The sequence below is a fragment of the Podarcis liolepis genome, assembly GCF_965112155.1.
Source record: "Podarcis liolepis genome assembly, chromosome: W".
NCBI classification, from domain to species: Eukaryota; Metazoa; Chordata; class Lepidosauria; order Squamata; family Lacertidae; genus Podarcis; species Podarcis liolepis.
This window is the reverse complement of record NC_139568.1, coordinates 39,737,567-39,809,301: the sequence shown is the minus strand read 5'-3', so window position 1 is coordinate 39,809,301 and position 71,735 is coordinate 39,737,567.

Sequence of the window (71,735 nt, the reverse complement as noted above, 5' to 3'; positions counted from 1 at the left end):
TCGTCGCCCTTCGCCGTGCCCTTGTGCACCTCTGCCATCTTCGCCTGCGCGAATGAGTCGTCCGTCAACGCCCTTCGCACCGCATCCAGGTCTACTGTGGCTGAAGCGCACGCCCACGCTGTTGGCGCGAAGATGTGCGTGGCCGCCGCTGGCGTCGCCTCTTCGAGGTACTGCGGTTTTCGGGACAGGGCATCCGCCATGATGTTGGTGTCGCCCGGGACGTACTCAATTCGGAAATTGAAGTCAGCAAAGAACTCCGCCCAACGGATCTGCCTCTGGTTCAGGAACCGAGCCGTGCGCCAGTGCTCCAGATTCTTGTGGTCCGTGCAGACCTGCACCGTGTGCTTGGCGCCGATCAGGAAGTGCCTCCACGCCTTGAAAGCTGCATGAATGGCAAGCAGCTCCCTATCCCAGATGGTGTAGTTCTGCTCCGACTTGCTGAGCTTTCTGGAGTAGAACGCCCCCGGCCTCCAGACCCCCTGCGGGTCCTTCTGCAGCAGTACCGCTCCCACTGCTCTATCGGACGCGTCTGTCTCCACCCTCAGCGGTCTGCTGGGGTCGATATGCAGCAGTTGCTCTTCCGACGCGAAGAGACGCTTGAGTGTCTGAAAGGACCGCTCCGCCTGCTCCGTCCAGATGAATTTCTTTTTCTTGGAGCTTAGCGTGTCCGTAATAGCTGCCGTCTGCATCGCGAACCCCTTGATGAACTTGCGATAGAAATTGGCGAATCCGACAAACCTCTGGACCTCTTTCCGGTTGCGCGGGCTCTTCCAATCCAACACCGCACGAACCTTGGCGCTGTCCATGGCTAGCCCCTTGTCCGACAGCTTGTAACCCAAGAAATCCACCTCCGTCGTGTCGAACTGGCACTTCTCCAGTTTGGCGTACAGTCTATGCTGCTGCAGCCTCTTCAGCACCTCCCGAACGTCCTGGTCGTGTGCTTGCTGCGAGTCAGAGAATATCAGGATGTCATCCAGAAAGCAGACGCACTTCTTGTAGAGGAGTCCCGCCAACACGTGATGCATAAAAGCTTGAAAAACGTGGGAGCCATTTTGCAATCCAAAAGGCATAACTCTATATTCGTAGGTGCCCAGAGGCGTGAACATGGCTGTCTTCCACTCATCGCCCTCCCTCATACGGATGAGATTGTACGCTCCTCGCAGGTCCAACTTGGTGAACACGCGTCCCTTGCGCACCGTCGCCAGCAGGTCGTCAATCCTGGGCATAGGGAAATCGGAGGGCTTGGTCATTCTGTTTAAGAGGCGGTAATCCACGACCAATCTTTTTTGGGGCGTGTCCTTTTTCTTCACGAAGAAAACAGGACTGCCCCCTACTGCGCTGGACTCCCGGATGAAACCGCGCTGCAAATTGTGATCGATGAACTGTTTGAGTTCCTGTAGTTCGTCCTCAGACATGGAATATAGCTTCCCCTTCGGCAGCGTCGCCCCTGGCAGGAGGTCAATCTTGCAGTCATATTGCCTGTGCGGTGGTAGCTTGTCTGCCTCTTTCTCGCAGAAGACCTCCAGAAAGTCCGCGTATTTGTGGGGAACTGCTTGCAACGTTCCCAACTGCAGTTGTGAGTCCTCCTCCTCCCCCTCCTGCCTGGGCAGGATGCAGTGTTCTGCGCAGTAAGAGGAGCCGAAGATCAGCTGTCTCTGGTACCAAGCCAGCGTTGGACTGTGCCTGTCCAGCCAACTCATGCCCAACACAATGGGCGTGTCCGACAGTCGGGTGACATTAAAACTGATGACTTCCCTGTGGTTACCAAGTTGCATCACCATTGGTGGCGTCTGCTTCACCACCTGCCCCCCTAGCAACTCTCTGCCATCCACTGTGACGACTTGCAGGGGCAGAGTGGCAGGCAGCAGCTTTATAGCGTGCTGCTCCACAAAATCCTGTGCTATAAAGTCTGCGTTGCTTCCAGAATCCACAGAAAGCGGCACTTCGATGGTGACTCCATTGGGTAGCTGGAGAGACGCTGTGAGTTGCACTACTGGTTTGGGTGGGAGGGGGTCCGTGGGTTGCAATATCGCTGGGGACTGCTTCACTGATGCGTCTGGCTGGGCCCCAGTGCCTCTGTCTCCAGCCAGACATCGTCGTTTCCCTGCTGGGCTTCGCTGCATTGTGTGGCCACTTTCACCGTTGCGGAGGCTGCAGTGTGCTTGGAGCTCCTCTGGGGACACTCTTTCGCCAAGTGTTGAGGGCTCTCGCATATGTAACACTTCCTGGTCCCTCTAGGAGGTTTAGTCTTGACTGCTGTCGGTGCAGAGGCTCTGCTAGCTGACTGAGCCCTGGCGCCTCCCACTTCCATAGGTTCCACTCCCCCTCCTGGCGGAGGTGTGGATTGCGCACGCGCTGCTTCCCTTGGAACGAAAGAGAAACTTCTCGCTGCTTCGCGCCCTCCACGTCCTTCATCTCTGCACCATGGACGTTCTTCCAGCCTCACCCCCACAGTCAGCGCCCTTTGGACCACCTCCTGCGTGCTTCGGGGCCTCTCCCCCCTCGCAATTTCATCCTTCACAGCAGAGCTGAGACCCTCCCAGAACAGGTCCCTGACTGGGGGCGAGTCCCGGTCCCATTCCAATGCACTGACCAGCGCAAAAAAGCGGGCGTGGTACTGTCGGACGCTCGCCCTCCCTTGTTTCAGTCCATGAATCTCCCGTCGGGCAAGATCCACATCAATGGTAGACAAAAAACATGCATCCATCGCTTTGATAAAGGCATCTGCACTCTGAAGCGCCGGATCTTTATCCCTCCACAAATTGCGCAGCCACGCCTTCGCATCCCCATGCAAATGGGACAGTATAAACCCCACTTTCTCTTGCTCATCTCTAAAGTCTTTTGCCAGCAGTTGCAGTGCGCACATCACATCTGCTCGAAAGTTGGGGTACTGTTGTAAATTCCCATCGAAGTGAGCCACCAGCCCTCCTACTCTCCGTGCCAACCCAACCCCCTCCGGTCTGGGTCCTGGCTGCCCATGCTTAACCCATGCTTCAAACCTGGCGTGGAGATCTCGGTAGGCGGCTGCCACATCCTCCTCCCTCTTCTTGGATGCCAGTACCTCCGCATTCAATTGGGTAACTGCCTGTTGCAGCGCTGAAACTTTCTCTGCTTCCGTCATCTTTGCCAACCGTCGTGAGCTTGCTCCCACACACCGATCCCCTCCTCCAGCTGCTTCTGTCTCCGCTGCGAGGTATCAGGTGTCAGAAGCTTGGTGGACGGGTCTTACTGTCAGGGCTGCCGCCCAGTCCCAGCTCACATAGGACCAAGTCAGCCAGCGTTCAGTTTCAAGGAGTCTTTATCGGATTACAGGTTCCATTTCCAAACTGCAACGTGCAGCCCTACTTCTTCTAGGTCAGAACGACGAAGACCCGTCTGAGTCTCCGCCTCTAGCGCACCAGCTTAATACCCTAGCCTTGCTCCACCTCCTGCGCCTTTCCTTCCGTCTCTGGGTCCTCCTGCCCCCCTGGGTCTCTCCTTTCCTACTCTCTTCTGACGCGGACCCCCCTGACCCTTCCGCCTCCTTGCGGCGGGCTTTGGGACTCGGTTCACTCTCTGGGCTGCTGGCTGCGCCAGCTTCCGTTACATTTGAACTTGGCGCGCGCGCCCAACTCTCCACTTTCCTCTTGATCGTTTCCTCGCTCCCCGAGGTGGGCGTGATTACTCCTGACTCATGCCCTCCCTCCTTCTGAAAGTCTCCGGAGCCCGATATCTGGTCCCCTTTCTCCCCGCTGCTCCCGGCTGGGAACGTGGGTCCCGATCTCCAACTGCTGCTTTCTGATCCCTCTCTGGACCCTTCTTCCTGGGGTGTCCCCCTGCTCTCCCCCCTTGCTCTGGCTGCTGGCGCTCCCTTCTGGGAATCCTCGGACTCGCTAGACAGGCTCGGTGATCTCGGGTCGTCATCCCCACTCATCCTTCCTTCGTATTCCTCCCCCTCGCTCTCTGTCTCCTCCCTTCTCTGCGTCTCTGCTCCTGAACCCCTGACACATAGTGTCAGAGCTGCTTGAAGATCCTAGCTCACAGAGGATCACGCTAGCCAGCGATCATTAAGTAAAAGTCTTTATTGAATTACAGTTTCCATTCTCACGCTGCTGCGCGCAACTCTACGTCTAGTAGCTAGATCGGCGAAGCTCCGTCTGAGTCTCCGCCCCGTGTGCACCAACTTAATATCCTAGCCTTGCTCCACCTTTTCCGCCTGACTGTCCTCCTCTGGGTCCCTCTACCCCCCGGGGCTTCTTCCTTCCGGGATTCTTCTGACGCTGACCCGGACCCTCCTGCCTCCTTGCGCCGGGCTTTAGGACCTGGTTCCCTTTCGGGGCTGCTTACTGCGCCGCCTTCCTCTGCATTTGAACTTGGCGCGCGCGCCCAACCTTCCACTTTCCTCTTAACCGTTTCTTCGCTCCCCGATGGAGGTGTGGCCACTCCTGACTCATGCCCTCCCTCCTGTGGTGAGCTGCCAGCGCTTCCCCCCTGGCTCCTTTCCTCTTCCCTGCTTCCTGGCGGTGACGCTGGTCCCGATTTCCAGCTGCTCCCCCCTGAGTCCCCTCTGGCTCTATCTTCCTGGGGTGCCCCCCTGGACTCCCCCCTTGCCCTGGCCACTGGTGCTCCTTTCTGTGAATCCTCTGATTCACTGGAAAGACTAGGAGATCTCGGGTCGTCGTCATCACTCATCTTTTCTTCTGCCTCCTCCCCTTCGCTCTCTGTTTCCTCCCTTGCCCGTGCCTCTGCTCCTAAACCCCTGACATCCATCCCCCCCTCGAAGCCCCCCATTCCCCCCTCCCCTCCTTCCGGTGCTGGAGCTGGGGGCAGCTGTTGCAAAGGGACGAACGTCGGATATCGGTCGCTTCCCGTGGCGGGTCTCCATCTGAAGTCTCGCGGGTCTTCCTCCCTGCTCTCGTCGACAACGGTCACCTCCGCTTCCATCTCTGTGCCGCCGTGCTCGAAACCAGGGTCGTCCCCGAAAACGTCCATGTCCGTCTCTCCCTCACTTCCTCCTGGCGGTGTTGCTCGTCCTGGGCCTTCCAGCCACCGTCTGCGGAACTGCTCCTCTGGTCTATCGTCCCACCAATACGAGGGTTCTGATGCAGATCCCGAGGGTGACCCCTCCGGGGAACGGACGTCTTGTGTCGGGTCCTCGTCCGAGTCGAACCCCCGGAAAGTGCTGGCCGAAAGCGTGGGCGTGAAAAGCCAGTCGTCGAAAAAGTCTGCTGGCATAGGTCTATGGGGGAAGAGGGCATGAAACTCGTCTTTGAGGAGAGGTTCGTCCAAGGCGTAGCCCGGCACCCAGCTGTTCGCACTGGCCGGGGTGCCCTCCTTGGCGAGAAAGTATTCTACCCCCTCTTCCCCCCATCTGGAGTCCAAAATCTCCGTGACTTCGTTGATGCGCTCCTTCTGTGCCACTCCCGCGTGCCCTGTTCTGTCTCTGACCGGACTCGGCGCCGTTCCGGGTTCCTGGAACCTGTGCGGTGCCTTGTAGGGAGTGAGCACCGATCTGTGGAATACCGGATGCATTCTGGAACCCTCCGGAAGTGCCAGTCTGAACGCTACCGGGTTGACCTGCTCTTCGACTTGGTAGGGCCCCAGTTGTTTATGCCCTAGTTTCTTCTTGGCCAACGACCTGGCCGGCACTGCGTGGGCTGCTAACCAAACCCAGTCTCCCACGTGGAGCTCTTCGCCAACCCTTCTGTGCTTGTCCGCTTGTACCTTGTATGCGTGCTTGGCCAGCTCCAGGTGGCGCCTCAGCTGATCGTGGACTTCCTGCAGCTCCGACGCGAACGCATCTGCTGTCTGCGGCTCCCCCTCTCCCATTCTTTCCAGTCCCGGGAAGGTTCTGGGGTGCCTCCCGTTGTTGGCGAAGAACGGCGTGACCCCCGTGGACACGTGCTTCGTGTTGTTGTAGGCGAACTCGGCAAGCGGCAGGTAATCCACCCACGTCGCAGGCTGTTGATTTGCATAACATCTCAGGTACTGCTGCATGATGGCATTGACCCGCTCCGCTTGCCCGTTGGTCTGCGGGTGTCTCGCCGACGCCAGGTTGATCTTGACGTTCAGGAAGCCCATCAGCTTCTGCCAGAAATTCGAGATGAACTGCCGCCCCCGGTCGGACAGAATAGACCGTGGCAGACCGTGAACCTTGAACACGTGGTCTATGAACAGTTTGGCGGTTTGCTCCGCCGTGGCCACCTTAGCACACGGAATGAAATGCGCCATCTTGGAAAACAGGTCTACCACCACCAGCACTGCCGTCTTGCCCCTCGAGCTGGGCAGATCCGTGACAAAGTCCAGGGCCACCCTTTCCCAAGGTTCGACCGGAGTTTGCAGCGGTTCCAACAGTCCGGCCGGCGGTTTGTGCACTGGTTTGGCCCTCTGGCAGGTGTCACACCTCGCCACGTAGTCTGCGACCTCCCCTCTCATTCCAGGCCACCAGAAATCCCTGGCTACTAATTCCACCGTCTTCTCCTTGCCAAAGTGCCCGGCCGTGGGCGCGTCGTGCAGCTGCTGCAGCACCTTGGCGCGAAGGTCGTCTCCCGGCACGTAGATGGCCCCTTTACGGATGAGCAATCCATCTCGTAGCTGGAAACCGTCGGCCGCAGCCGTGCCCCTTTGCACCTCTGCCATCTTTGCTTGCGCGAAGGAGTCATCCTGCAACGCTCGTCGCACCGCCTCCAGGTCCACGGTGGCCGCGGCGCACGCCCATACTGTTGGTGCGAAGATGTGCATGGCGGCCGCTGGCGTTGCGTCCTCCAGATACTGTGGCTTACGGGAGAGGGCGTCCGCCATGATGTTAGTGTCCCCCGGGACATACTCTATGCGGAAGTCGAAGTTCGCAAAAAACTCAGCCCAACGTATCTGCCTCTGGTTTAGGAACTGTGCCGTGCGCCAGTGCTCCAGATTCTTGTGGTCCGTGCAAACCTGCACCGTGTGCTTGGCGCCGATCAGGAAGTGCCTCCACGCTTTGAACGCTGCATGAATGGCCAGCAACTCCCTGTCCCAGATGGTGTAGTTCTGCTCGGACTTGCTGAGCTTCCTGGAGTAAAACGCTGCCGGTCGCCACACCCCCTGCTGGTCCTTTTGCAGCAGGACCGCCCCCACGGCTCTGTCCGAGGCGTCTGTCTCCACCCTCATCGGCCTGCTGGGGTTGACGTGAAGCAGCTGCTCTTCCGACGCGAAGAGACGCTTGAGTGCCTGAAAGGACTGCTCCGCCTCCTCTGTCCAAACGAACTTCTTTTTCTTGGAGCTAAGCGTGTCTGTGATGGCCGCTGTCTGCATAGCGAAGCCCTTGATAAACTTGCGATAGAAGTTCGCAAAGCCGACAAACCTCTGGACCTCCTTCCGGTTGCGTGGACTCTTCCAATCCAATACCGCGCGAACCTTGGCGCTGTCCATGGCGAGCCCCTTGTCAGACAACTTGTAGCCCAGAAAATCCACCTCCGTCACGTCAAATTGGCACTTCTCCAGCTTGGCGTAGAGCCTATGTTGCTTTAGTCTGGTCAGCACTTCCTTGACGTGTCTGTCATGCTCCTGCTGCGATTCCGAAAAGATCAGGATGTCATCTAAGAAACAGACGCACGTCTTGTAGAGAAATCCCGCCAACACGTGATGCATGAAAGCTTGAAAAACGTGGGAGCCATTTTGCAATCCAAAGGGCATAACTCTGTATTCGTAGGTACCCAGTGGCGTGAACATGGCCGTCTTCCACTCATCTCCCTCCCGCATACGAATGAGGTTGTACGCCCCTCGCAGGTCTAACTTGGTGAACACTTTTCCCTTCCGCACCTTCGCCAGGAGGTCGTCGATTCGGGGCATGGGGAAGTCCGACGGCTTGGTCCCATTGTTTAAAATGCGATAGTCCACGACCAGTCTTTTTTGGGGCGTGTCTCGCTTTTTAACAAAGAATACTGGACTGCCCCCCGCTGCCTTGGACTCTCGGATGAAACCGCGCTCCAAATTATGATCTATGAACTGTTTGAGTTCCTGCAGCTCGTCCTCTGACATAGAATACAGTTTCCCCTTAGGCAGCGCCACCCCCGGCAGCAGGTCAATCTTGCAGTCATATGGTCTGTGAGGGGGTAGCCTGTCTGCCTCCTTCTCGCAGAAAACTTCCAAAAATTCTGCGTACTTGTGGGGAATCGCTTGCAGCGTGCCTAGCAGCAGCTGTGACTCCTCTTCCTCTCCTTCCTGCCGGGGCACGATGCAGTGTTCAGCACAAAAGGAAGAGCCGAAGATCAGCTGCCTCTGGTACCAAGCCAGCGTTGGGCTGTGCTTGTCCAGCCAACTCATTCCCAATACAATGGGCGTATCCGATAGTTGAGTGACATTGAAGCTGATGATTTCTTTGTGATTTCCAAGTCGCATCGCCATGGGCGGCGTCTGCTTCACCACTTGCCCCCCTAGCAACTCCCTGCCATCCACCGTGACAACCTGCAGGGGCAGTGTGGCCGGCAGCAACTGTATAGCGTGCTTGTCGACAAAGTCCTGCCCTATAAAGTCCGCGTTGCTGCCCGAGTCAATGGTGATTGGCACGTCAGTGGTGATTCCATTGGGCAGCTGGAGAGATGCGGTGAGCCTCACCACTGGTTTGGGCGGGAGGGGGTTCACGGGCTGTAAAACCACTGGGGACTGCGTCACTAACACGTCTGGCTGGGCCCCAGGGCCTCTTCCTCCAGCCAGACTGCGTCGTTTCCCTGCTGTGGTCCCCCTTGCTGCGTTGCTGCAGTCACCATTGCCGAGGCTGCAGTAAGCTTGTGGAGCCTCTGGGGACACTCTTTTGCCATATGCCCTGGCTCCTCACAGACGTAACACTTCCTGTTCCCTCTAGGAGGCTTCGCTTTCACTGCTGCCGGTGCTAGGGCTCTGGTTGCTGACTGAGCCCTTGCACCTCCAACCTCCATAGGTTCGGCTCCTCCTCCTGGCGGAGGCGTGGATTGCGCCCGCGCTGCTTCTCTGGGAAGGAAGGAGGGGCCCCTGGCTGGTTCGTGCCCTCCACGCCCTTCGTCCCTGCTCCACGGACGTCCTTCCAGCCTCACCCCCACTGCCAGTGCCCTCTGAACGACCTCCTGGGTGGTTCGGGGTCTCTCCCCCCTCGCGATCTCATCTTTAATCGAGTTGTGCAGCCCCTCCCAAAAGAGGTCTCTTACAGGAGCCGAATCTCTGTCCCATTCCAGGGCACTGACCAAGGCGAAAAAGCGGGCATGATACTGCCTGACGCTGGCCCTCCCTTGTCTCAGCCCATGCACCTCCTTCCGTGCAAGATCCACGTCAATACTTGATAAAAAACACCCATCCATCGCTTTAATAAAGGCATCTGCATTCTGGAGCGCCGGATCCTTATCTCTCCATAAATTGCGTAGCCATGCTCTAGCATCCCCATGCAAATGGGACATGATGAATCCCACTTTCTCTTGCTCATCTCTAAAGTCTTTATGCAGCAGTTGCAGTGCGCACAGTACGTCGGCTCTAAAGTTGGGATACTGTTGCAGGTTCCCATCGAAGTGAGAGACCAGCCCGCCTGTCCGTCTCGCCAACCCAATTCCCTCCTGCCTGGGTGTCTGCTTTGTCAGCACGTCTAACCTGACCTGGAGATCCCTGCAGGCGGCAGCTGCTTCCTCCTCTCTCTTCCTGGAAGCGAGAGCCTCGGCATTCAGTTGTGCCACTGCTTTTCTGAGTTCCTCTATCTGCTGCTCAGCCGTCATGTCGTCTGCCGTTCGTGAGCTCGCTAGTAGGCACCTGTTTCTCTCCCCTCCTCGAGGCTGTAGATGCCCACAATCGTCAGACGGAGCTTACTGTCAGAGCTGCTTGAAGATCCTAGCTCACAGAGGATCACGCTAGCCAGCGATCATTAAGTAAAAGTCTTTATTGAATTACAGTTTCCATTCTCACGCTGCTGCGCGCAACTCTACGTCTAGTAGCTATTTCGGCGAAGCTCCGTCTGAGTCTCCGCCCCGTGTGCACCAACTTAATATCCTAGCCTTGCTCCACCTTTTCCGCCTGACTGTCCTCCTCTGGGTCCCTCTACCCCCCGGGGCTTCTTCCTTCCGGGATTCTTCTGACGCTGACCCGGACCCTCCTGCCTCCTTGCGCCGGGCTTTAGGACCTGGTTCCCTTTCGGGGCTGCTTACTGCGCCGCCTTCCTCTGCATTTGAACTTGGCGCGCGCGCCCAACCTTCCACTTTCCTCTTAACCGTTTCTTCGCTCCCCGATGGAGGTGTGGCCACTCCTGACTCATGCCCTCCCTCCTGTGGTGAGCTGCCAGCGCTTCCCCCCTGGCTCCTTTCCTCTTCCCTGCTTCCTGGCGGTGACGCTGGTCCCGATTTCCAGCTGCTCCCCCCTGAGTCCCCTCTGGCTCTATCTTCCTGGGGTGCCCCCCTGGACTCCCCCCTTGCCCTGGCCACTGGTGCTCCTTTCTGTGAATCCTCTGATTCACTGGAAAGACTAGGAGATCTCGGGTCGTCGTCATCACTCATCTTTTCTTCTGCCTCCTCCCCTTCGCTCTCTGTTTCCTCCCTTGCCCGTGCCTCTGCTCCTAAACCCCTGACACATAGAATCATAGAGTTGGAAGAGACCACAAGGGCCATCGAGTCCAACCCCCTGCCAAGCAGGAAACACCATCAGAGCACTCCTGACATATGGTTGTCAAGCCTCTGCTTAAAGACCTCCAAAGCAGGAGACTCCACCACACTCCTTGGCAGCAAATTCCACTGTCAAACAGCTCTTACTGTCAGGAAGTTCTTCCTAATGTTTAGGTGGAATCTTCTTTCTTGTAGTTTGGATCCATTGCTCCGTGTCCGCTTCTCTGGAGCAGCAGAAAACAACCTTTCTCCCTCCTCTATGTGACATCCTTTTATATATTTGAACATGGCTATCATATCACCCCTTAACCTCCTCTTCTCCAAGCTAAACATGCCCAGCTCCCTTAACCGTTCCTCATAAGGCATCGTTTCCAGGCCTTTGACCATTTTGGTTGCCCTCCTCTGGACACGTTCCAGTTTGTCAGTGTCCTTCTTGAATTGTGGTGCCCAGAACTGGACACAGTACTCCAGGTGTGGTCTGACCAGAGCAGAATACAGTGGCACTATTACTTCCCTTGATCTAGATGCTATACTCCTATTGATGCAGCCCAGAATTGCATTGGCTTTTTTAGCTGCCGCGTCACACTGTTGGCTCATGTCAAGTTTGTGGTCAACCAAGACTCCTAGATCCTTTTCACATGTACTGCTCTCAAGCCAGGTGTCACCCATCTTGTATTTGTGCCTCTCATTTTTTTTGCCCAAGTGCAATACTTTACATTTCTCCCTGTTAAAATTCATCTTGTTTGTTTTTGCCCAGTTCTCTAATCTGTCAAGGTCGTTTTGAACTGTGATCCTGTCCTCTGGGGTGTTAGCCACCCCTCCCAGTTTGGTGTTGTCAGATCTGCTTGAAGATCCTAGCTCACAGAGGATCACGCTAGCCAGCGATCATTAAGTAAAAGTCTTTATTGAATTACAGTTTCCATTCTCACGCTGCTGCGCGCAACTCTACGTCTAGTAGCTAGATCGGCGAAGCTCCGTCTGAGTCTCCGCCCCGTGTGCACCAACTTAATATCCTAGCCTTGCTCCACCTTTTCCGCCTGACTGTCCTCCTCTGGGTCCCTCTACCCCCCGGGGCTTCTTCCTTCCGGGATTCTTCTGACGCTGACCCGGACCCTCCTGCCTCCTTGCGCCGGGCTTTAGGACCTGGTTCCCTTTCGGGGCTGCTTACTGCGCCGCCTTCCTCTGCATTTGAACTTGGCGCGCGCGCCCAACCTTCCACTTTCCTCTTAACCGTTTCTTCGCTCCCCGATGGAGGTGTGGCCACTCCTGACTCATGCCCTCCCTCCTGTGGTGAGCTGCCAGCGCTTCCCCCCTGGCTCCTTTCCTCTTCCCTGCTTCCTGGCGGTGACGCTGGTCCCGATTTCCAGCTGCTCCCCTCTGAGTCCCCTCTGGCTCTATCTTCCTGGGGTGCCCCCCTAGACTCCCCCCTTGCCCTGGCCACTGGTGCTCCTTTCTGTGAATCCTCTGATTCACTGGAAAGACTAGGAGATCTCGGGTCGTCGTCATCACTCATCTTTTCTTCTGCCTCCTCCCCTTCGCTCTCTGTTTCCTCCCTTGCCCGTGCCTCTGCTCCTAAACCCCTGACATCCATCCCCCCCTCGAAGCCCCCCATTCCCCCCTCCCCTCCTTCCGGTGCTGGAGCTGGGGGCAGCTGTTGCAAAGGGACGAACGTCGGATATCGGTCGCTTCCCGTGGCGGGTCTCCATCTGAAGTCTCGCGGGTCTTCCTCCCTGCTCTCGTCGACAACGGTCACCTCCGCTTCCATCTCTGTGCCGCCGTGCTCGAAACCAGGGTCGTCCCCGAAAACGTCCATGTCCGTCTCTCCCTCACTTCCTCCTGGCGGTGTTGCTCGTCCTGGGCCTTCCAGCCACCGTCTGCGGAACTGCTCCTCTGGTCTATCGTCCCACCAATACGAGGGTTCTGATGCAGATCCCGAGGGTGACCCCTCCGGGGAACGGACGTCTTGTGTCGGGTCCTCGTCCGAGTCGAAGCCCCGGAAAGTGCTGGCCGAAAGCGTGGGCGTGAAAAGCCAGTCGTCGAAAAAGTCTGCTGGCATAGGTCTATGGGGGAAGAGGGCATGAAACTCGTCTTTGAGGAGAGGTTCGTCCAAGGCGTAGCCCGGCACCCAGCTGTTCGCACTGGCCGGGGTGCCCTCCTTGGCGAGAAAGTATTCTACCCCCTCTTCCCCCCATCTGGAGTCCAAAATCTCCGTGACTTCGTTGATGCGCTCCTTCTGTGCCACTCCCGCGTGCCCTGTTCTGTCTCTGACCGGACTCGGCGCCGTTCCGGGTTCCTGGAACCTGTGCGGTGCCTTGTAGGGAGTGAGCACCGATCTATGAAATACCGGATGCATTCTGGAACCCTCCGGAAGTGCCAGTCTGAACGCTACCGGGTTGACCTGCTCTTCGACTTGGTAGGGCCCCAGTTGTTTATGCCCTAGTTTCTTCTTGGCCAACGACCTGGCCGGCACTGCGTGGGCTGCTAACCAAACCCAGTCTCCCACGTGGAGCTCTTCGCCAACCCTTCTGTGCTTGTCCGCTTGTACCTTGTATGCGTGCTTGGCCAGCTCCAGGTGGCGCCTCAGCTGATCGTGGACTTCCTGCAGCTCCGACGCGAACGCATCTGCTGTCTGCGGCTCCCCCTCTCCCATTCTTTCCAGTCCCGGGAAGGTTCTGGGGTGCCTCCCGTTGTTGGCGAAGAACGGCGTGACCCCCGTGGACACGTGCTTCGTGTTGTTGTAGGCGAACTCGGCAAGCGGCAGGTAATCCACCCACGTCGCAGGCTGTTGATTTGCATAACATCTCAGGTACTGCTGCATGATGGCATTGACCCGCTCCGCTTGCCCGTTGGTCTGCGGGTGTCTCGCCGACGCCAGGTTGATCTTGACGTTCAGGAAGCCCATCAGCTTCTGCCAGAAATTCGAGATGAACTGCCGCCCCCGGTCGGACAGAATAGACCGTGGCAGACCGTGAACCTTGAACACGTGGTCTATGAACAGTTTGGCAGTTTGCTCCGCCGTGGCCACCTTAGCACACGGAATGAAATGCGCCATCTTGGAAAACAGGTCTACCACCACCAGCACTGCCGTCTTGCCCCTCGAGCTGGGCAGATCCGTGACAAAGTCCAGGGCCACCCTTTCCCAAGGTTCGACCGGAGTTTGCAGCGGTTCCAACAGTCCGGCCGGCGGTTTGTGCACTGGTTTGGCCCTCTGGCAGGTGTCACACCTCGCCACGTAGTCTGCGACCTCCCCTCTCATTCCAGGCCACCAGAAATCCCTGGCTACTAATTCCACCGTCTTCTCCTTGCCAAAGTGCCCGGCCGTGGGCGCGTCGTGCAGCTGCTGCAGCACCTTGGCGCGAAGGTCGTCTCCCGGCACGTAGATGGCCCCTTTACGGATGAGCAATCCATCTCGTAGCTGGAAACCGTCGGCCGCAGCCGTGCCCCTTTGCACCTCTGCCATCTTTGCTTGCGCGAAGGAGTCATCCTGCAACGCTCGTCGCACCGCCTCCAGGTCCACGGTGGCCGCGGCGCACGCCCATACTGTTGGTGCGAAGATGTGCATGGCGGCCGCTGGCGTTGCGTCCTCCAGATACTGTGGCTTACGGGAGAGGGCGTCCGCCATGATGTTAGTGTCCCCCGGGACATACTCTATGCGGAAGTCGAAGTTCGCAAAAAACTCAGCCCAACGTATCTGCCTCTGGTTTAGGAACTGTGCCGTGCGCCAGTGCTCCAGATTCTTGTGGTCCGTGCAAACCTGCACCGTGTGCTTGGCGCCGATCAGGAAGTGCCTCCACGCTTTAAACGCTGCATGAATGGCCAGCAACTCCCTGTCCCAGATGGTGTAGTTCTGCTCGGACTTGCTGAGCTTCCTGGAGTAAAACGCTGCCGGTCGCCACACCCCCTGCTGGTCCTTTTGCAGCAGGACCGCCCCCACGGCTCTGTCCGAAGCGTCTGTCTCCACCCTCATCGGCCTGCTGGGGTTGACGTGAAGCAGCTGCTCTTCCGACGCGAAGAGACGCTTGAGTGCCTGAAAGGACTGCTCCGCCTCCTCTGTCCAAACGAACTTCTTTTTCTTGGAGCTAAGCGTGTCTGTGATGGCCGCTGTCTGCATAGCGAAGCCCTTGATAAACTTGCGATAGAAGTTCGCAAAGCCGACAAACCTTTGGACCTCCTTCCGGTTGCGTGGACTCTTCCAATCCAATACCGCGCGAACCTTGGCGCTGTCCATGGCGAGCCCCTTGTCAGACAACTTGTAGCCCAGAAAATCCACCTCCGTCACGTCAAATTGGCACTTCTCCAGCTTGGCGTAGAGCCTATGTTGCTTTAGTCTGGTCAGCACTTCCTTGACGTGTCTGTCATGCTCCTGCTGCGATTCCGAAAAGATCAGGATGTCATCTAAGAAACAGACGCACGTCTTGTAGAGAAGTCCCGCCAACACGTGATGCATGAAAGCTTGAAAAACGTGGGAGCCATTTTGCAATCCAAAGGGCATAACTCTGTATTCGTAGGTACCCAGTGGCGTGAACAAGGCCGTCTTCCACTCATCTCCCTCCCGCATACGAATGAGGTTGTACGCCCCTCGCAGGTCTAACTTGGTGAACACTTTTCCCTTCCGCACCGTCGCCAGGAGGTCGTCGATTCGGGGCATGGGGAAGTCCGACGGCTTGGTCCCATTGTTTAAAATGCGATAGTCCACGACCAGTCTTTTTTGGGGCGTGTCTCGCTTTTTAACAAAGAATACTGGACTGCCCCCCGCTGCCTTGGACTCTCGGATGAAACCGCGCTCCAAATTATGATCTATGAACTGTTTGAGTTCCTGCAGCTCGTCCTCCGACATGGAATACAGTTTCCCCTTAGGCAGCGCCACCCCCGGCAGCAGGTCAATCTTGCAGTCATATGGTCTGTGAGGGGGTAGCCTGTCTGCCTCCTTCTCGCAGAAAACTTCCAAAAATTCTGCGTACTTGTGGGGAATCGCTTGCAGCGTGCCTAGCAGCAGCTGTGACTCCTCTTCCTCTCCTTCCTGCCGGGGCACGATGCAGTGTTCAGCACAAAAGGAAGAGCCGAAGATCAGCTGCCTCTGGTACCAAGCCAGCGTTGGGCTGTGCTTGTCCAGCCAACTCATTCCCAATACAATGGGCGTGTCCGATAGTTGAGTGACATTGAAGCTGATGATTTCTTTGTGATTTCCAAGTCGCATCGCCATGGGCGGCGTCTGCTTCACCACTTGCCCCCCTAGCAACTCCCTGCCATCCACCGTGACAACCTGCAGGGGCAGCGTGGCAGGCAGCAACTGTATAGCGTGCCGGTCGACAAAGTCCTGCCCTATAAAGTCCGCATTGCTTCCTGAGTCAATAGTGATTGGCACGTCAGTGGTGATTCCATTGGGCAGCTGGAGAGATGCGGTGAGCCTCACCACTGGTTTGGGCGGGAGGGGGTTCACGGGCTGTAAAACCTCTGGGGACTGCGTCACTAACACGTCTGGCTGGGCCCCAGGGCCTCTTCCTCCAGCCAGACTGCGTCGTTTCCCTGCTGTGGTCCCCCTTGCTGCGTTGCTGCAGTCACCATTGCCGAGGCTGCAGTAAGCTTGTGGAGCCTCTGGGGACACTCTTTTGCCATATGCCCTGGCTCCTCACAGACGTAACACTTCCTGTTCCCTCTAGGAGGCTTCGCTTTCACTGCTGCCGGTGCTAGGGCTCTGGTTGCTGACTGAGCCCTTGCACCTCCAACCTCCATAGGTTCGGCTCCTCCTCCTGGCGGAGGCGTGGATTGCGCCCGCGCTGCTTCTCTGGGAAGGAAGGAGGGGCCCCTGGCTGGTTCGCGCCCTCCACGCCCTTCGTCCCTGCTCCACGGACGTCCTTCCAGCCTCACCCCCACTGCCAGTGCCCTCTGAACGACCTCCTGGGTGGTTCGGGGTCTCTCCCCCCTCGCGATCTCATCTTTAATCGAGTTGTGCAGCCCCTCCCAAAAGAGGTCTCTTACAGGAGCCGAATCTCTGTCCCATTCCAGGGCACTGACCAAGGCGAAAAAGCGGGCATGATACTGCCTGACGCTGGCCCTCCCTTGTCTCAGCCCATGCACCTCCTTCCGTGCAAGATCCACGTCAATACTTGATAAAAAACACCCATCCATCGCTTTAATAAAGGCATCTGCATTCTGGAGCGCCGGATCCTTATCTCTCCATAAATTGCGTAGCCATGCTCTAGCATCCCCATGCAAATGGGACATGATGAATCCCACTCTCTCTTGCTCATCTCTAAAGTCTTTATGCAGCAGTTGCAGTGCGCACAGTACGTCTGCTCTAAAGTTGGGATACTGTTGCAGGTTCCCATCGAAGTGAGAGACCAGCCCGCCTGTCCGTCTCGCCAACCCAATTCCCTCCTGCCGGGGTGTCTGCTTTGTCAGCACGTCTAACCTGACCTGGAGATCCCTGCAGGCGGCAGCTGCTTCCTCCTCTCTCTTCCTGGATGCGAGAGCCTCGGCATTCAGTTGTGCCACTGCTTTTCTGAGTTCCTCTATCTGCTGCTCAGCCGTCATGTCGTCTGCCGTTCGTGAGCTCGCTAGTAGGCACCTGTTTCTCTCCCCTCCTCGAGGCTGTAGATGCCCACAATCGTGAGACGGAGCTTACTGTCAGAGCTGCTTGAAGATCCTAGCTCACAGAGGATCACGCTAGCCAGCGATCATTAAGTAAAAGTCTTTATTGAATTACAGTTTCCATTCTCACGCTGCTGCGCGCAACTCTACGTCTAGTAGCTAGATCGGCGAAGCTCCGTCTGAGTCTCCGCCCCGTGTGCACCAACTTAATATCCTAGCCTTGCTCCACCTTTTCCGCCTGACTGTCCTCCTCTGGGTCCCTCTACCCCCCGGGGCTTCTTCCTTCCGGGATTCTTCTGACGCTGACCCGGACCCTCCTGCCTCCTTGCGCCGGGCTTTAGGACCTGGCTCCCTTTCCGGGCTGCCTCCTGCGCCGCCTTCCTCTGCATTTGAACTTGGCGCGCGCGCCCAACCTTCCACTTTCCTCTTAACCGTTTCTTCGCTCCCCGATGGAGGTGTGGCCACTCCTGACTCATGCCCTCCCTCCTGTGGTGAGCTGCCAGCGCTTCCCCCCTGGCTCCTTTCCTCTTCCCTGCTTCCTGGCGGTGACGCTGGTCCCGATTTCCAGCTGCTCCCCTCTGAGTCCCCTCTGGCTCTATCTTCCTGGGGTGCCCCCCTAGACTCCCCCCTTGCCCTGGCCACTGGTGCTCCTTTCTGTGAATCCTCTGATTCACTGGAAAGACTAGGAGATCTCGGGTCGTCGTCATCACTCATCTTTTCTTCTGCCTCCTCCCCTTCGCTCTCTGTTTCCTCCCTTGCCCGTGCCTCTGCTCCTAAACCCCTGACAGGTGTCATCTGCAAATTTGATCAGGATGCCCTTGAGTCCATCATCCAAGTCGTTGATAAAGATGTTGAATAAGACCGGGCCCAAGACAGAACCCTGTGGCACCCCACTAGTCACTCTTCTCCAGGATGAAGAGGAACCATTGATGAGCACCCTTTGGGTTCGGTCAGTCAGCCAGTTACAAATCCACTGAGTGGTAGCATAGTCAAGACCACATTTTACCAGCTTCTTTACAAGAATATCATGGGGCACCTTGTCAAATGCCTTGCTGAAATCAAGGTAGGCTACATCCACTGCGTTCCCTTCATCTACCAGGCTTGTAATTCTGTCAAAAAACGAGATCAGGTTAGTCTGACATGACTTATTTTTCAGAAATCCATGCTGACTATTGGTGATCACAGCATTCCTTTCTAGGTGCTCACAGACTGTTTGCTTAATGATCTGCTCCAGAATCTTCCCTGGTATTGATGTCAGACTGAGTGGGCGGTAATTATTTGGGTCCTCTCTTTTCCCCTTTTTGAAAATAGGGACAACATTTGCCCTCCTCCAGTCTGCCGGGACTTCGCCTGTTCTCCAGGAATTCTCAAAGATGACTGCAATGATTCCTTAAGCTATTACATTATTTCGAGAGGGTGGAGGAAATGCTTGTGCTTTCGGTTTAGAGAGCGAGGGGGAATTCTGGGGAATTCAAGCAAAGAACGAAGCGTCAAAAGAGAGCTTTGTGGCTTGAGTATGACTTGATCTCAGGCCAGACAGATCAACCATATGTGGCCAGTTTACAAGCCCCCCTACCCCTGGTACCCTTTCTCCCTGTATTGCTGCTCCAGAACTTTAAATAAATTTAAAGGAAATAAAACCTGGATGTACATTTCCAAAATATAAGGTAAAAAAAACACAAAAAACCTACAGACAGCAACAGTGTTTTGTGTTGTGTAGGGACGCGGGTGGTGCTGTGGTCTAAACCACTGAGCCTCTTGGGCTTGCCGATCAGAAGGTCGGCGGTTCAAATCCCCACGACGGGGTGAGCTCCCGTTGCTCGGTCCCTACTCCTGCCAACCTAGCAGTTCGAAAGCACGTCAAAGTACAAGTAGATAAATAGGTACCGCTCCGGCGGGAAGGTAAACGGCATTTCCGTGCGCTGCTCTGGTTCGCCAGAAGCGGCTTAGTCATGCTGGCCACATGACCCGGAAAAACTGTCTGCGGACAAATGCCGGCTCCCTCGGCCTATAGAGCGAGATGAGCGCGCAACCGCAGAGTCGTCCGCAACTGGACCTAACGGTCAGGGGTCCCTTTACCTTTTAGCCATCACAAATAATACTGCTTTCTCTCAAAGTTGACACCTTTCACGAAAACTGATAAGTTACCTGTTGTAGGGAATCATTTCTCCTCTTTTCTTAATCCAAACCCACACTTTTAAGCCACTTACTTAAGCAAACTTAGACAAATTCTTTTCGAAGAATAACAAGGGTTGAGTGGAGGGCTAGATGTTACCTGGTTTTCAAAATCGTGATAGAGCACCAGCTGAATTTTGCAATGTACCAATATATCACCATGTCTGCAATCAGAATGGAGCTATGTAGAGGCACTAGCTGGCTTCACAGTTTTTCCCGCATGGTGATTTTTGCATAGAGCACACACACATACTCTAAGGCTGGGCAATGTATCAATACATTTGGGGGTGAGGAAATAAGTTTGAAGTCCACAGCATGGTAACAGTGCCATAATATTAATCACAATGTGTGTGCGTGCCGTGTAAAAAACCATTATGTGGGAAAAACCGTGAAGCCAGTCATCGCTTCTCTCATGGTTCCTTCTGTCCCTGTTGCTCTGCACTATAAAATAACAGTTGTAAGTGTGTTAAAGCTAAGTAAAAATGTTTCTGTTTTAGACCCCTAAGTAGCAGCAGTTTTCAGGACCTTACCCCCTTCACCTCTACATAGAGAACCCCTAGATATGCCTCTGCGCGTAAGATGTGATTATGCTGTAGGTACAGTCGTACCTCGGAAGTCGAACAGAATCCGTTCTGGAAGTCCGTTCGTCTTCCAAAATGTTTGGGAACCAAGGCGTGGCTTCCAATCGGAAGCCTCGTAGGCCGCGTTGGACGTTCGGGTTCCAAATAAAGTTCGCAAACCGGAACACTCACTTCTGGGCTTGCAGCTTTTGGGAGCCAAAACGTTCGACTTGCAAGGCGTTCGGGATCCAAGATACGACTGTAAATTTATTAGATTGCCACATATTAAACAACTGAATCAAGCAAGAGGAACAAACCACAAGGACACATTTGGTGGAGAACAGTGAAACTTTATTGCATTTACAAACACACTGGGAAATCAAAGGCAAGCCCCAAAAGCTTGCGCCAATTTATGGATTGTACTCTTTTTATTTACTGTTTGCTATATATAAAAAACATCTGCTACTACTTTAAGTGAATGGATAGGACCACATTAGGGTGTCTCAAGAATATGGTGGATAAAATGCTAATGATTTGTGTTGCTGTACTGTAAAGGATGGGGGGCGGGATCCAACACATTTTTATATGAACAAGTTTATGCCTAAACATTAATTGTACCCTTTCATTATCTGCTTTTCAGAATCAATCTAGGGTTTCCCACTTTACTCATTTTTTGATACGGCCTTTAAAAAGAAATCCTGGAACACCTCCCCGATTTCTTTGTTATACTGTAAATTTGTAAATAGCTACTGCAATCGATTTTAGCTCATTGAAACAAGTATCATTTTATATATATATTATATATGTTTTCCATTTTTAAAAACTTTGTGTCAAGCTAAAAACCCTGTGCATCAAAACCGTGGTCAGTTTAGCAGTGATGCCCGAGACAAGTGACTGTCCTTGAAGGATATCAAATTACACGGTAGGCGGGTTCCATTCAAGCTGCTGCAGGTGCAGAAGTCTGCTTCAGAAGCTGCCATTTGGGATCATCTGGGAAATGCTAATAATCAGAACAGGGTGGTTGAGGAAGTAAATCACCTGGTACCTGAAAAAGAGAGGTCAATATTTAGCAACACTATCTAAATCAGCAATAGGGGCAAACAAAGGTATCTAAGGTAGAGCATGGAAGACTTACAGACCCAGTTCAGATGTCAAGTGAAACCATGGTTTAGTATGCTGGGAATGAGCCAAAGCAAGCCTTGGGCTCACACATTCCCCCCCTCCTCCCTCTACACAAGCGGTGAAGAGTTTGGAAACTACATCCTCGTTAGGCTTAACCACAGCTTGTTGCCTCACCCAAATCTGATGAACTATGCTTATTGTTAACCATGGTTGATTGGTTTGATAAGCCATCTTTAAACCATGGCTCATCCAGCTAGCTTGTTTAAACTCTTAATCTCAGGCTCGTGGGTTTGAGCCTCACACGGGGCAAAAATAATAATCCTGCATTCCTGGGGGTTAGGCAAAATGACACTTGTGGTCCCTTCCAACTCTATAATAACTCTAGAACTTTATAACGTTAACCACAGCTGAGAGTCTGGGGTGGTGTGCTAAACCAGCCTTCGCCAATCTGATTTCCTCCAGATGTTGCTGAATTCTTATGTCCCATCAACCACATGATAGTCAGGGATGATGGGACATCATCATCATCACCATCATAATTTATTACTTATACCCCGCCCGCCCGCCCGCCCGCCCAGCCAGGTCTCCCCAGCCACTCTGGACGGCTTCCAACAGGAGCTTAAAAAGACATTAAAACATCAGTCATTAAAAAACTTCCCTAAACATCAGATAGTTGCTTATTCCTTTGACATCTGATGGGAGGGCGTTCCACAGGACGGGAGCCACTACCGAGAAGGCCCTCTGCCTGGTTCCCTGTAACTTGGCATCTCGCAGTGAGGGAACCGCCAGAAGGCCCTCGGTGCTGGACCTCAGTGTCCGGGCAGAACGATGGGGGTGGAGACGCTCCTTCAGGTCTACTGGACCGAGGCCGTTTAGGCGGCTTTCAAGGTCAGCACCAACACTTTGAATTGTGCTCGGAAATGGACTGGGAGCCAATGTAGGTCTTTCAAGTTCTGTGGTCTGGGCGGCCGCTCCCAGTCACCAGTCTAGCTGCCGCATTCTGGATAAGTTGTAGTGCAGGACCTCTGAAAGGGCCTCTGGTTCTCCATCCCTGTTATATACACTGCAGTAACAGCTTGTACATGAGGCTGATTGTGGATGTAACCGTGATATCAAAGGGAACAAGACAGATGCTTCTAATTGACTTTACCCATTTTCAGTGGTTGATGTTCTTATGACTGCGACGGTCAGTCCTTCTGCATTTAAGTCAGATCATGCTGATGCTCCAGTGTCACCGTCTGTTTCAGAAGCTGCCACTTGGGGTCCTCAGGGAAGTGCTTCTTAATAAACAGAGCGGGGTGAGTAAGGAAGTAAAACTCATCGTACCTGCAAAAGGAGAAGGCGCAAAAGTCTAGTATTTCATAATAATGCCTAAATCAGCACCAGGGCCAGACAGGCAAACAGAGTGGTGATCCAGAGCAGCTGGAGGGCATCTGGTTGAGGAAGCTGCTGTGTTGCAACAATCCAGCCTCCAGAATCCCCAGATTTTACACATGTAGCCCGGAATAAGCACAACACTCCAGAACTGTTCAAAGAGGATAAATAGATGGTATCTATCCCTGCCATCAGGACACTCCATGCCCATGGCATAATAATAATAATAATAATAATAATAATAATAATAATAATAATAATAATAATGAAGTATTACTTATACCCCCGCCCATCTGGCCGGGCCTCCACAGCCACTCTGCACGGAATAACACTTCAAACATGAAAAACTTCCCTAAACAGGGCTGCCTTCAGAAGTCTTCTAAAAGTCAGATAGTTATTGTATTTCCTTGACATCTGATGGGAGGGCGTTCCACAGGGCGGGCGCCACTACTGAGAAGGCCTGGTTCCCTGTAACCTCACTTCTCACAGTGAGGGAACTGCCAGAAGGCCCTCAGAGCTGGAGCTCAGGCTGAAGGATGGGGGTGGAGACACTCCTTCAGGTATACTGGGCCGAGGCCATTTAGGGCTTTAGAGGTCAGCACCAACACTTTGAATTGTGCTTGGAAATGTACTGGGAGCCAATGTAGGTCTTTCAGGGCCGGTGTTATATGGTCTCGGCGGCCGCTCCCAGTCACCAACCTAGCTGCAGCATTCTTATTGCACTTGCTTACATTAATCAGCCCTGCGGCCATCAAATTGCAAACTCTGACAAGTGGTCCAAGCAAAACAAAACCGCCTGAAAGCAAATGAAGTTAACTGTGAGAGCCAGTGTGGTGTAGTGGTTAAGAGCGGTGGACTCGTAATCTGGGGAACCGGGTTCGCTTCCCTGCTCCTCCACCTGCAGCTGCTGGGTGACCTTGGGCTAGTCACACTTCTCTGAAGTCTCTCAGCCCCACTCACCTCACAGAGTGTTTGTTGTGGGGGAGGAAGGGAAAGGAGATTGTTGGCCGCTTTGAGACTCCTTAGGGTAGTGAGAAAGCGGGATATCAAATCCAAACTCCTCTTCTTCTGCTATCCCCTCAGTGTGTCCCACGCTCTGCCTGGTCTGCCTAACAGCGTACCTGAAAGTGAACTTGCTAAAAGCAGTATTCACAGAGCCACTTCCCCAGGTGCAGTCTAAGAGATGCCACCTTCCATCAATGCGGACAGCATTCCAGGCATGGTCGCTCTTCCCCTTTACGCTGCAGCTGCCTATCAAATACTGGCACTGTATCCCTGCAATACTGAGAGGGGAAGGAAGGTATTCAGGAACAGTGTTGCTACCAAGAGGACAAGTGGTTGCTTTCACCGCTTTGATAGGCTGGAGTGGCCGTCCTTCATTTTGCTGGATCAGAGAAAACAGCAATCAGGTTCTCCACAGATTCTCATTTGCTCCAATTTGGCAGGAAAACACAAGTTTTCCTGGGATGAAACAACAACAACAACATTTGGACACGGACCTGGAAAGCCAGGATGGATGAGGAACTAAGTCACACAGGGAAGAGACCCATTCAATTCAAGTAATTTTTAAGTCTATGGATTCCAGTGGATCTACTCAATTCAATGCAGCCCTATATATGCAAGTTTGCTTCAGGATCATTCACAGTGTGGGCATTCCTCCACTTACATGGTGGGTCATGTTCCGGAACCCCATGCACATAAGCAAAAATTGTGTAAGTAGGGTAAAGGTAAAGGACCCCAGAAAGTTAAGTCCAGTCACAGACAACTCTGGGGTTGCGGCACTCATCTCACTTTACAGGCCGAGGGAGCCGGCGTTTGTCTGCAGACAGTTTTTCCGGGTCATGTGGCCAGCCTGACAAAGCCGCCTCTGGCGCAACAGAACACCGAAACCAGAGCAGCGCACGGAAACGCCGTTTACCTTCCCGCCCGAGCGGTACCTATTTATCTACTTGCACTTTTTGGCATGTTTTCGAACTGCTAGGTTGGCAGGAGCTGGGACCGAGCAACGGGAGCTCACCCCGTCGTGGGGATTTGAACCGCCGACCTTCTGATCGGCAAGCCCAAGAGGCTCAGTGGTTTAGACCACAGCGCCACCCGTGTCCCTGTGTAAGTAGGGAGCACACACTAAAAAAAGCTCATTTTTTCCTGCTCTCCAGCTCTCTCTCCCCACAACACTCTTTTCAACTAGAGTTGAAGCTCTGGAGCTGGCTGGAGGACCTGTGGAAAAGCAACAGCAGCTGCCATGCTGTGACGTGTGTCAGCTACTAGGTGGGGAGGCTGAGCAGCCTAAACAAAGCCCCACTGTGCCTCCGTTCTCTTTGGGGCTTCCTCCGCTCCCACTGAAGTCCTCTTTGGGTTCTGGGGAGGGTCTCCTCATGAGCCATGAGGACTCTCCAGCTCTCTCCCGCCATTTTCTGCTTAGAATCTATTGATTTACTTATTTCCGAGGGCTGTCACGTGCGAGTTGATCACGCCTAAGCATGGAGATAGCTGCCTAGGGCAAGGGGTGGGGAACCTGTGGCTCTCCAGATCTCCTATCGCTACAGCCAAGTAACAACCACTTGCCATGATGGCTGGAGCCAACAGAAGTTACCTGCACATTTCTTGAAAGAGTCGAGCATATCCACCGCAAATAGCCTTTCCTGACTGAAGGACATCAGCTGGTTTAAATGACACCTTGTCCAGGTTATAGCAGCCTTCCACATCATATTCTGTAGAAATAAAGACAATGAGCACCCATTCTGATTTGCTTGTGGGGTGGCAACACTTTGCAACACTTTCCATCGTGTTTCTCGATATCTTTCCTGGTTGCCAAAATCTGATTGGGGGGGTGGGGTGGCTTGTCTTGCAAGAGCTCCAAATGAACTTTTGATTGCACAACATGAATTTGCCCATATGTGATTGAATCGCACCTCAAAAGAGAAAGTCTGGAAGCACTCGTAAATCCGCTTTGTGTAGACCCAGGGTCTCGCTGCCAAATAAAAATGCACACTGGTGCAAGGGTTAGGAGTCGGGAGACATCTCCTCTCCTCCCGTGCTGCGACCTTTACTTTATTTTGACAAGGTAATAAGAATAAATAAATAAGAATAAAAATGTGCACCCCACCAGCGAGACCATTCCATGGTAACTATCCAACCTCCCAAAATTTCAACACCTCTAGCGATGGTGTCAGGGGTTCAGGAGCAGAGGCAAGGGCAAGGGAGGAAACAGAGTGCGAGGGGGAGGAGGCAGAAGAGAAGATGAGTGTTGACGACGACCCGAGATCTCCGAGTCTTTCCAGTGAATCAGAAGATTCACAGAAAGGAGCACCAGTGGCCAGGGCAAGGGGGGAGCCTGGGGGGACACCCCAGGAAGAAAGGGCCAGAGGGGGCTCAGAGGGGAGCAGTTGGAAATCGGGACCAGCGTCACCAACAGAGAGCAGGGGAGAGGAAGGGCGCCAGGTATCAGACGCTGGCAGCTCACCACAGGAGGGAGGGCACGAGTCAGGAGTGGCCACACCTCCATCGGGGAGCGAAGAAACGGTCAGACGGAAAGTGGAAGGTTGGGCGCGCGCGCCAAGTTCAAATGCACAGGCAGGTGACGCAGTAAGCAGCCCGGAAAGGGAGCCAGGTCCTAAAGCCCGGCGCAAGGAGACAGGAGGGTCAGGGAGGTCAGCGTCAGAAGAATCCCGGAAGGAAGAGACCTCGGGGGGCAGAGGGACCCAGAGAAGAACAGTCAGGCGGAAAAGGTGGAGTAAGGCTAGGATATTAAGTTGGTGTACAAGGGGCGGAGACTCAGACGGAGCTTCGCCGGTCTAACCCTTAAGACGTAGAGCTGCGCGCAGCAGCGTGAGAATGGAAACTGTAACTCAATAAAAGACTTTTACAAGTTACCGCTGGCTAGCGTGATCCTCTGTGAGCTAGGATCTGGAAGCAGCTCTGACAGTAAGCTCCGTCTGACTTTGTGGGCATCTACAGCCTCGCGGACAGAGGAGAAGGAGGGTGCCTACGACTCAGCTCACGAAAGGCAGACAAGATGACGGCCGAACAGCAGATAGGAGAACTGAGAGAAGCGGTGACACGTCTGAATGCCGAAATACTTGCATCCAGGAAGAGAGAGGAGGACGCAGCTGCCGCCTACAGGGATCTCCAGGTCAGGTTGGAAGTGCTTACAAAGCAAGGGCAACTGACATCCAAACCGGAGGGGATTGGGTTGGGGAGAAGAACAGGCGGTCTGGTCTCTCACTTCGATGGGAATTTACAACTGTACCCCAACTTTAGAGCAGATGTACAGTGTGCACTGCAACTGCTGGACAAAGACTTTAGAGATGAGCAAGAGAAGGTGGGATTTATCATGTCCCATTTGCATGGAGATGCTAAAGCATGGCTGCGCAATTTGTGGAGAGATAAGGATCCAGCGCTCCAGACCGCGGATGCCTTTATTAAAGCGATGGATGGCTGCTTTTTATCTAGCATAGACGTGGATCTTGCCCGGAAGGAGGTGCATGGGCTGAAGCAAGGGAGGGCCAGCGTAAGACAGTAGCATGCCCGCTTTTTTGCATTAGTCAGTGCCTTGGAATGGGACAGAGATTCAGCTCCAGTCAGAGATCTATTTTGGGAAGGCTTGAACAGTGCGGTTAAAGACGAAATTGCAAGGGGGGAGAGACCCCGGACCACGCAGGAGGTCGTTCAGAGGGCGCTGGCGGTGGGAGTGCGGCTGGAGGAACGTCCATGGAGCAGGGACGAAGGACGTGGAGGGCGCGAACCAGCCAGAGGGTTCTCCTTCGTTCCCAGGGAAGCTGCGCGTGCGCAATCCACGCCTCCGCCAGGAGGGGGAGCGGAACCGATGGAGGTTGGCGGTGCCAGGGCTCAGTCAGCAACCAGAGCCACAGCACCGGGAGCAGTCAAGGCGAAGCCTCCTAGAGGGAACAGGAAGTGTTACATCTGCCAAAGTCCGCAGCACTTGGCGAAAGAGTGTCCCCAGCGGCTCCACAAGCACACTGCAGCCTCAGCAATGGTAACTGCAGCAATTCAGCAAGGGGAACCACAGCAGGGAAACGACGGAGTCTGGCTGGAGAGAGAGGCACTGGGGCCCAGCCAGACGTGTCAGTGAAGCAGTCCCCAGAGATTTTGCAGCCCACAGACCCCCTCCCACCCAAACCAGTGGTGAGGCTCACCGCATCGCTCCAGCTACCCAATGGACTCACCATGGACGTGCCAATCACCATTGACTCAGGAAGCAATGCGGACTTTATAGGGCAGGACTTTGTCGATAAACAGCTGCTGCCTGCCACGCTGCCCCTGCAGGTCGTCACGGTGGATGGCAGGGAGCTGCTAGGGGGGCAGGTGGTGAAGCAAACGCCACCAATGGTGATGCGACTTGGAAATCACAGGGAAATCATCAGTTTTAATGTCACCAGACTGTCGGACACGCCTATTGTCTTGGGCATGAATTGGCTGGACAGACACAGTCCGACGTTGGCTTGGTACCAGCGGCAGCTAGTCTTTGGCTCATCATACTGCGCTGAACACTGCATTCTGCCCCGGCAGGAGGGAGAGGAGGAGGAAGCGCAGCTGCAGCTGGGGACGCTGCAAGCAATCCCCCACAAATACGCGGGGTTTTTGGAGGTCTTCTGCAAGAAGGAAGCGGATAAGCTACCCCCCCACAGGTCATATGACTGCAAGATTGACCTACTGCCAGGGGTGGCGCTGCCCAAAGGGAAGCTGTATTCCATGTCTGAGGACGAACTACAGGAACTCAAGGAGTTCATAGATCATAATTTGGAGCGCGGCTTCATCCGAGAGTCCAAGGCGGTGGGAGGCAGTCCTGTATTCTTTGTTAAGAAGAAGGACACGCCCCAAAAAAGGCTCGTAGTGGACTACCGGATCTTGAACAGTGTGACCAAGCCATCGGACTTCCCCATGCCCAGGATTGACGACCTCCTCGCGACGGTACGCAAGGGCCGCGTGTTCACCAAGTTGGACCTGCGTGGGGCGTACAACCTCATTCGCATGCGGGAGGGTGATGAGTGGAAGACAGCCATGTTCACGCCCCTGGGCACCTACGAATACAGAGTTATGCCTTTTGGATTGCAAAATGGCTCCCACTGTTTTCAAGCTTTCATGCATCACGTGCTGGCGGGGCTCCTCTACAAGACGTGCGTCTGCTTCTTGGATGACATCCTGATATTTTCGGAATCGCAGCAGGATCACGACAGACACGTCAAGGAGGTGCTGAGCAGACTACAGCAGCATAGGCTTTACGCCAAGCTGGAAAAGTGCCAGTTCGACGTGACGGAGGTGGATTTCCTGGGCTACAGGTTGTCAGACAAGGGGCTCGCCATGGACAGCGCCAAGGTTCGTGCCGTGTTGGACTGGAAGAGCCCGCGCAACCGGAAGGAGGTCCAGCGGTTTGTTGGCTTTGCGAACTTCTATCGCAAGTTTATCAAGGGGTTTGCGATGCAGACAGCGGCCATCACAGACACGCTCAGCTCCAAGAAAAAGAAGTTCATCTGGACGGAGCAGGCGGAGCAGTCTTTTCAGGCACTCAAGCGTCTCTTCGCGTCGGAAGAGCAGCTGTTGCATGTCAACCCCAGCAGGCCTATGAGGGTGGAGACGGACGCTTCGGACAGAGCCGTGGGAGCAGTCCTGTTGCAGCAAGATCCGAAGGGGGCCTGGAGGCCGGGAGCGTTTTACTCCAGGAAGCTCAGCAAGTCTGAACAGAACTACACCATCTGGGACAGGGAGTTGCTTGCCATTCATGCTGCCTTCAAGGCATGGAGGCACTTCCTGATCGGCGCCAAGCACACGGTGCAGGTCTGCACGGACCACAAGAATCTGGAGCACTGGCGCACGGTGCAGTTCCTGAACCAGAGGCAGATACGTTGGGCCGAATTCTTTGCGAACTTCGACTTCCGAATAGAGTATGTCCCGGGGGACACCAACGTCATGGCGGATGCCCTATCCCGTAAACCACAGTACCTGGAGGAGGCGACGCCAGCGGCTGCCATGCACATCTTCGCACCGACGGTGTGGGCGTGCGCTTCGGCGACAGTTGACCTGGATGCGGTGAGGAGAGCGCTGCGGGATGACACCTTCGCGCGAGCCAAGATGGCAGAGGCGCAAAGGGACATGGCGGCGACCGGCGAGTTCCAGGTTCGCGATGGATTACTCCTCCGTAAAGGGGCCATCTACGTGCCGGGGGACGATCTTCGCGCCAAGGTACTGCAGCAGCTGCATGACGCACCCACTGCCGGACACTTTGGCACAGAGAAGACGATAGAATTAGTCGCCAGGGACTTCTGGTGGCCCAGAATGAGAGGGGAGGTCGCGGACTACGTGGCGAGGTGCGACACCTGCCAAAGGGCCAAACCAGTACACAGACCGCCGGCGGGACTGCTGGAACCGCTGCAAACCCCGTTCGAACCGTGGGAGAGAGTGGCCCTGGACTTTGTCACGGATCTGCCCAGCTCGAGGGGCAAGACGGCAGTGCTAGTGGTGGTGGACTTGTTCTCCAAGATGGCACATTTCATTCCGTGTGCGAAGGTGGCCACGGCGGAACAAACCGCCAAACTGTTCATAGATCACGTGTTCAGGGTTCACGGTCTGCCGCGGTCTATACTGTCCGATCGGGGGCGGCAGTTCATCTCGAACTTCTGGCAGAAGCTGATGGGCTTCCTGAACGTCAAGATCAACCTGGCGTCGGCTAGACACCCGCAGACCAACGGGCAAGCGGAGCGGGTCAATGCCATCATGCAGCAGTACCTGAGATGTTATGCGAATCAACAGCCTGCGACGTGGGTGGATTACCTGCCTCTCGCCGAGTTCGCCTACAACAACACGAAGCACGTGTCCACGGGGGTCACGCCGTTCTTCGCCAACAACGGGAGGCACCCCAGAACCTTCCCGGGACTGGAAAGAATGGGGGAGGGGGAGCCGCAGACAGCAGATGCGTTCGCGTCGGAGTTGCAGGAAGTCCACGATCAGCTGCGGCGGCACCTGGAGCTGGCTAAACACGCTTACAAGGTACAAGCGGACAAACACAGAAGGGTTGGCGAAGAGATCCATGTGGGAGACTGGGTCTGGTTAGCAGCCCACGCAGTGCCGGCCAGGTCGTTGGCGAAGAAGAACCTAGGGCATAAACAACTGGGGCCCTACCAAGTCGAAGAGCAGGTCAACCCGGTGGCTTTCAGGCTGGCGCTTCCGGAGGGCTCCAGGATGCATCCGGTGTTCCACAGATCGGTGCTCACTCCCTACAAGGCACCTCACAGGTTTCAGGAACCAGGAACGGCACCGAGTCCGCTCCGAGAGAGAACCGAGCAAGGGGGAGTGGCACAGGAGGAGCACATCAACGAAGTCACAGAGATTTTGGACTCCAGATGGGGGGAAGAGGGGGTAGAATACCTTCTCGCCAAGGAGGGCACCCCGGCCAGGGCCAACAGCTGGGTGCCGGGCTACGCTTTAGACGAACCTCTGCTCAAAGAAGAGTTTCATGCCCTCTTCCCACATAGGCCCATGCCAGCAGACTTTTTCGACGACTGGCTTTTCACGCCCACGCTTTCAGCCAGCATGTTCCAGGGGTTCGACTCGGATGAGGAACCGACACGAGACGCCCGTTCCCCGGAGGGGTCACCCTCGGGATCTGCCTCAGAACCCTCGTATTGGTGGGACGATAGACCAGAGGAGCAGTGGCGCAGAAAGTGGCTGGAGGGTCCAGGACGAGCAACGTCCCCAGAAGGAAACGAGGGAGAGACGGACATGGACGTATTCGGGGACGACCCGGGTTTCGAGCACGGCGGCACAGAGATGGAAGTGGAGGTGACCGTCGTCGACGAGAGCAGGGAGGAAGAACCGGAAGCCTTCAGATGGAGGCCCGCCACGGGGAGCAAACTGTATCCGACATTCGTCCCCCTGACACGGCAGCACCCAGCTCCCGCACCGGAAGGAGGGGAGGGGGGAAGAGGGGGCTTCGAGGGGGGGATGGATGTCAGGGGTTCAGGAGCAGAGGCAAGGGCAAGGGAGGAAACAGAGAGCGAGGGGGAGGAGGCAGAAAAGAAGATGAGTGATGACGACGACCCGAGATCTCCGAGTCTTTCCAGTGAATCAGAAGATTCACAGAAAGGAGCACCAGTGGCCAGGGCAAGGGGGGAGCCTGGGGGGACACCCCAGGAAGAAAGGGCCAGAGGGGGCTCAGAGGGGAGCAGTTGGAAATCGGGACCAGCGTCACCAACAGAGAGCAGGGGAGAGGAAGGGCGCCAGGTATCAGACGCTGGCAGCTCACAACAGGAGGGAGGGCACGAGTCAGGAGTGGCCACACCTCCATCGGGGAGCGAAGAAACGGTCAGACGGAAAGTGGAAGGTTGGGCGCGCGCGCCAAGTTCAAATGCACAGGAAGGTGACGCAGTAAGCAGCCCGGAAAGGGAGCCAGGTCCTAAAGCCCAGCGCAAGGAGACAGGAGGGTCAGGGGGGTCAGCGTCAGAAGAATCCCGGAAGGAAGAGACCTCGGGGGGCAGAGGGACCCAGAGAAGAACAGTCAGGCGGAAAAGGTGGAGTAAGGCTAGGATATTAAGTTGGTGTACAAGGGGCGGAGACTCAGACGGAGCTTCGCCGGTCTAACCCTTAAGACGTAGAGCTGCGCGCAGCAGCGTGAGAATGGAAACTGTAACTCAATAAAAGACTTTTACAAGTTACCGCTGGCTAGCGTGATCCTCTGTGAGCTAGGATCTGGAAGCAGCTCTGACAGCTTTGACCCCTTTCCGTTGTAACAGTACAAATTCTACAAACACCCTCCATATCTCCTCAAAATCATTCCTCCTGCATATTCCCCGTCTTACCTTAATGGCACATGTTCATTTATCATTAATAGCTATATATCCCACACCTCTTCATACCATTTTTCCATTTTATATTCTGCTTGCCCCTTCCACTTGCTAGCTATCATAATCCGTGCAGCTTTCAATAAATTTGTGAGCGAGTCCTTCATAGCCTGCAAACCTTCCACCCCATCGTAAATTGATAATAATGCTACCGCGGCACTTTCAGTGAGCTTTAACCCAATGATTTCTGTTATCAATGAGCACCTCCTGATCCCTTCTGAGATTCATGGCTGAACAGAGATCCCAGTCAAGCTCTGTGTGAGCCAAACACCAAATCACTGATCCACACAGGTTACAATCCAGAATCCTTTGTGCAAATGGAGCTGACATGACTGGCTATGAAATGGTGAAAATGCCCGAGACAGCTGCAAAGAAGCCATGCTCGGAGTAGACCCACTAAATTTAATGTCCATGAGTTACTTACATCCTTTGATTTCAGCCGGTCTACTCTGAATATAACTTGCTTTGATATGACCTTACGTATCCATCTTCCTTGGCTGGCAATCACTGGACTGGGTGTCTGCTAAAGAACTCTGCTACAGAGCTGGATTCATGGGCGCAGGGCAGTGACAAAGGCTGATCTTTTAATACCGGAAGTTGTCAGAGGCAAGGGGACTCAAGTATGCAGAAAGGTGGTACCCCCACCTACCTATATGGTGGCAGATCCACATCCAAATGGCTCGCACTTTCTCCAGGTCACTGTGGGCTTTTTGGAGCAAGACACTCACCAGGTTTTTCACGCTATTCCTGACATTCACCTGTTTCACAGAAGGTAAATAGACTTGGAAGCAGTTAATATGGACGAGGGGGTACCAGTTCCTTTCTTCTACCTAAGTCCACTTGTTTAAAGAAATTTTAGGGTGCAATCCTGCGTGCACTTACAAGAGTGTCTCTTGCTGAATTCACTGGGATTCCACAGTTAGTCGATTAAGTGTATGTGTTTTACTTGATTGATCAAAGAATTTATTATACTTGCCAAAAATGTACCCTTGGGGGGGAAGTTGTTCTGAAGGGAGACGCATGATTAACCTTTCCTTTTTCCAGGGTTCACAGGCATGTTATTTCTACAATCTTCACGCCCCCGCAGGCGATGTGCCACGCCCCCGGGACACACGCCTGCCTGCTCTCCGCCCCTGGTGCCGGAGCATGCAGCTTCGCCACTGCCCATTGCACCTTTGGGTGGGTGGAAGTACAACTGCGGGGGGGGGGCATTCTGGGGGCAGGGAGGGACCAAGGCAACCCTGAATCCTGAGCCGGCCCTACTGTTGTCACTTGACAGCACTGGGGGAAACCCAGGGCTGATTACTGCACCAGTATATTAATTTTATGCCAGTTTAATTCTGGCGAGGCCCCCCAGAGATTCCTGGGAGTTGTGGTTTGGCAAGGGCACTGAGAATTTTCTGTTAATGACTGCTAGCCTTGTTCACAGAAGTATAGTACTCGGAGTTCCCCGAGGAGAGGAAATAACTACCAAATCAAATTCAGTCTGTAGTCTAAATACGATCGAAAGTGAATTGTGAAAGAGAGAGGAGTCGTTCAAACCCTTTCATATTGCCTATGATTGCTAGCTCTCCTCCAAATTGACTTTGGAGCTATCTCCTGAATTTTTAAAGCAAAGCAATGCTGCAAAATAACTAAATATGGGTGTATATACATGCATTTCATTCACGCACGCACAGAGAGAGAAAGAGAATCCTGTGGTTTGTTAAGGGTTCTAGGATTTGTAGCTCTGTGAGGGGAAAACTACAGCTCCCATAGTTCTTTTGGGGAGTTGGTGTTCTTTAAATGCATGGTGTGTGCAGCGCATGTGAATAGGTGCTCCACCGTGTTAGTTTTCTGGAAAACAGGAGCAGGGTCTTGTGACTCATGATGTTCCCAGTTTGGACCTTCCATCTGAACAGAAGTAATTGCCTCCTATCAGGAGAGGACACTTGAAAGCACTCTCAAATTCCAAATGCACCTTAAAAACCTCGGCATCCTAGCAAATTCCTTGCTGCATATATCACAATAAGAGACAGCATACCTTCTGTGCATAGGCATCCAGTTCCTTAAACTTTGCCAAGTCTATTTGTATTGATTTCTGATTGGATTTATCCCATGGATAATCTAGGAACAAAAATGGAAAAGTCATTCTTGAAACAGTGGGGAAAGGGAGGGGGAGCAAAGGATGACCTATGATGTGATTCAAAGGGTTGGAATACAGGGAACCAATAGGGAATAGAGATAGGGAGCCTTTTCTGCTTCTCCCCAAGGGAAATACAGCAGCAGGGAGTAGACCAACGTTGCTCTGCTTAAAAGGACACAGACAGAAGGAAGGAGAGGGAGAATGCTGAACCAGGTAGGATTTTGATCTGATCTTGCAAGACCATTTTGAGTACAGTACACAAGGCGTATGGCATGGTTTGCACTTCCCACTGGAAGAGCTGGTACCTCCTTAGAGAAGCCCTCTTCGCACCAAACATCTGGCTTTGATAGGAATCCCTTAACCCCGGCTGCAAATTTCACTGCATCCGCCTGCAATATGCATTCAACAGAACGCCAACTGCAAGCTCATTTCAGGAACTATAATGGTAGCATAACAAGAACACAAACAGGGCTGCTTGAGGTGAGGGAGAAAATGTACCCACCCACCCACATGCCACATATTGAAGCTCCAGCCTTAGAGGAAAAAAATATAGTGCAGCTTCCCCCCCCCCCCAGCCAGAACTCACTGGAACTGAGTTCTGGCACCTCTCAGGTTGGTGCCATTGCCATTGTAAAAGAACAAGGGAAGCGTTCGTGGTGAGTTCTGGCACCTCTTTTTCTAGAAAAATAACACTGAGCGCAGTTAATTTTTACCATTCAAGCCTTGTTCCCAGGATATCCCAAGAGGTGGGTGCAGAGATGTAGCTGGGGGGGGGAGGGGGCACTGGGCACGACACCACAGGGGGCAGCACTTCCCGCGGGGGCAGAAGCGCGCCCGAGCCACGCATCTCTCCTGGGAGTGACGTGGTGGCTTGGGCCCCTGAGCGGCTAGCTACGCCACTGGGTGGTTGAGTGACGGGCTCATAAAATGATACGCAGCACTACTAAGTAGTATTAATATATACAGCAGGTGTAGGGGATCTTTGGCCCTCCAGATGCTGGGGAACTACAGCTCCCATAATCCCTGGCCATGCTTGCTGGGACTAACAGGTGTTGTCACCCAACAACATCTGGAGGGCCAAAGGTTCCCTGCAGCTGACACAGAGGATCCAGATCAATAGCCATACATAAGCTTCTATTTACCATACAGATCTTCTTCCTGGGGCAGCATTGATGCTTGTACTCCTCCCATCTTGAAAGCCTACTTGAAAGGCGCTCCTTGGAGGAACAGTTAAGTGCTTCGAGCCAGGAATGAAATGCCCAACTGGAGGGATGAGGGAGGAGCATGGCTTGATCTGGGTTTATCAAACCCTTGCTTGGAGACCTTGGCATTAGGAGACGAGTAGCAGGAAGAGCATCCATGAAGTCAAAACAAAGGGCGAAAGCATAACCTGTTTGAGCAAACCAGCGCTGGAGTGTGTCAAAGTTCCCTGCGTGGGGAAGTGCAGATACAGAAGGTGTCCCCATTGCTCATTTCCTCTCCCCTCCTGTGGTTTCCAGCAACTGGTATTCAGAAGCATTTCTGCCTCCAACTGTGAAGGCAGAGCATAGCCATCAATGCTAGTAGCCATTGATAGCCCTCTCCTCCAAGGACGTGTCTAATGCTCTTTTAAAGCCATCAATGTTTCGAGGCCTTCACTGTCTCTTGTGGGAACAAGTTCTTGCCACTTACCATCTGGCCGGGGCCAGGGCCTTAAGCCTCATAAGGACTGCGTGCTGCTTGCTGCCTGCTGCCCAGGAGGACTCCCCTGAGTGAGTGCTGAGGGCCCTGCTCTTGCCACTTACCATCTGGCCTGGGGCGGGGCCTGAAGCCTCATAAGGACTGCGTGCTGCTTGCTGCCTGCTGCCCAGGAGGACTCCCCTGAGTGAGTGCTGAGGGCCCTGCTCTTGCCACTTACCATCTGGCCGGGGCCAGGGCCTTAAGCCTCATAAGGACTGCGTGCTGCTTGCTGCCTGCTGCCCAGGAGGACTCCCCTGAGTGAGTACTGAGGGCCCTGCTCTTGCCACTTACCATCTGGCCTGGGGCGGGGCCTGAAGCCTCATAAGGACTGCGTGCTGCTTGCTGCCTGCTGCCCAGGAGGACTCCCCTGAGTGAGTACTGAGGGCCCTGCTCTTGCCACTTACCATCTGGCCTGGGGCGGGGCCTGGGGCCTCATAAGGACTGCGTGCTGCTTGCTGCCTGCTGTACAGGAAGACTCCCCTGAGTGAGTGCTGAGGGCCCTGCTCTTGCCACTTACCATCTGGCCTGGGGCGGGGCCTGAAGCCTCATAAGGACTGCTTGCTGCCTGCTGCCCAGGAGGACTCCCCTGAGTGAGTGCTGAGGGCCCTGCTCTTGCCACTTACCATCTGGCCTGGGGCGGGGCCTGAAGCCTCATAAGGACTGCTTGCTGCCTGCTGCCCAGGAGGACTCCCCTGAGTGAGTGCCTGAGGGCCCTGCTCTTGCCACTTACCATCTGGCCTGGGGCGGGGCCTGAAGCCTCATAAGGACTGCGTGCGGCTTGCTGCCTGCTGCCCAGGAGGACTCCCCTGAGTGAGTGCTGAGGGCCCTGCTCTTGCCACTTACCATCTGGCCTGGGGCGGGGCCTGAAGCCTCATAAGGACTGCGTGCTGCTTGCTGCCTGCTGCCCAGGAGGACTCCCCTGAGTGAGTGCCTGAGGGCCCTGCTCCTTCCTGCCACTTACCACCTGGCCCAGGGCGGGGCCTGACAGGCCTCACTAGGACAGTTGTTATTGCCGGAGGGGCACAGAGTGTTTTTAAAGTGTTTTTTAAAAAAATTCTTGGGATTTTTTGTATGTGGGGGGTGGGGGTGGGATGGATGTTTGGTTGGGCTTGGGGAATTATTTTTTTCATTTTATTTTGATGTTTTTGTAATTTTTACATTTTCTTGTTTGTATTGTTTTATTGGTTTTGTTTGTTTGTTTATGGTGTTATTTTGTTCTTAGGGGGAGGGGTCAGGGCTGCCGGGGAGTGGGCCCCAGCCCACAAAATGGCTGGGGCATGTTCCACAGGGGGGGATGCCCTGGGTCAACTGATCTCAGTGATCACGGGTAGGAGGAGGAGTTACGCTAAGACTAGACTCATTACAGAGGAGGCAGGTTTAGTCGTTGTCTGAGGACTATCCCTGCCTCCGGGTCTGGTCCTGACCGGACGGATACTAGAATCAGCAAGGGATACCCACATGACCTGAAGGTGCTGCTGTGCAATGCCAGGTCAATGATTCATAAGACCACTGCCATCCATGACGTGATCATGGATGGAGGACTTGACCTGGCATGTGTAACAGAGACTTGGTTGGATGAAGCAGATGGGCCTGTCCTTGCCGCTGCTTGTCCACCAGGTTTCTCTTACGCACAGCAACCCAGGTCATGTGGGCGGGGGGGGGGGGTTGCAGTGATTTTTAGGAAGTCATTAGTTTGTGTTATTGGTTTCAGAACTCACAGGGTTAAAGAGTTCTGGTGACGTCTCTTTCCTGAGGCGTGGTTAGAAACACATACGGGAGTGGCTTGACGTTAAGTGTTTCAGTCTGTCTGTGTACGGAGGAGAGAATGGGCGAGGTTTCGCCAGGTCTGAATTCATGGTGTTATTCTACATGATTAAAGGCTAAGAAGATAAGAAGGCCTTTGAAGTCCGAGGCCTGGCCAGGAGCTGCACAGCCGAAGCGTGCTGGACTCCATGTTTGTTTTTCTTGGCACTCATGGCACTTTTGGCCTCTCGGCTGCCATAGTTTGCACCAGGCGTCCTATTGGCAAGACCCAGTTTTCTGAGTGCATGTTCTGGAAGTTGGGCAATAGGGGCAGTACAGGATTCCTTTTGGTGTACCGACCTCCCCGCTGCACCAAGGATTCCCTGCCCGAGCTGCTTCAGGTCGTGGCGGATGTTCTCCTGGAGACACCTAGCTTGGTCGTCCTAGGGGATTTTAACATCCATGCCGACACGACCTTACAAGGGGCCGCTCGGGACTTCGTGGAAAGCATGGCCTCCATGGGGCTGTCCCTGAATAAGTCTGGCCCAACCCATAGCCGTGGACATGCCTTGGACCTGGTGTTTACCTCTATGGATGTTGGTGATCTGACACTAAGTAAAAGCGAAACGAAAGAAGTGCCATGGTCAGATCACTTCCTGGTGCAACTGGACTTCTCTGCGACCCTTCCCCTCTGCAGGGAGGTGGGACCAATTCGGATGGTCCGCCCCCGCCACTTAATGGATCCAAATGGTTTCCAGAGAGTGGTAGGGGATGCTTTATCCCATGTTGATGGCCTTTCAGCTGATTCCCTGGTGGCCCGCTGGAATGTGGAGTTAACCAGGGCTATTGACTGTTTGGCTCCGAAGCACCCTCTCCAATTGCATGGAGCCCGGACAGCCCCGTGGTTTTCCATGGATCTGAGGGCAATGAAACAATCGTTGAGACGGCTAGAGCGCCGGTGGCGGATAACTCATTCCGAATCTGACCGGACACAGGTTAGAGCTCAACGTCGAGCCTACCAAGTGGCGATAGCGACGGCGAAGAAGAATTTCTTCACCGCCTCTATTGCATCTGCAGAAAACAGCAGCAGGAGACTTCTTCAGGTGGTTCACAATTTAGCGGAACCACCTGCAACATCGGGGCCCAGTACGGGCCACATGTTCTCCTGCAATGATTTTGCAAAGTTTTTTGCAGATAAAATCGCTCAGATTCGGGAAGAAGTAGACTCCACCGTGGGAGCAGGGCCGGGGCGGGAGAGTGCTAGAGTTCTGTCTAGTCAAGTTGAGTGGGATCAATTCCAATCTGTTACCTCCGAGGATGTGGACAGGCTGCTTGGACGAGTGAAACCAACCACCTGTCTCCTGGATCCTTGCCCATCCTGGCTTATAAAAGCTAGCCGGGAAGGACTGGGCGATGGGCTTCGTGGGGTGGTGAATGCTTCCCTCTGTGAGGGAGCCTTCCCAGACCCGCTGAAAGAGGCGGTTATTAAACCGCTTCTTAAAAAACCATCTTTAGATGCGGCCACGATGGCCAACTATCGCCCAGTCTCAAATCTTCCTCAGACAACGACTAAACCTGCCTCCTCTGTAATGAGTCTAGTCTTAGCGTAACTCCTCCTCCTACCCGTGATCACTGAGATCAGTTGTCCCAGGGCATCCCCCCCTGTGGAACATGCCCCAGCCATTTTGTGGGCTGGGGCCCACTCCCCGGCAGCCCTGACCCCTCCCCCTAAGAAAAAATAACACCATAAACAAACAAACAAAACCAATAAAACAATGCAAACAAAAAAATGTAAAAATTACAAAAACATCAAAATAAAATGAAAAAAATAATTCCCCAAGCCCAATCAAACATCCATCCCACCCCCACCCCCCACATACAAAAAATCCCAAGAAATTTTTTAAAAAACACTTTAAAAACACTCTGTGCCCCTCCGGCAATAACAACTGTCCTAGTGAGGCCTGTCAGGCCCCGCCCTGGGCCAGGTGGTAAGTGGCAGGAAGGAGCAGGGCCCTCAGGCACTCACTCAGGGGAGTCCTCCTGGGCAGCAGGCAGCAAGCAGCACGCAGTCCTTATGAGGCTTCAGGCCCCGCCCTAGGCCAGATGGTAAGTGGCAAGAGCAGGGCCCTCAGCACTCACTCAGGGGAGTCCTCCTGGGCAGCAGGCAGCAAGCAGCACGCAGTCCTTATGAGGCTTCAGGCCCCGGCCCAGGCCAGATGGTAAGTGGCAAGAGCAGGGCCCTCAGCACTCACTCAGGTGAGTCGTCCTGGGCAGCAGGCAGCAAGCAGTCCTTATGAGGCTTCAGGCCCCGCCCCAGGCCAGATGGTAAGTGGCAAGAGCAGGGCCCTCAGGAACTCACTCAGGGAGTCTTCCTGGGCAGCAGGCAGCAAGCAGCACGCAGTCCTTATGAGGCTTCAGGCCCCGCCCCAGGCCAGATGGTAAGTGGCAAGAGCAGGGCCCTCAGCACTCACTCAGGGGAGTCCTCCTGTACAGCAGGCAGCAAGCAGCACGCAGTCCTTATGAAGCCCCAGGCCCCGCCCCAGGCCAGATGGTAAGTGGCAAGAACAGAGCCCTCAGGAACTCACTCAGGGGAGTCCTCCTGGGCAGCAGGCAGCAAGCAGCACGCAGTCCTTATGAAGCTTCAGGCCGCGCCCAAGGCCAGATGGTAAGTGGCAAGAGCAGGGCCCTTAGGCACTCACTCAGGGGAGTCCTCCTGGGCAGCAGGCAGCAAGCAGCACGCAGTCCTTATGAGGCTTTAGGCCCCGCCCCAGGCCAGATGGTAAGTGGCAAGAGCAGGGCCCTTAGGCACTCACTCAGGGGAGTCCTCCTGGGCAGCAGGCAGCAAGCAGCACGCAGTCCTTATGAGGCCCCAGGCCCCGCCCCAGGCCAGATGGTAAGTGGCAAGAGCAGGACCCTCAAGCACTCACTGGGTCTTGCCAATAGGACGCCTGGTGCAAACTATGGCAGCCGAGAGGCCAAAAGTGCCATGAGTGCCAAGAAAAAAAAAATGGAGTCCAGCACGCTTCGGCTGTGCAGCTCCTGGCCAGGCCTCGGACTTCAAAGGCCTTCTTATCTTCTTAGCCTTTAATCATGTAGAATAACACCATGAATTCAGACCTGGCGAAACCTCGCCCATTCTCTCCTCCGTACACAGACAGACTGAAACACTTAACGTCAAGCCACTCCCGTATGTGTTTCTAACCACGCCTCAGGAAAGAGACGTCACCAGAACTCTTTAACCCTGTGAGTTCTGAAACCAATAACACAAACTAATGACTTCCTAAAAATCACTGCAACCCCCCTCCCCGCCCACATGACCTGGGTTGCTGTGCGTAAGAGAAACCTGGTGGACAAGCAGCGGCAAGGACAGGCCCATCTGCTTCATCCAACCAAGTCTCTGTTACACATGCCAGGTCAAGTCCTCCATCCATGATCACGTCATGGATGGCAGTGGTCTTATGAATCATTGACCTGGCATTGCACAGCAGCACCTTCAGGTCATGTGGGTATCCCTTGCTGATTCTAGTATCCGTCCGGTCAGGACCAGACCCGGAGGCAGGGATAGTCCTCAGACAACGACTAAACCTGCCTCCTCTGTAATGAGTCTAGTCTTAGCGTAACTCCTCCTCCTACCCGTGATCACTGAGATCAGTTGTCCCAGGGCATCCCCCCCTGTGGAACATGCCCCAGCCATTTTGTGGGCTGGGGCCCACTCCCCGGCAGCCCTGACCCCTCCCCCTAAGAAAAAATAACACCATAAACAAACAAACAAAACCAATAAAACAATGCAAACAAAAAAATGTAAAAATTACAAAAACATCAAAATAAAATGAAAAAAATAATTCCCCAAGCCCAATCAAACATCCATCCCACCCCCACCCCCCACATACAAAAAATCCCAAGAATTTTTTTTAAAAACACTTTAAAAACACTCTGTGCCCCTCCGGCAATAACAACTGTCCTAGTGAGGCCTGTCAGGCCCCGCCCTGGGCCAGGTGGTAAGTGGCAAGAGCAGGGCCCTTAGGCACTCACTCAGGGGAGTCCTCCTGGGCAGCAGGCAGCAAGCAGCACGCAGTCCTTATGAGGCTTCAGGCCCCGCCCCAGGCCAGATGGTAAGTGGCAAAAGCAGGGCCCTCAGCACTCACTCAGGGGAGTCCTCCTGGGCAGCAGGCAGCAAGCAGCACGCAGTCCTTATGAGGCTTCAGGCCCCGCCCCAGGCCAGATGGTAAGTGGCAAGAGCAGGGCCCTCAGCACTCACTCAGGGGAGTCCTCCTGGGCAGCAGGCAGCAAGCAGCACGCAGTCCTTATGAGGCTTAAGGCCCTGGCCCCGGCCAGATGGTAAGTGGCAAGAACTTGTTCCCACAAGAGACAGTGAAGGCCTCGAAACATTGATGGCTTTAAAAGAGCATTAGACACGTCCTTGGAGGAGAGGGCTATCAATGGCTACTAGCATTGATGGCTATGCTCTGCCTTCACAGTTGGAGGCAGAAATGCTTCTGAATACCAGTTGCTGGAAACCACAGGAGGGGAGAGGAAATGAGCAATGGGGACACCTTCTGTATCTGCGCTTCCCCACGCAGGGAACTTTGACACACTCCAGCGCTGGTTTGCTCAAACAGGTTATGCTTTCCCCCTTTGTTTTGACTTCATGGATGCTCTTCCTGCTACTCGTCTCCTAATGCCAAGGTCTCCAAGCAAGGGTTTGATAAACCCAGATCAAGCCATGCTCCTCCCTCATCCCTCCAGTTGGGCATTTCATTCCTGGCTCGAAGCACTTAACTGTTCCTCCAAGGAGCGCCTTTCAAGTAGGCTTTCAAGATGGGAGGAGTACAAGCATCAATGCTGCCCCAGGAAGAAGATCTGTATGGTAAATAGAAGCTTATGTATGGCTATTGATCTGGATCCTCTGTGTCAGCTGCAGGGAACCTTTGGCCCTCCAGATGTTGTTGGGTGACAACACCTGTTAGTCCCAGCAAGCATGGCCAGGGATTATGGGAGCTGTAGTTCCCCAGCATCTGGAGGGCCAAAGATCCCCTACACCTGCTGTATATATTAATACTACTTAGTAGTGCTGCGTATCATTTTATGAGCCCATCACTCAACCACCCAGTGGCGTAGCTAGCCGCTCAGGGGCCCAAGCCACCACGTCACTCCCAGGAGAGATGCGTGGCTCGGGCGCGCTTCTGCCCCCGCGGGAAGTGCTGCCCCCTGTGGTGTCGTGCCCAGTGCCCCCTCCCCCCCCCCAGCTACATCTCTGCACCCACCTCTTGGGATATCCTGGGAACAAGGCTTGAATGGTAAAAATTAACTGCGCTCAGTGTTAATTTGCAGCCGGGGTTAAGGGATTCCTATCAAAGCCAGATGTTTGGTGCGAAGAGGGCTTCTCTAAGGAGGTACCAGCTCTTCCAGTGGGAAGTGCAAACCATGCCATACGCCTTGTGTACTGTACTCAAAATGGTCTTGCAAGATCAGATCAAAATCCTACCTGGTTCAGCATTCTCCCTCTCCTTCCTTCTGTCTGTGTCCTTTTAAGCAGAGCAACGTTGGTCTACTCCCTGCTGCTGTATTTCCCTTGGGGAGAAGCAGAAAAGGCTCCCTATCTCTATTCCCTATTGGTTCCCTGTATTCCAACCCTTTGAATCACATCATAGGTCATCCTTTGCTCCCCCCTCCCTTTCCCCACTGTTTCAAGAATGACTTTTCCATTTTTGTTCCTAGATTATCCATGGGATAAATCCAATCAGAAATCAATACAAATAGACTTGGCAAAGTTTAAGGAACTGGATGCCTATGCACAGAAGGTATGCTGTCTCTTATTGTGATATATGCAGCAAGGAATTTGCTAGGATGCCGAGGTTTTTAAGGTGCATTTGGAATTTGAGAGTGCTTTCAAGTGTCCTCTCCTGATAGGAGGCAATTACTTCTGTTCAGATGGAAGGTCCAAACTGGGAACATCATGAGTCACAAGACCCTGCTCCTGTTTTCCAGAAAACTAACACGGTGGAGCACCTATTCACATGCGCTGCACACACCATGCATTTAAAGAACACCAACTCCCCAAAAGAACTATGGGAGCTGTAGTTTTCCCCTCACAGAGCTACAAATCCTAGAACCCTTAACAAACCACAGGATTCTCTTTCTCTCTCTGTGCGTGCGTGAATGAAATGCATGTATATACACCCATATTTAGTTATTTTGCAGCATTGCTTTGCTTTAAAAATTCAGGAGATAGCTCCAAAGTCAATTTGGAGGAGAGCTAGCAATCATAGGCAATATGAAAGGGTTTGAACGACTCCTCTCTCTTTCACAATTCACTTTCGATCGTATTTAGACTACAGACTGAATTTGATTTGGTAGTTATTTCCTCTCCTCGGGGAACTCCGAGTACTATACTTCTGTGAACAAGGCTAGCAGTCATTAACAGAAAATTCTCAGTGCCCTTGCCAAACCACAACTCCCAGGAATCTCTGGGGGGCCTCGCCAGAATTAAACTGGCATAAAATTAATATACTGGTGCAGTAATCAGCCCTGGGTTTCCCCCAGTGCTGTCAAGTGACAACAGTAGGGCCGGCTCAGGATTCAGGGTTGCCTTGGTCCCTCCCTGCCCCCAGAATGCCCCCCCCCGCAGTTGTACTTCCACCCACCCAAAGGTGCAATGGGCAGTGGCGAAGCTGCATGCTCCGGCACCAGGGGCGGAGAGCAGGCAGGCGTGTGTCCCGGGGGCGTGGCACATCGCCTGCGGGGGCGTGAAGATTGTAGAAATAACATGCCTGTGAACCCTGGAAAAAGGAAAGGTTAATCATGCGTCTCCCTTCAGAACAACTTCCCCCCCAAGGGTACATTTTTGGCAAGTATAATAAATTCTTTGATCAATCAAGTAAAACACATACACTTAATCGACTAACTGTGGAATCCCAGTGAATTCAGCAAGAGACACTCTTGTAAGTGCACGCAGGATTGCACCCTAAAATTTCTTTAAACAAGTGGACTTAGGTAGAAGAAAGGAACTGGTACCCCCTCGTCCATATTAACTGCTTCCAAGTCTATTTACCTTCTGTGAAACAGGTGAATGTCAGGAATAGCGTGAAAAACCTGGTGAGTGTCTTGCTCCAAAAAGCCCACAGTGACCTGGAGAAAGTGCGAGCCATTTGGATGTGGATCTGCCACCATATAGGTAGGTGGGGGTACCACCTTTCTGCATACTTGAGTCCCCTTGCCTCTGACAACTTCCGGTATTAAAAGATCAGCCTTTGTCACTGCCCTGCGCCCATGAATCCAGCTCTGTAGCAGAGTTCTTTAGCAGACACCCAGTCCAGTGATTGCCAGCCAAGGAAGATGGATACGTAAGGTCATATCAAAGCAAGTTATATTCAGAGTAGACCGGCTGAAATCAAAGGATGTAAGTAACTCATGGACATTAAATTTAGTGGGTCTACTCCGAGCATGGCTTCTTTGCAGCTGTCTCGGGCATTTTCACCATTTCATAGCCAGTCATGTCAGCTCCATTTGCACAAAGGATTCTGGATTGTAACCTGTGTGGATCAGTGATTTGGTGTTTGGCTCACACAGAGCTTGACTGGGATCTCTGTTCAGCCATGAATCTCAGAAGGGATCAGGAGGTGCTCATTGATAACAGAAATCATTGGGTTAAAGCTCACTGAAAGTGCCGCGGTAGCATTATTATCAATTTACGATGGGGTGGAAGGTTTGCAGGCTATGAAGGACTCGCTCACAAATTTATTGAAAGCTGCACGGATTATGATAGCTAGCAAGTGGAAGGGGCAAGCAGAATATAAAATGGAAAAATGGTATGAAGAGGTGTGGGATATATAGCTATTAATGATAAATGAACATGTGCCATTAAGGTAAGACGGGGAATATGCAGGAGGAATGATTTTGAGGAGATATGGAGGGTGTTTGTAGAATTTGTACTGTTACAACGGAAAGGGGTCAAACCATCGCTAGAGGTGTTGAAATTTTGGGAGGTTGGATAGTTACCATGGAATGGTCTCGCTGGTGGGGTGCACATTTTTATTCTTATTTATTTATTCTTATTACCTTGTCAAAATAAAGTAAAGGTCGCAGCACGGGAGGAGAGGAGATGTCTCCCGACTCCTAACCCTTGCACCAGTGTGCATTTTTATTTGGCAACGAGACCCTGGGTCTACACAAAGCGGATTTACGAGTGCTTCCAGACTTTCTCTTTTGAGGTGCGATTCAATCACATATGGGCAAATTCATGTTGTGCAATCAAAAGTTCATTTGGAGCTCTTGCAAGACAAGCCACCCCACCCCCCCAATCAGATTTTGGCAACCAGGAAAGATATCGAGAAACACGATGGAAAGTGTTGCAAAGTGTTGCCACCCCACAAGCAAATCAGAATGGGTGCTCATTGTCTTTATTTCTACAGAATATGATGTGGAAGGCTGCTATAACCTGGACAAGGTGTCATTTAAACCAGCTGATGTCCTTCAGTCAGGAAAGGCTATTTGCGGTGGATATGCTCGACTCTTTCAAGAAATGTGCAGGTAACTTCTGTTGGCTCCAGCCATCATGGCAAGTGGTTGTTACTTGGCTGTAGCGATAGGAGATCTGGAGAGCCACAGGTTCCCCACCCCTTGCCCTAGGCAGCTATCTCCATGCTTAGGCGTGATCAACTCGCACGTGACAGCCCTCGGAAATAAGTAAATCAATAGATTCTAAGCAGAAAATGGCGGGAGAGAGCTGGAGAGTCCTCATGGCTCATGAGGAGACCCTCCCCAGAACCCAAAGAGGACTTCAGTGGGAGCGGAGGAAGCCCCAAAGAGAACGGAGGCACAGTGGGGCTTTGTTTAGGCTGCTCAGCCTCCCCACCTAGTAGCGGACACACGTCACAGCATGGCAGCTGCTGTTGCTTTTCCACAGGTCCTCCAGCCAGCTCCAGAGCTTCAACTCTAGTTGAAAAGAGTGTTGTGGGGAGAGAGAGCTGGAGAGCAGGAAAAAATGAGCTTTTTTTAGTGTGTGCTCCCTACTTACACAGGGACACGGGTGGCGCTGTGGTCTAAACCACTGAGCCTCTTGGGCTTGCCGATCAGAAGGTCGGCGGTTCAAATCCCCACGACGGGGTGAGCTCCCGTTGCTCGGTCCCAGCTCCTGCCAACCTAGCAGTTCGAAAACATGCCAAAAAGTGCAAGTAGATAAATAGGTACCGCTCGGGCGGGAAGGTAAACGGCGTTTCCGTGCGCTGCTCTGGTTTCGGTGTTCTGTTGCGCCAGAGGCGGCTTTGTCAGGCTGGCCACATGACCCGGAAAAACTGTCTGCGGACAAACGCCGGCTCCCTCGGCCTGTAAAGTGAGATGAGTGCCGCAACCCCAGAGTTGTCTGTGACTGGACTTAACTTTCTGGGGTCCTTTACCTTTACCCTACTTACACAATTTTTGCTTATGTGCTTATGTGCATGGGGTTCCAGAACATGACCCACCATGTAAGTGGAGGAATGCCCACACTGTGAATGATCCTGAAGCAAACTTGCATATATAGGGCTGCATTGAATTGAGTAGGTCCACTGGAATCCATAGACTTAAAAATTACTTGAATTGAATGGGTCTCTTCCCTGTGTGACTTAGTTCCTCATCCATACTTACCTTTGCTCTGTGCTTTATAGGCACAGGTCCTGGCTTTCCAGGTCCGTGTCCAAATGTTGTTGTTGTTGTTTCATCCCAGGAAAACTTGTGTTTTCCTGCCAAATTGGAGCAAATGAGAATCTGTGGAGAACCTGATTGCTGTTTTCTCTGATCCAGCAAAATGAAGGACGGCCACTCCAGCCTATCAAAGCGGTGAAAGCAACCACTTGTCCTCTTGGTAGCAACACTGTTCCTGAATACCTTCCTTCCCCTCTCAGTATTGCAGGGATACAGTGCCAGTATTTGATAGGCAGCTGCAGCGTAAAGGGGAAGAGCGACCATGCCTGGAATGCTGTCCGCATTGATGGAAGGTGGCATCTCTTAGACTGCACCTGGGGAAGTGGCTCTGTGAATACTGCTTTTAGCAAGTTCACTTTCAGGTACGCTGTTAGGCAGACCAGGCAGAGCGTGGGACACACTGAGGGGATAGCAGAAGAAGAGGAGTTTGGATTTGATATCCCGCTTTCTCACTACCCTAAGGAGTCTCAAAGCGGCCAACAATCTCCTTTCCCTTCCTCCCCCACAACAAACACTCTGTGAGGTGAGTGGGGCTGAGAGACTTCAGAGAAGTGTGACTAGCCCAAGGTCACCCAGCAGCTGCAGGTGGAGGAGCAGGGAAGCGAACCCGGTTCCCCAGATTACGAGTCCACCGCTCTTAACCACTACACCACACTGGCTCTCACAGTTAACTTCATTTGCTTTCAGGCGGTTTTGTTTTGCTTGGACCACTTGTCAGAGTTTGCAATTTGATGGCCGCAGGGCTGATTAATGTAAGCAAGTGCAATAAGAATGCTGCAGCTAGGTTGGTGACTGGGAGCGGCCGCCGAGACCATATAACACCGGCCCTGAAAGACCTACATTGGCTCCCAGTACATTTCCAAGCACAATTCAAAGTGTTGGTGCTGACCTCTAAAGCCCTAAATGGCCTCGGCCCAGTATACCTGAAGGAGTGTCTCCACCCCCATCCTTCAGCCTGAGCTCCAGCTCTGAGGGCCTTCTGGCAGTTCCCTCACTGTGAGAAGTGAGGTTACAGGGAACCAGGCCTTCTCAGTAGTGGCGCCCGCCCTGTGGAACGCCCTCCCATCAGATGTCAAGGAAATACAATAACTATCTGACTTTTAGAAGACTTCTGAAGGCAGCCCTGTTTAGGGAAGTTTTTCATGTTTGAAGTGTTATTCCGTGGAGGCCCGGCCAGATGGGCGGGGGTATAAGTAATACTTTATTATTATTATTATTATTATTATTATTATTATTATTATTATTATTATGCCATGGGCATGGAGTGTCCTGATGGCAGGGATAGATACCATCTATTTATCCTCTTTGAACAGTTCTGGAGTGTTGTGCTTATTCCGGGCTACATGTGTAAAATCTGGGGATTCTGGAGGCTGGATTGTTGCAACACAGCAGCTTCCTCAACCAGATGCCCTCCAGCTGCTCTGGATCACCACTCTGTTTGCCTGTCTGGCCCTGGTGCTGATTTAGGCATTATTATGAAATACTAGACTTTTGCGCCTTCTCCTTTTGCAGGTACGATGAGTTTTACTTCCTTACTCACCCCGCTCTGTTTATTAAGAAGCACTTCCCTGAGGACCCCAAGTGGCAGCTTCTGAAACAGATGGTGACACTGGAGCATCAGCATGATCTGACTTAAATGCAGAAGGACTGACCGTCGCAGTCATAAGAACATCAACCACTGAAAATGGGTAAAGTCAATTAGAAGCATCTGTCTTGTTCCCTTTGATATCACGGTTACATCCACAATCAGCCTCATGTACAAGCTGTTACTGCAGTGTATATAACAGGGATGGAGAACCAGAGGCCCTTTCAGAGGTCCTGCACTACAACTTATCCAGAATGCGGCAGCTAGACTGGTGACTGGGAGCGGCCGCCCAGACCACAGAACTTGAAAGACCTACATTGGCTCCCAGTCCATTTCCGAGCACAATTCAAAGTGTTGGTGCTGACCTTGAAAGCCGCCTAAACGGCCTCGGTCCAGTAGACCTGAAGGAGCGTCTCCACCCCCATCGTTCTGCCCGGACACTGAGGTCCAGCACCGAGGGCCTTCTGGCGGTTCCCTCACTGCGAGATGCCAAGTTACAGGGAACCAGGCAGAGGGCCTTCTCGGTAGTGGCTCCCGTCCTGTGGAACGCCCTCCCATCAGATGTCAAAGGAATAAGCAACTATCTGATGTTTAGGGAAGTTTTTTAATGACTGATGTTTTAATGTCTTTTTAAGCTCCTGTTGGAAGCCGTCCAGAGTGGCTGGGGAGACCTGGCTGGGCGGGCGGGCGGGCGGGCGGGGTATAAGTAATAAATTATGATGGTGATGATGATGATGTCCCATCATCCCTGACTATCATGTGGTTGATGGGACATAAGAATTCAGCAACATCTGGAGGAAATCAGATTGGCGAAGGCTGGTTTAGCACACCACCCCAGACTCTCAGCTGTGGTTAACGTTATAAAGTTCTAGAGTTATTATAGAGTTGGAAGGGACCACAAGTGTCATTTTGCCTAACCCCCAGGAATGCAGGATTATTATTTTTGCCCCGTGTGAGGCTCAAACCCACGAGCCTGAGATTAAGAGTTTAAACAAGCTAGCTGGATGAGCCATGGTTTAAAGATGGCTTATCAAACCAATCAACCATGGTTAACAATAAGCATAGTTCATCAGATTTGGGTGAGGCAACAAGCTGTGGTTAAGCCTAACGAGGATGTAGTTTCCAAACTCTTCACCGCTTGTGTAGAGGGAGGAGGGGGGGAATGTGTGAGCCCAAGGCTTGCTTTGGCTCATTCCCAGCATACTAAACCATGGTTTCACTTGACATCTGAACTGGGTCTGTAAGTCTTCCATGCTCTACCTTAGATACCTTTGTTTGCCCCTATTGCTGATTTAGATAGTGTTGCTAAATATTGACCTCTCTTTTTCAGGTACCAGGTGATTTACTTCCTCAACCACCCTGTTCTGATTATTAGCATTTCCCAGATGATCCCAAATGGCAGCTTCTGAAGCAGACTTCTGCACCTGCAGCAGCTTGAATGGAACCCGCCTACCGTGTAATTTGATATCCTTCAAGGACAGTCACTTGTCTCGGGCATCACTGCTAAACTGACCACGGTTTTGATGCACAGGGTTTTTAGCTTGACACAAAGTTTTTAAAAATGGAAAACATATATAATATATATATAAAATGATACTTGTTTCAATGAGCTAAAATCGATTGCAGTAGCTATTTACAAATTTACAGTATAACAAAGAAATCGGGGAGGTGTTCCAGGATTTCTTTTTAAAGGCCGTATCAAAAAATGAGTAAAGTGGGAAACCCTAGATTGATTCTGAAAAGCAGATAATGAAAGGGTACAATTAATGTTTAGGCATAAACTTGTTCATATAAAAATGTGTTGGATCCCGCCCCCCATCCTTTACAGTACAGCAACACAAATCATTAGCATTTTATCCACCATATTCTTGAGACACCCTAATGTGGTCCTATCCATTCACTTAAAGTAGTAGCAGATGTTTTTTATATATAGCAAACAGTAAATAAAAAGAGTACAATCCATAAATTGGCGCAAGCTTTTGGGGCTTGCCTTTGATTTCCCAGTGTGTTTGTAAATGCAATAAAGTTTCACTGTTCTCCACCAAATGTGTCCTTGTGGTTTGTTCCTCTTGCTTGATTCAGTTGTTTAATATGTGGCAATCTAATAAATTTACAGTCGTATCTTGGATCCCGAACGCCTTGCAAGTCGAACGTTTTGGCTCCCAAAAGCTGCAAGCCCAGAAGTGAGTGTTCCGGTTTGCGAACTTTATTTGGAACCCGAACGTCCAACGCGGCCTACGAGGCTTCCGATTGGAAGCCACGCCTTGGTTCCCAAACATTTTGGAAGACGAACGGACTTCCAGAACGGATTCCGTTCGACTTCCGAGGTACGACTGTACCTACAGCATAATCACATCTTACGCGCAGAGGCATATCTAGGGGTTCTCTATGTAGAGGTGAAGGGGGTAAGGTCCTGAAAACTGCTGCTACTTAGGGGTCTAAAACAGAAACATTTTTACTTAGCTTTAACACACTTACAACTGTTATTTTATAGTGCAGAGCAACAGGGACAGAAGGAACCATGAGAGAAGCGATGACTGGCTTCACGGTTTTTCCCACATAATGGTTTTTTACACGGCACGCACACACATTGTGATTAATATTATGGCACTGTTACCATGCTGTGGACTTCAAACTTATTTCCTCACCCCCAAATGTATTGATACATTGCCCAGCCTTAGAGTATGTGTGTGTGCTCTATGCAAAAATCACCATGCGGGGAAAACTGTGAAGCCAGCTAGTGCCTCTACATAGCTCCATTCTGATTGCAGACATGGTGATATATTGGTACATTGCAAAATTCAGCTGGTGCTCTATCACGATTTTGAAAACCAGGTAACATCTAGCCCTCCACTCAACCCTTGTTATTCTTCGAAAAGAATTTGTCTAAGTTTGCTTAAGTAAGTGGCTTAAAAGTGTGGGTTTGGATTAAGAAAAGAGGAGAAATGATTCCCTACAACAGGTAACTTATCAGTTTTCGTGAAAGGTGTCAACTTTGAGAGAAAGCAGTATTATTTGTGATGGCTAAAAGGTAAAGGGACCCCTGACCGTTAGGTCCAGTTGCGGACGATTCTGCGGTTGCGTGCTCATCTCGCTCTATAGGCCGAGGGAGCCGGCATTTGTCCGCAGACAGTTTTTCCGGGTCATGTGGCCAGCATGACTAAGCCGCTTCTGGCGAACCAGAGCAGCGCACGGAAATGCCGTTTACCTTCCCGCCGGAGCGGTACCTATTTATCTACTTGTACTTTGACGTGCTTTCGAACTGCTAGGTTGGCAGGAGTAGGGACCGAGCAACGGGAGCTCACCCCGTCGTGGGGATTTGAACCGCCGACCTTCTGATCGGCAAGCCCAAGAGGCTCAGTGGTTTAGACCACAGCACCACCCGCGTCCCTACACAACACAAAACACTGTTGCTGTCTGTAGGTTTTTTGTGTTTTTTTTACCTTATATTTTGGAAATGTACATCCAGGTTTTATTTCCTTTAAATTTATTTAAAGTTCTGGAGCAGCAATACAGGGAGAAAGGGTACCAGGGGTAGGGGGGCTTGTAAACTGGCCACATATGGTTGATCTGTCTGGCCTGAGATCAAGTCATACTCAAGCCACAAAGCTCTCTTTTGACGCTTCGTTCTTTGCTTGAATTCCCCAGAATTCCCCCTCGCTCTCTAAACCGAAAGCACAAGCATTTCCTCCACCCTCTCGAAATAATGTAATAGCTTAAGGAATCATTGCAGTCATCTTTGAGAATTCCTGGAGAACAGGCGAAGTCCCGGCAGACTGGAGGAGGGCAAATGTTGTCCCTATTTTCAAAAAGGGGAAAAGAGAGGACCCAAATAATTACCGCCCACTCAGTCTGACATCAATACCAGGGAAGATTCTGGAGCAGATCATTAAGCAAACAGTCTGTGAGCACCTAGAAAGGAATGCTGTGATCACCAATAGTCAGCATGGATTTCTGAAAAATAAGTCATGTCAGACTAACCTGATCTCGTTTTTTGACAGAATTACAAGCTTGGTAGATGAAGGGAACGCAGTGGATGTAGCCTACCTTGATTTCAGCAAGGCATTTGACAAGGTGCCCCATGATATTCTTGTAAAGAAGCTGGTAAAATGTGGTCTTGACTATGCTACCACTCAGTGGATTTGTAACTGGCTGACTGACCGAACCCAAAGGGTGCTCATCAATGGTTCCTCTTCATCCTGGAGAAGAGTGACTAGTGGGGTGCCACAGGGTTCTGTCTTGGGCCCGGTCTTATTCAACATCTTTATCAACGACTTGGATGATGGACTCAAGGGCATCCTGATCAAATTTGCAGATGACACCAAACTGGGAGGGGTGGCTAACACCCCAGAGGACAGGATCACACTTCAAAACGACCTTGACAGATTAGAGAACTGGGCAAAAACAAACAAGATGAATTTTAACAGGGAGAAATGTAAAGTATTGCACTTGGGCAAAAAAAATGAGAGGCACAAATACAAGATGGGTGACACCTGGCTTGAGAGCAGTACATGTGAAAAGGATCTAGGAGTCTTGGTTGACCACAAACTTGACATGAGCCAACAGTGTGACGCGGCAGCTAAAAAAGCCAATGCAATTCTGGGCTGCATCAATAGGAGTATAGCATCTAGATCAAGGGAAGTAATAGTGCCACTGTATTCTGCTCTGGTCAGACCACACCTGGAGTACTGTGTCCAGTTCTGGGCACCACAATTCAAGAAGGACACTGACAAACTGGAACGTGTCCAGAGGAGGGCAACCAAAATGGTCAAAGGCCTGGAAACGATGCCTTATGAGGAACGGTTAAGGGAGCTGGGCATGTTTAGCCTGGAGAAGAGGAGGTTAAGGGGTGATATGATAGCCATGTTCAAATATATAAAAGGATGTCACATAGAGGAGGGAGAAAGGTTGTTTTCTGCTGCTCCAGAGAAGCGGACACGGAGCAATGGATCCAAACTACAAGAAAGAAGATTCCACCTAAACATTAGGAAGAGCTTCCTGACAGTAAGAGCTGTTTGACAGTGGAATTTGCTGCCAAGGAGTGTGGTGGAGTCTCCTCCTTTGGAGGTCTTTAAGCAGAGGCTTGACAACCATATGTCAGGAGTGCTCTGATGGTGTTTCCTGCTTGGCAGGGGGTTGGACTCGATGGCCCTTGTGGTCTCTTCCAACTCTAGGATTCTATGATTCTATGATTCTATGATCATTTACCTCGAGAGAAACAGAGACTCCTGCAGCAATACCCAATCTTCAAAGTTGAACAATCATCACCCGGACGTCCTCACTGAGCATCGACGCCAAAAGGTAAGCAGAGCATCCCGATTTGTTTGGGTCTCTTACAAAAACAGCATTTGTGAAATGAAACAACTGACTTCGCGAATGAGATATCTACTTAATGGTGACTGGCAAATTTTGCAGACTGGCATTCTAGGACAGTTGCCTTGGAGGAAACGTCTCTGTCACAAAATGACAGTACACTTCTCTACTTAATGAGGTCAAGGCGAACAAGTGAAATGTTGAGGGCTAGTCACTTGTGGCCTTTTTTTTTTTTTATAAAATTTTTATTGGTTTTACAGAGTTTTTAAAAAACAAACAAACACTTAAAAAGACAAACATACACGTATAGTTTCAAACATATTTTCATAAACCTCTTTTCTTGGACTTCCCCATACCCCCCCTTTCTGCATCCCAATGTCCATAATCTCATAGCAACTCCCAATTGTTACTTTCCAACCTCTGTCATCTTAGTCCTCTTTGTGTTCTGACCTTATATCACTGTACCCCTTTGTTTCTGAAAACCACAACATTTTAACATTCATTAAGTTTATAGTAGTCCTTAAGATAACTTTTAAATTTTCTCCATTCTTCTTCCACCGTCTCTTTTCGTTGGTCACGGATTCTGCCTGTCATCTCGGCCAATGTCATATAGTCCATCACTTTCATCTGCCATTCTTCCAGAGTGGGTAAATCTTGTGTCTTCCAATACTTTGCGATGAGTATTCTTGCTGCTGTTGTAGCGTACATAAAAAAAGTTCTATCCTTCTTTGTCACCAATTGGCCGACAATGCCCAAGAGAAAGGCCTCTGGTTTTTTAGGAAAAGTACATTTAAGTACCTGTCAGGGAACTGCCATCGGAAGGACAGGAGGTGCAAAGGTTCCCTGAGGTTGAAAGAGACGTAGCAGCTGAAGAGGGAACCAGTAGGGGGCGAGCAGGAACTTCCAGGGAAAGTGAGTCGGAGGGATGGCTCAGAGACGTTTCCAGCGAAAACAGTGGAGAGGTTTCAGGACCTCCTATAGGGACACCCACTCCTCGCCGGAAACTGTCACGCAGAGAGTCCAGAAGACGTGTTTCCGTGAAAGAGCTCTTATGTTGGAAACGTTTCCGAAAACAACCACTTTCGGATTCTACTAGCGATTGACGCAGCCATGCCGGAGGGGCTCCGTCACAGGCAGAGGTTTGAAAACCTGATCAAACTCTGAGGGACTTGCATTTTACGCACAAGCAGCTCATCATCCCATCACAGCAATCCGAAAGTCCCTGAAAGCCAGCTTGTGCAAGCAGCGGCATCATGAGCGACCCAGCCGGAACCGGAGGAGCAGGAGCAGCTGGAGGAGGTCCAAGCCTGGAAGAAAGGTACAGGGCGTTGGAGATCCAGCTTGCCATGCAAACGGCGAGGCTTGAGGAGAGGAGGGCTCAGGATGCAGTAAAGGGAAAGTGCCCCCACAATACGCAGATCTGAGCAACGTATTCAGCGAAAGGGAAGCAGACAAGCTGCCGCCGCATAGACCCTTTGACTGTCAAATCAACCTACTCCCTGGGGCTCAACTCCCAGTGGGCAAGCTGTACGCCATGTCTGACAGGGAGATGCAGGAGTTGAGGGAGTTCATTGACAAGAACCTGAAGCGAGGTTTCATCAGAGAATCACGAGCGGTGGGGGGCAGCCCAGTGTTTTTTGTGGACAAAAAAAACACCGATAAGCCGAGATTGGTTGTGGACTTTAGGGCCCTCAATGCCGTGTCGGAACCCCTGGCTTTTCCGATGCCCCGAATTGATGACCTTTTGACCCGGGTGAAGAAGGGGAAAATTTTTACAAAGCTGGACCTGCGGGGGGCGTACAATCTGATACGCATAAGGAAGGGGGATGAATGGAAGACCACCATGTTCACCCCTTTGGGGGCCTTTGAATACCTCGTTATGCCCTTCGGTCTACAAGCAGGCTCGGCGTGCTTTCAAGCTTTTATGAACCACGTCCTGGGACCTTTGCTCTACAAGAATTGTGTGGCCTTTTTAGACGACGTGTTGGTGTATTCGGAGGATGAGGAGCAGCACGTGAAGGACGTTCGAGAAGTGTTGGGCAAGCTGCAAGCCAACCAGCTGTGGGTGAAACTGGAGAAGTGCCAGTTTCATACCAAGGAGGTGGAATTCCTGGGGTACCGCTTGTCAGACAAGGGATTGGCCATGGACCCAGGCAAGGTCCAAGCGGTACTGGAATGGAAGACACCGAAGACCAAGAAGGATGTGCAAAGATTCCTGGGGTTTGGGAACTTTTATAGGAAGTTCATCAAGAACTTTGCACATTTGACGGCGCCCATCACCGACTGCCTCAGCAGCAAGAAGAAATTTGTTTGGACGGCGGAGGCGGAGCGAGCATTTGAAGAACTAAAAAGGGCTTTCGCCTCGGAAGAACAACTTCTGCATGTGGACTTACGAAAACCCATGAGAGTGGAAACCGATGCGTCCGACCGGGCTATCGGAGCAGTACTTCTTCAACCCGGGAGGAGTACGTTGGAGTGGAGACCTTGTGCCTTCTTCTCGAGGAAGCTGAATAAATCCGAGAGGAACTACACGGTGTATGACAGGGAACTACTCGCCATCCACGAAGCGTTCCGGAGGTGGAGACATTTATTGATTGGGGCACAACACAAGGTGCAAGTGTGCACCGACCACAAGAATTTAGAGTATTGGAGAACAGCTCGAGTACTCAACCAACGACAAGTCAGATGGGCCCAGGAATTTTCCAAATTCCACTTTGAAATTTGTTATGTGCCAGGCCCAGAAAACGTCAGGGCGGATGCCCTCTCACGCAAACCAGAGTATTTGGAGGGGGAGGGGGCAATCGAAGAGAGACATGTCATCCCTGAGGACCGCTGGGTGTGTGGGGCGGTGATGGTGGGGCAACGTGAACTGGTACAGGAAACGGAAAATGATGAATATGCCCAGGATAAGCTCAGAGGTCTCAGGGGGGAGGGCGAGAGCCCCGGAGGTTTTGAGGAAAGAAATGGGGCATTGTATTACAAAGGGGCACTGTATATACCCGAAGGTGAATTGAGGGGAAGAATACTCAAGCAGTTGCACGATAGCCCCACGGCGGGACATTTTGGGCAACACAAGACCATGTGGTTGGTGACCCGGGAATTTTGGTGGCCCAAGGTGAGGGAAGATGTAAAGGAGTATGTAAGAGGGTGTGACCAATGTCAGCGAGCCAAAGGGGAAAGAAGGGCACCGGCAGGGTTATTAGAACCATTACCCACACCAGAACGGCCTTGGGAAGCGGTATCAATAGATTTTATGACGGATCTGCCGAAATCCAAGGGGAAAACAGCCATCATGGTAGTAGTAGACCTGTTAACTAAGATGTGCCACTTTGTGGCATGCTCACATGCAGTCACAGCGGAAGAAACAGCGAAGTTGTTTGTAGAACACATCTTTAGGTTGCACGGCGCCCCCTTGAGGGTGATCTCAGACCGCGGCAAACAATTTACTTCCAGGTTCTGGAGGAAGCTCATGAGCTTGCTGCATGTGGAAGTCAATTTTTCGACTGCCCGGCACCCAGAAACCAACGGGCAGGCGGAAAGAGCAAATGGCATACTCCAACAATATCTGAGGTGTTATGTCAATGACAGAGAGAACGATTGGGCCGAAAAGTTGGCGCTGGCAGAATTTGCCTACAATAATGCGGAGAATGTGTCCACAGGGATGAGCCCCTTTTTGGCTAATTACGGGTGTCACCCCAGGGCTTTTCCAGGGGAGGGAGGGGAGAGATGGAGCGTCCCAGCGGCCGAGCATTTTGTAGAAGAGATGGAAGCGATCCATCAGCAGCTCCAGCTCAACTTAGAAAGGGCCAAGGCACAATATAAGAAGCAGGCAGACAAGAACAGGAGGGAAGGTGAAACCATAAGGGTGGGCGATCAGGTGTGGCTGTCAACCCAAGGGTTGCCGTTCAAAGGGGGCTGTAAGAAATTGAGGCCCAAAAGATTGGGACCCTTCGAGGTCATTCAGCAGGTCAACCCAGTGGCTTTCAAACTCCGGTTACCCAACCACATGAAATTGCACCCAGTGTTCCACAGGTCGTTACTGTCACCATACAGGGGGGGGCGTGCAGGGGAGCACGCCAGGGGACCAGCCTTGGAAGAAAGGGAACGCAGCAACCATGTAGCGGAAATTCTCGATTCCAGGTGGAAGGGAAATCAGGTAGAGTATTTGGTGGCGTGGGAAGGGGAACCGGAGTCGGAAAACACCTGGGTGACTGCAGGGGAGGTCAATGACGAGGTTTTAACAGAAACGTTCCACCGAAGATTCCCTAGGAAACCACAGCCGGTAGAAAGGTTTAGGAGGGAGTACTTTGGCACCACCGACGAGGAACAGGAAATGGAAGGATTCGCGGAGTCGGATTTGGAAGAGGGAATAGACTCCGATGACGAGGAGTATCGAGAGACGAGGGACAGTAGCAGGTGGAGGGAAGTGTTCGAAACTTCGGACGAGGATGAAGGTTCTTTCAGGGGTTTTACTTCCTCCCAGCCCGGAGGGGAGGAGACGGGAGGGGGTGAAGGGGGCCCTGGAGGGGAGGTGGATGTCAGGGAACTGCCATCGGAAGGACAGGAGGTGCAAAGGCTCCCTGAGGTTGAAAGAGACGTAGCAGCTGAAGAGGGAACCAGTAGGGGGCGAGCAGGAACTTCCAGGGAAAGTGAGTCGGAGGGATGGCTCAGAGACGTTTCCAGCGAAAACAGTGGAGAGGTTTCAGGACCTCCTATAGGGACACCCACTCCTCGCCGGAAACTGTCACGCAGAGAGTCCAGAAGACGTGTTTCCGTGAAAGAGCTCTTATGTTGGAAACGTTTCCGAAAACAACCACTTTCGGATTCTACTAGCGATTGACGCAGCCATGCCGGAGGGGCTCCGTCACAGGCAGAGGTTTGAAAACCTGATCAAACTCTGAGGGACTTGCATTTTACGCACAAGCAGCTCATCATCCCATCACAGTACCTTTTTCATTTCATTATAGATCGTTTCCCAGAAGGCCTTAATCTTCGGGCATGTCCACCAAAGGTGGTAGAAGGTACCTTCAGTCTCTTCACACTTCCAACATTTGTTATCGGGCAAATGATAGATTTTTGCCAGCTTGACTGGGGTCATGTACCACCTATAAACCATTTTCATAATGTTTTCCTTTAAGGCATTACATGCCGTAAATTTAATGCCGGTGTTCCATAACCATTCCCAGTCAGCTGACATAATGTTATGTCCAACATCCTGTGCCCACTTAATCATAACCGATTTAACTGTTTCATCCTGTGTACTCCATTTCAGCAACAAGTTATACATTCTAGATAAATTCTTAGTATTGGGTTCTAACAGTTCGGTTTCTAGTTTTGATTTTTCCACCTGGAAACCAATTTTCCTGTCCTGTTTGTAAAATTCCATTATTTGACGATATTGAAACCAATTTTGTACTTTATGTTTCAGTTTCTCATGACAGTCACTTGTGGCCTTATTTGCAAAGCTACGGTAGGCCCTGCATTATTTTCAGCATGGTGGCTACGTTTTGATTTGTAGCCAGAAATTCCTAGAGGTCTTTCCTAAAGCAAAGACACATAGAATTGCGCTGTTCCTCTGTAAGAAAAAGAAATAATAATCTTTTGTTGTAGCTTTATCTGTCTCCCAAATATGATGGGGGAAATTTATTCTGGGGCTCAGCACTAATACATGTTTCTTGTACTACGTGCAAAGGGGTTTCTCGATCATGCCCATTTTGGACTTTCTGAGGACTGAAAAACCCTGAATTTAAAGGGCAAAAGGCCCAGGAGAACAATGGGGTGGGAAGTATCTCATCTGAAGGCCCATATATTCATGGGGAGACAGGGTGATGCAAATCTACTCTAGACTGCAAATTCTGCTCTGGTGCAGGCAAGTCCTAAGTTCATAGTGTGGACACAGCCAGCCTCCAAAGCTGCTTTAGGCTGCAATTCTAAACCCACTTGCCTGAGAGTAAGCCCCACCAAATTCAATCAGACTTACAGTTGTACCTTGGTAGTCAAACGGCTTGGCTCCCAAACGCCGCAAATCCAGAAGTGAGTGTTCCAGTTTTTCGGAAGCCAAACGTCCGACGCGGCTTCCGCTTGAGTGCAGGAAGCTCCTGCAGCCAGTCGGAAGCTGCGCCTTGGTTTTCAAATGGTTTTGGGAGGCGAATGGACTTCCGGAACGGATTAAGTTCGAGAAGCAAGGTACCACTGTATTGAAAACATAATATCACAATTAAATTATATGAAAATGATATGAAGTGGAATTATGAATGATATATAACTTATACTTTTAGAAGATACCTGAAGGCAGCCCTGTTTAGGGAAGTTTTTAATGTTTGATGTTTTATTGTATTTTTAATATTTTGTTGGAAGCCTCCCAGAGTGGCTGGGGAAACCCAGCCAGATGGACGGGGTATAAGTAATAAATGATGATGATGAAAATAGTATAGGAATTAATACCAATAAATACTACACCCCATTCCCTGCAAAAAGAAGGACGCCCTAAAAACAAACTGAGCACACCTCTTATATCAATCGGCAATGGGAACAGGAGATGGACCTTTCCATTAATTATATGTGGGCAGATCCACATAAAACATAGAGTATGAATTGCCGAAATCTACCTGGCAGGGGAGGAAATGTGCAATTGGGACTCCAGGGAACTTTGACACACTGCTGTGCTGTTTTGTCCAAACTTGTTCTGCTTTCACTTTTGTTTTGGCGCCGTAAGTGCTGTTCCTGTTACTCTTATCATAATGCCAAGGTCTCCATCCAAAGCAGAAATTGCGTGCACAAAAGTTGAAGCAACTTCTACGGAACAGAAACACAACGTGGCATTGTCTCATCGGTCTTGATCCATCAAGGGTGCTCTATTGTGTGCACGAAACATACCAGAGCTGCTGGGTGCGATGGCTATCAGGGCTTCAAGTAAAAGTAGTGATTATTTATTTCACCACTGAGGGAGGGTGGCACTCTGCACATGCTCAGGCACTCACTCGTTTATTATGGCTTGAACATGAGAGGTAAGTGGAACAGCCCTGCACAAAGGCAGCATACCTCTAACGTAAGAACATAAAAAGAGCCTGCTGGATCAGGCCAATGGCCCAACTATTCAAGCATCCTGTTCTCACAGAAGCTGAGCAGATGTGTGTGGAAAACCCATACAAATAAAATATCAGGGACGGGCAATCTGTGGCCATACAGATGGTCTCAGCCAGCATGGCTAATGGTCAGGGATGGTGGGCATTGCAATATATGTTTTAATGTACATATTGTCTCATCCCAAGGATAACCATTTTGTAGCCTTTCAAGAGGAAAGGAGAACAAGGATCAACTCTGTCCCAGAAACAATCTGATGGGAAATCGGTACTGATGGACTTGATGCAGTTTAAGGAACTGGATGCCCATGTGTTGAAGGCATGCTGTCTCTTATTGTGATATATACAGTGTGGAATTATAGTCCTGTAAGGAATCTGCTAGAATGCTGAGGGGTTTTTTCATGTGGATTTGGAATTTGATAGTACAGTGGTACATTGGTTCTCGAATGTAACCCGTTCCGGAAGTCCATTCGACTTCCGAAACACATACATTTAATTGACCAGCTGTGCAACCCTGAGCAGTTTTACTCACTGAGTAGCCCCACTGAGTTCAGCAAGATTGACCCTCTTGTAAGTGCCTGTAAAAATGCACCCCACATTTTCTTTAAACAAGTGTCAGGCTTAGAGAGAAAAAGGTAAAGGTAAAGGGACCCCTGACCATTAGGTCCAGTCGTGGCCGACTCTGGGGTTGCGACGCTCATCTCGCTTTATTGGCCGAGGGAGGCAGCGTACAGCTTCCAGGTCATGTGGCCAGCATGAGTAAGCCGCTTCTGGCGAACCAGAGCAGCAGAACTATTACTTTAGCAAATAATAATTGCTGTTGTGCAAGAAACTGATTTCTGCAGTTATTGCTATACCATCTAATTGTAATCGTGACTGATAACTTTTCAAATAAAGTTTCTCAAGACAAAAGCAAGAATGTCATGTTTAAATGCATATTGTATTTTTTAAACATAGTTATAGTAAGTTGGGAACCCAAATAAAGCAGAAGCACGAGGGCCAACTTGTGTGTTTTGGCAATCTTGTAAGGTAAAGTCAGGGAAGTGATTATGGCAGTCCTAAAAAGAGGTTTAAATGACACACATGACAACACTTTTATGCTAGGTAAGTTGCACATTGTGGTGTTATGTTGATCAAAAGAAATACTGCATGTAAAACACATTTCAAGTAGCATCTCATCATATTTCTTAACACTAAGAACTCCAAAGAAGAGAATAAAGTTAAAACATATGGCTTTTTCTTTTCATTTGTTGAGTGTGTGTGTGTGTGTGTGTGTATTTGTGACAAGCATAATATGCTAAACTCTCATGAGTTTATTTTCGTAAGCTCATCTGATTGTGTTCCCCATATTGCTCACATGCAGGGCTCCAAACCCAGAAATAGCCCTAAAACGTCATATAGACGTCACAAAAAGGAGTGAAAAAAGGAGTGAACATGCGGTCCGCCAAGCTGCACAGAGGTCCGGAACTAAACCCTTAGGCAAAACGAGGATTGCCTGTACCATACTCTGGACTTCTAAGCCAGTGGTTCCCAAACTTTCTGGGGCTGCTGCGCGCTTGGTTCCATAGACTCATCCCCAGTGCCTCCTACAGTCCCACTCTATAAAAAGCATTACAGGGGAACCTTGGTTGTTGAATACTTCGGAAGCCGAACAATTCAGAACCTGAACGCCGACAACCCGGAAGCGAATGCTTCCATTTTTGAATGCACCTCGGAAGTCGAACGGAACTCCATTTTAAAAAAAGAATTTGCCGATCGGCAATTGATCCTTGGTTGTCAAATGTTTCGGAAGTCGAACGGTCTTCCGGAACGGATTATGTTCGACAACCGAGGTTCCACTGTACAGTCGTACCTTGGAAGTCGAACGGAGTCCGTTCCAGAAGTCCATTTGACTTCTGAAACGTTTGGAAACCAAAGTGCGGCTTCTGATTGACCTCAGGAATCTCCTGCAGCCAATCAGAAGCCATGTGTGCTGGTCCCGGGGGGGAAAGGTACTAATACCATAGCCAAAGTTCAGTCCAGAGTCACTAGCAGGGTAGACGATCACTAGATGAGACGCGAGGTCCGAAACAGGGAGCCGGGCGGGGGAGCAGGAACGCTGGTAGGGCAGCAGCAGGAAGCCAGGCGGGTAACAGGAACACTGGTAGAGCAGAAGCAGGGAGCCAGGCGGGGAACAGGAACACTGGTGGGTCAGCAGCGGGCAGCCGGGCGAGGAGCAGGAACACCGGAGAGTCAGGAGCAGGAAGCCGAGCGAGGAACAGGAACACCGGAGAGTCAGGAGCAGGAAGCCGGGCGAGGAACAGGCACCCCGGGAGTGCAGATCTAGGTCTGGGTAAAGCAGGTACTCCACAACGATGTTGCTCCCGCAACCTGGGACCGGGCTGCCTGACCTTTATCTTCTTCTAAGGCCGGGGGCGGTCCCGGCCCCCAGGAGCCCCGCCTCTCCTGGCCTTAAGGCGAGCACTCCTCCTGGGAGAGACCAGTTCCCTTCGCCTCTCTGCCCTAAGCCTCTGCAGTTCAGGAGAGGCCGAAGGGTTACTGGGCCCCGGGGGAGGCTCACCTGTAGCCACCGAGTCCTCCAGCACCTCTGGGGCCAGAATGGTCTCACCTGGTGCCTGCCCCTGAGGATCTGGCACAGGTGCAGGCTCCTCAGCATCTAGGCCTTGCCCCAGTTCAGCCGGCCCTGGAGGCGGGGACTCCTGTGCCGGCTGGGATTCCTCCGGTTCACTCTCAGACTCGGAATCCCAGGCCATCACACCATCCCCCCTCCCAGGCCCCCCCCCTCAATTGAGGGTCCGGACCCGGCTTGTTGGGGTACGCCGCATGAAACTCTCGGAGGCAGGCAGGCGCGTGGACGTTGGCCGCTGGTTCCCAGGAACGGTCCTCCGGCCCATACCCCTTCCAGTCTATGAGATACTGCAGCTTTCCCCTGCGGTATCGGGAGTCCAGAATGCGTTCCACCTCATACTCAGGCTCTCCCTGAACCAAAACTGGCTGCGGTCGGGGACGGTTCGGGTGGAACTCGTCGGGTGGGGCCACCGGACTCAGAAGGGACCTGTGGAATACCGGGTGAACCTTCAGGGTTGCTGGCAACCGGAGACGGAATGCCACCGGCGAGACCTGGTGCACGATGGGGAACGGGCCGGTGAAACGGGCGTCCAGCTTCCGCGAAGGTCGAGAAGGGTGGAGGTGGCGAGTGGAGAGCCATACCAGGTCACCAACGTGGAGTTCCGGCCCCACCTGGCGGTGGCGGTCGGCCTGGACCTTGTACGCCTCCTTGGCCTGGCGCAGCTGCTCCATCAACAGCTGTTGATGGAGGACCTCTGTAGCCACCCCCAACGACACGATCTCAAGATGGAAGGGGAGGGAACAGCTGCAGTCGCCTGCGATTCCTGCGCAATGTTTGCCATCTTGCCAAAGGTTGCAGGCAGCTTTACCTGCAGCAATTGCATGTTGATTGCCCTTTTAAAAGACAAAGTCCAGCAACTGGAGGAACGTGTAGCTACGCTCCAAAGAATTAGAGAGCTGGAGCTCTTCTTGGAAGCAACAGAGCACACCGTCCCCACCAAGGAGGAGACAGGGGACTCCCCTGAGAAGGAGGATAGTTCACCAACACAGGAGCCAGATATATGGAGAAACGTGACTCAAAGAAGTAGGAGGCCCAGGGTTCACTCTGATTGTTTAGAAATACACAATCGCTTTGAGGTCCTCTCCCCTAGCATGGAAGACGAAGAGCAGACTCCATTTGAGGCTCTCTCCCTCATTACAGTCGATCAGGTACATGAAGACGAGCAGCAAAGTCAGTCCTCAGGGAATGTGCAGGCGACCTTGGAACGGACAGCTCACGGAAGAACCCCGACCAAACCCAAGAGGAGGCGTGTAGTGGTGATAGGGGATTCCCTACTGAGGGGAACAGAAGCAGTGATTTGTGGGCCTGACAAGATGTCTCGGGAAGTGTGCTGTCTCCCCGGGGCTAAGATCCAAGATGTAACTGAACGACTGCAGGGAATCATAAAACCCACTGACGAATACCCCTTCCTCTTGGTTCATGTGGGAACAAATGACACTGCAAGCAATAGCCTCCAGAAGATCAAAAGAGACTACGAGGCTCTCGGCAGGAAATTGAAGCAACTAAATGCACAAATTGTCATCTCGTCTGTCCTCCCAGTTGAACGACGTGGCCCAGGGAGAGAGGGGAAAATAGTGGAAGTGAACAGCTGGCTTCGCAAATGGTGTAAACAGGAACGGTTTGGATTCTTAGATCACGGACTGCAGTTTCTTGAAGATGGACTTCTGGCAAGTGATGGGCTGCACCTCACAACGGTTGGGAGAAATGTTTTTGCCAAAAATCTCAGAAACCTCATCAGGAGGGCTTTAAACTGACTAATGTGGGGGAGGGAGACAGTGCTCCTGAAGGTAGGAGTCTATCAATTAATGAAGATGATCATCCAAATGTCATAGACCAAATGGAGCAAACAGCACGCGGACCTAGTGGTGGGAGGAAAAAATCCTTAAATAAGAGCCACGGGGGAATGATTAATGGACTTCAATGTCTGTACACTAATGCGCAAAGCATGGGAAATAAACAAGATGAGCTTGAGCTCTTGGTACAGCAAACTAAATATGACATAATAGGCATCACTGAAACCTGGTGGGATAAGTCCCACGATTGGAATGTAATAATGGGGGGATACAATCTATTTCAGAGAAACAGACCAGACAAGAAAGGAGGAGGAGTGGCTTTATATGTCAGGGATGTGTATACCTGTGAAGAGATCCAAGATTTAGAACCTCAAAGCCAAAGTGAAAGCATTTGGGTCAAAATTAAGGGAGAGAAGAATAACAGAGACCTCATTGTGGGAGTTTACTATAGATCCCCAAGCCAAACGGAGGACATAGATGATGCCTTCCTGGAACAGATGGCCAAGCATGCAAAAGGAAGGGAGATAGTAGTAATGGGGGACTTCAATTACCCGGATATTTGTTGGACGTCAAACTCAGCCAAGAGCATAAGGTCAAACAGATTCCTCAATGGCCTTGCAGACAACTTCATTGTCCAGAAAGTGGGAGAAGCAACAAGAGGAACAGCCATTTTAGATCTGGTCCTAACCAATGTTGATGACCTGGTTAGTAGGGTAGATGTGGAAGGATCATTAGGCGCGAGTGATCATGCTCTTCTGAAGTTTACTATACAGCGGAAAGGAGCAGCCAAGCATACTAGGACTCAATTTCTTGACTTTAAGAAAGCCGACTTCATAAAACTTAGGGAAGTGCTGGGTGAGATCCCATGGACAGCAATACTAAAAGGAAAGGGAGTTCATGATGGCTGGGAGTTTGTTAAGAGGGAGATAGTAAAAGCACAACGTCAGGCAATACCAATGAGACGGAAACATGGAAGGTGCCTAAAGAAGCCAGGGTGGCTATCTAAAGAACTTTTAACTGAATTAAGATTAAAAAAGGATGTGTACAAAAAATGGAAAAGGGGGGAAACCACCAAAGAGGAATTCAAACAAATAGCCAGCACGTGTAGACACAAAGTCAGAAAAGCTAAAGCACAGAATGAACTCAGGCTTGCTAGAGAGGTTAAAAGCAACAAAAAAGGCTTCTATGGGTATGTTCGTATCAAAAGGAAGAACAAAGAAACAGTGGGGTCACTCAGAGGAGAAGATGGTGAAATGCAAACAGGGGACACAGAAAGGGCTGAACTCCTCAATGCCTTCTTTGCCTCAGTCTTCTCCGATAAAGAAAACAATGCCCGACCTGAAGAATTTGGAGCAAATGATTCAGCAAAGGAAACACAGCCCAGAATAACTAAGGAGATAGTACAAGAATACTTGGCTAGTTTAGATGTATTCAAGTCCCCAGGGCCAGATGAACTGCATCCAAGAGTATTAAAAGAACTGGCAGATGTGATCTCAGAACCACTGGCAGTCATCTTTGAGAATTCCTGGAGAACAGGCGAAGTCCCGGCAGACTGGAGGAGGGCAAATGTTGTCCCTATTTTCAAAAAGGGGAAAAGAGAGGACCCAAATAATTACCGCCCAGTCAGTCTGGCATCAATAGCAGGGAAGATTCTGGAGCAGATCATTAAGCAAACAGTCTGTGAGCACCTAGAAAGGAATGCTGTGATCACCAATAGTCAGCATGGATTTCTGAAAAATAAGTCATGTCAGACTAACCTGATTTCATTTTTTGACAGAATTACAAGCCTGGTAGATGAAGGGAACGCAGTGGATGTAGCCTACCTTGATTTCAGCAAGGCATTTGACAAGGTGCCCCATGATATTCTTGTAAAGAAGCTGGTAAAATGCGGTCTTGACTATGCTACCACTCAGTGGATTTGTAACTGGCTGACTGACCGAACCCAAAGGGTGCTCATCAATGGTTCCTCTTCATCCTGGAGAAGAGTGACTAGTGGGGTGCCACAGGGTTCTGTCTTGGGCCCGGTCTTATTCAACATCTTTATCAACGACTTGGATGATGGACTCAAGGGCATCCTGATCAAATTTGCAGATGACACCAAACTGGGAGGGCTGGCTAACACCCCAGAGGACAGGATCACACTTCAAAACGACCTTGACAGATTAGAGAACTGGGCCAAAACAAACAAGATGAATTTTAACAGGGAGAAATGTAAAGTATTGCACTTGGGCAAAAAAAATGAGAGGCACAAATACAAGATGGGTGACACCTGGCTTGAGAGCAGTACATGTGAAAAGGATCTAGGAGTCTTGGTTGACCAAAAACTTGACATGAGCCAACAGTGTGACGCGGCAGCTAAAAAAGCCAATGCAATTCTGGGCTGCATCAATAGGAGTATAGCATCTAGATCAAGGGAAGTAATAGTGCCACTGTATTCTGCTCTGGTCAGACCACACCTGGAGTACTGTGTCCAGTTCTGGGCACCACAATTCAAGAAGGACACTGACAAACTGGAACGTGTCCAGAGGAGGGCAACCAAAATGGTCAAAGGCCTGGAAACGATGCCTTATGAGGAACGGCTAAGGGAGCTGGGCATGTTTAGCCTGGAGAAGAGGAGGTTAAGGGGTGATATGATAGCCATGTTCAAATATATAAAAGGATGTCACATAGAGGAGGGAGAAAGGTTGTTTTCTGCTGCTCCAGAGAAGCGGACACGGAGCAATGGATCCAAACTACAAGAAAGAAGATTCCACCTAAACATTAGGAAGAACTTCCTGACAGTAAGAGCTGTTCGACAGTGGAATTTGCTGCCAAGGAGTGTGGTGGAGTCTCCTACTTTGGAGGTCTTTAAGCAGAGGCTTGACAACCATATGTCAGGAGTGCTCTGATGGTGTTTCCTGCTTGGCAGGGGGTTGGACTCGATGGCCCTTGTGGTCTCTTCCAACTCTATGATTCTATGATTCTATGATTCTATGTTGCTGGGACTGGAGCTCCTGAAGCCACTCTGTCACCGCAGGGACCGCAGATGCCGGCAGCACATCCGGAAACAACCATGGATGAAAACCGTAGCTGGCCTGGAACGGGGTCTGCTGGGTGGACGCATTCACCGCGTTGTTATAAGCGAACTCCGCCAAGGCTAGGTGGTCGACCCAGTCATCCTGCTGGTAGCTGCAGTAACACCGGAGGTACTGCTCCAGCACCGCGTTCGCCCGTTCCGTCTGGCCATCAGTCTGTGGGTGGTAAGCAGATGAGAGACAGACCTCTGTTCCGAGGGCCTGGTGCAAAGAACGCCAAAACCGAGACGTGAACTGAACGCCACGGTCGGACACCACACGCTCAGGTAGGCCATGCAGGCGGAAGACATGCTGAAGGTACAGCTGAGTGGTTTCCTTAGCTGAGGGTACGGACGGGCAGGGGGCACAGTGCACCATCTTCGTGAAATGGTCGGAGAAAACTAGAAGGCAGGTGTAGCCCCGAGACGGGGGTAGCTCCACTACAAAGTCCAGAGAAACTGTGTGCCAAGGACGTGGTGGAACCGGCAACGGCTGAAGAAGGCCGGGGGGTCGCCCGGTAGGCCCCTTGGCCCGCCTGCAGACATCACAACCAGCGACGTAGCGAGCCACGTCAGCCTTCAGACGGGGCCACCAAAACTCACGGCTTACCAGATGGGTGGTCCGATACCGCCCAAAGTTCCCCGCTGCTGGAGCATCATGGGTCATCCGGAGAACCTCAGCCCGCAGCGGCCCTGGTGGGATGTACAGGCGCCCGTGGTGCAGCAGAAGACCCTGATGCAAGACCAGCCCTGGATACTGAGGGCATGACCCTTCGGCCAGTTCCCGGAGTCGTTCCTGGGCCCAAGCGTCGACCCGCTGCTGTTCCCGCACCCGAGCCTGCAGTGGCTCAACCTCCTGGGTGGCCAGGAATGCAGCTGGTGGTAGAATCGTGGTGGGTACTGCTTGCTGTACCGTGTCTGCGTTGTCTTCAGGTTTCCGGGACAGGGCATCCGCCTTCTGGTTTTGGGAGCTAGGGATATAGCGGATCCGGAACTGGAACCGGGAAAAGAACAACGCCCAACGGATCTGCCTTTGGTTCAGCTTGCGGGTGGTCTGGAGGTATTCCAGGTTCCGGTGGTCAGTTCTTACCTCCACCGGGTGTCGTGCCCCCTCAAGATGGTGGCGCCAAACCTCAAAGGCCACCTTGATGGCCAGTAGTTCCCGCTCCCACACGGTATAGTTACGCTCCGCTGGAAGGAGCTGGCGGGAATAGAAGGCACAGGGTAAGAGTGGCGCTTCCGGTCCGCACTGCTGAGACAAGACGGCACCGAGAGCCGTACTGGAGGCGTCAGTCTCTACCACAAAGGGTCGAGAAGGATCCGGATGCTGCAAGATTGGCGCTCTCTGGAAACAGGCCTTCAACCCTTGAAATGCCTCCTCTGCCTCCTTGTCCCAGGAAAACGGCGACTTGGGGCGCAGTAGCCGGGTCAACGGGGTGGTGCGATGAGCATAATCCGCAATGAAGGTCCGGTAATAGTTGGCGAACCCCAGGAAACGCTGTAGGTCCTTGCGGTTCCGAGGTGCCGCCCATTCTCGAACCGCTGCCACCTTCCCAGGATCCATCTGCACCCCACCTGGTGAGAGTCGGTGACCCAGGAAGTCCACTGACCGCTGATGGAACTCGCACTTGCTGAGCTTTGCATACAAACGGTGCTCGCGCAAGCGCTGCAGCACGGTCCGGACATGACCCTCGTGGCACGCCGGGTCACGGGAGTAAACCAGAATGTCATCCAAGTACACCACCACGTACTTGTCTAGCAAGTCCTGGAACACGTGGTTGATGTACCGTTGGAACACAGCAGGCGCGTTGCACAAACCGAACGGCAAAACCAGGTATTCGAACTGCCCGTACCGGGTCCCGAATGCTGTCTTCCACTCATCCCCGGCTGGGATCCGAATCAAATTGTAGGCACCCCGGAGGTCTAGCTTGGTGAACACCTGCGCCCCTTGCACCCGCTCCAGTAACTCCGAAATAAGGGGCAAGGGGTACCGGTCTGGGATGGTAATTTTGTTCAGGGCCCGGTAATCATGGCAAAGGCGGAGCTCCCCACATTTCTTTTTAACAAAGAGCACTGGCGCAGCAGTGGGCGAGGTAGAAGGCCTAATGAACCCACGCTCCAGGTTCTTGCGCAAGAAGTCCTGCAAAGCCTCGCGCTCTGGCTCTGTTAAAGAGTATAAGCGACTCACCGGTAGGGGCGCTCCGGGCTGGAGGTCTATGCCGCAGTCAAAGGACCGATGCGGCGGCAGCTGGTCTGCTCCCCGTTCCTCGAACACGTCGTGATAGTCCCGGTACTCAGCGGGGAGCGTTGCAGCAGCCTCCTCAGTGGGCGCAGCTGCTAGCATCTCAGTCTCAGCAGAAGAACTTGGGTCTGGGAAGTGTACAGTCCGTTTGACCCAGTCAATCTGCACATTGTGAGCCTCCAGCCAGTCCATCCCAAGCACCAGGGGGAACCGGGGCATGGAGGCAATATCCAAAGTTCGCATCTCACGGTGCTGCTGGAGGCACAGGACCAGGGGCTGGGTCTCCTGAGTAACGGCACCCGAACGCAAGAGCCGTCCGTCGATTGCCTCCACCTGTACCGGTTCTGGCTTGTTCTGAAGTGGCACCCGACGATGGGCAGCAAAAGCAGCGTCCATATAGGAGCGGGTTGCCCCCGAATCCACTAGAGCATGGGTAAGAATCCAGGGTCCACCTGGAGGGTATAGACGTACCGGAACCATAAGGTGTTGTAGTTCAATTGGTGCGGCCCCATTCTGTGCTGTTTGGG